The 67,926-nt window shown below is 39.1% G+C and overlaps 5 protein-coding genes and 2 long non-coding RNA genes across 9 annotated transcripts; 4 read left to right on the forward strand and 3 right to left on the reverse strand.

Moving 5' to 3' along the window:
• Positions 1 to 7,512: 7,512 nt before the first annotated feature.
• On the reverse strand, positions 7,513 to 8,156 carry LOC126587343 (uncharacterized). Its single transcript, XM_050252378.1, has one exon. The coding sequence runs from the start codon at positions 8,139 to 8,141 to the stop codon at positions 7,608 to 7,610; it is 534 nt and encodes a 177-aa protein (XP_050108335.1). The 5' UTR covers positions 8,142 to 8,156; the 3' UTR covers positions 7,513 to 7,607.
• Positions 8,157 to 12,338: 4,182 nt separating this feature from the next.
• LOC126586623 (uncharacterized) lies at positions 12,339 to 13,650 on the reverse strand. Its single transcript, XR_007610866.1, has 3 exons — positions 13,307 to 13,650; positions 12,995 to 13,062; positions 12,339 to 12,460 (listed from the first exon to the last, which is right to left on the reverse strand). It is a non-coding gene; the product is annotated as an uncharacterized LOC126586623 (long non-coding RNA).
• Positions 13,651 to 16,947: 3,297 nt separating this feature from the next.
• On the reverse strand, positions 16,948 to 22,738 carry LOC126586622 (protein S-acyltransferase 8). Of its 2 annotated transcripts, none has more exons than XM_050251528.1 (6): positions 22,255 to 22,738; positions 21,860 to 22,071; positions 20,099 to 20,284; positions 18,773 to 19,105; positions 18,371 to 18,601; positions 16,948 to 17,786 (listed from the first exon to the last, which is right to left on the reverse strand). In XM_050251528.1, exons 2-6 carry the CDS (start codon positions 21,899 to 21,901, stop codon positions 17,286 to 17,288), a joined length of 1,293 nt encoding a protein of 430 aa, XP_050107485.1. In that variant the 5' UTR covers positions 21,902 to 22,071; positions 22,255 to 22,738; the 3' UTR covers positions 16,948 to 17,285. The 2 variants fall into 2 exon arrangements, with proteins under 2 accessions (XP_050107485.1, XP_050107486.1); XM_050251529.1 differs by having other exon boundaries at positions 22,248 to 22,738.
• Positions 22,739 to 27,961: 5,223 nt separating this feature from the next.
• On the forward strand, positions 27,962 to 47,115 carry LOC126587734 (histone-lysine N-methyltransferase ASHH1-like). Its single transcript, XM_050252814.1, is given in 10 exon segments — positions 27,962 to 28,209; positions 28,802 to 28,958; positions 29,706 to 29,792; positions 30,110 to 30,194; positions 30,270 to 30,363; positions 30,504 to 30,702; positions 44,012 to 44,046; positions 45,663 to 45,792; positions 45,794 to 46,120; positions 46,345 to 47,115. Coding segments are annotated over 10 exon segments (1,530 nt in total). The 5' UTR covers positions 27,962 to 28,063; the 3' UTR covers positions 46,615 to 47,115.
• Positions 34,696 to 35,307, forward strand: LOC126587740 (uncharacterized). Its single transcript, XR_007611204.1, has 2 exons — positions 34,696 to 34,838; positions 35,057 to 35,307. It is a non-coding gene; the product is annotated as an uncharacterized LOC126587740 (long non-coding RNA).
• On the forward strand, positions 38,955 to 43,613 carry LOC126587732 (uncharacterized). Of its 2 annotated transcripts, XM_050252810.1 has the most exons (8): positions 38,955 to 39,414; positions 39,524 to 39,629; positions 39,718 to 39,795; positions 39,963 to 40,040; positions 40,133 to 41,310; positions 41,415 to 42,138; positions 42,213 to 42,683; positions 42,765 to 43,613. In XM_050252810.1, exons 1-8 carry the CDS (start codon positions 39,368 to 39,370, stop codon positions 42,906 to 42,908), a joined length of 2,826 nt encoding a protein of 941 aa, XP_050108767.1. In that variant the 5' UTR covers positions 38,955 to 39,367; the 3' UTR covers positions 42,909 to 43,613. The 2 variants fall into 2 exon arrangements, with proteins under 2 accessions (XP_050108767.1, XP_050108768.1); XM_050252811.1 differs by lacking the exon at positions 39,524 to 39,629 and having other exon boundaries at positions 38,956 to 39,414.
• Positions 47,116 to 47,782: 667 nt separating the features above from the next.
• On the forward strand, positions 47,783 to 49,350 carry LOC126587735 (phytosulfokine receptor 2-like). Its single transcript, XM_050252815.1, has one exon. It carries the CDS (start codon positions 48,011 to 48,013, stop codon positions 49,124 to 49,126), a length of 1,116 nt encoding a protein of 371 aa, XP_050108772.1. The 5' UTR covers positions 47,783 to 48,010; the 3' UTR covers positions 49,127 to 49,350.
• The last annotated feature ends 18,576 nt before the right edge of the window (positions 49,351 to 67,926 follow it).

A 67,926-nucleotide genomic window follows, 5' to 3' on the forward strand; every position in this document is an offset into this window, starting at 1 on the left:
CCTGCGCCTTAGGCCCGCTGCAGTAAACTCATCCGCTTACTGGGCTTTGACCTCGCCTAGGCCTACTTTCCAGCAACTTTTCCTGCTGGGCTCGGTTTGCCCCAACCCGAAACCAGCTTCAGCTAGGTTTCTCGGACTAACCCAAGGCCAGCTTTCACTGGGCCTACACTCGTGTCCAATTTTCGGCTCAATGCCAGCAGCCTTGGCTGCTAGGCTCACCCAGACCGCTTGGCCCGAGCCCTGCAACCCTCCCCGATGCCCAATAAGCCTGCAACCGAATCTACAAGGCTCCACTCTCGCATTATTTTGCTTCCACGATCAACTCTGTTTGGTCCTGATCTATTGAATTAATTAAAAGTGACATGCAGTCCATTAATCTGATAATTAATCCAAAATTATTGACCTGAATATCATTTTTGGACATTAACGATTCAATAATTTATTTTTATACTTTGAATTGTTGACATCCTTTCGTAGTCTCAAAACTCTCACACTTGAGTTTCTGAAGCAACTCAAATCCACTACACTTAAATTACCATATTGCATTCTGTGTTCTTGCAGGAACCTCTCATTTATGAACTAATTGTTCATAAAACTAAATTGAACCTGTAGTTTCATATTTAGTGCCTTTGAAACCCAAAGTTTTCATTCAAAACTTACCACATGAAACCTAAAGCTTTCATGCATAAATTAAACCAATACATGTCTATAAAACCTGAATGTTCTACGATGTATATTTATGGATTACCATATGACTATGTTTTTGTTGTACCCTTCATTTTACGGACATGTCGAACTTGAACAAGCTCGATTTCACCACTCTGGAAGTATCTAGAAGAAACTACCTGAAGTGGGTTCAAGACGTGAAGCTTCATCTTACTGTAAAGGGTATTAGAGCCACCATCGAGGCACCTATCGACGACAAACCTGTCGACGAAGGTCAGAAAGCTACTGCAATGATCTTCATTCGAAGACACATCCATGATGCTCTATAGACCGAGTACCTTGCTGAGGAGGACCCACGCACCCTTTGGTTTGTTCTGACCAGAAAGACATCTACTTACCTGAAGTAAGACACGACTGGCAGCATCTTCGCTTCCAGGACTTTAAGTTCGTGAATGAATACAACTCTGAAGTTTGTAGAATCCGATCACTACTGAAGTTCTGTAAAGTGAAACTAACCGAATCAGATCTCCTGGAGAAGACATATTTGACCTTCCATGCCACCAATATTGTCCTGTAACAACAATATAGGGCACAGAAGTTCACCAAATTTTCGGATTTTTTTCTGTTTTACTTCTCGCTGAAAAGCAGAATCAGCTTTTGATGAAGAATCATTAAGCTCGACCGACGGGATCGAACTCCGTGCCTGAAGTGCATGCGACCAATTCTAGCAGCCACAAACGATGCAAAAATCGTCATGGCCAAGGCAATTGGCGGCAAGCCCTACCACGGGCCCAAGGTCAACAGAATCAAGGCCCACCCAAAGGAGGAAATTTGACCCATAAGCACCTACCCATTGCCCATAAGGTTCCAAACTTTAAGAACAAGGGAAAAGCTATCGTTCAATCAACTTCCATTGAAATGGACATGTGCTACTGCTGTGGATCAAGGGATCATTGGTCACGTGTCTGCCGCGCGACCCTCGAGGCTATTGTCAAGTATCATTCCCGTCGTGAGTCTAAATTTGCACGTGTGGATCATTCGGAAGATGCTACTACATCCATGAAGATATCAGATTTTCAGGAGGTATTAGCTCCTATGGACAAATAAATTTTAGACATGTTTTAAGGTGTTTTACCCCTAGTGGCCGAGCCCACTAGAAGTGGTCGGACCCCCTATTTTTTCGGTTTATGGTTTAATTTTGGACAATTTTTCTAAGTATACATAAAAGCTCGTATCATGTTGTCCAATGGTACCGTCTTAACCATTAAAGGGGCCCTCTATTCTCCACGCTCTGAAAGAACGTTGCTGAGTTTTAGAGATATTCGAGATAATCAATATCATATTGAAACCACTGAAGATAATGATTCTGAATATCTTTGTATCACTTCATACGAATATGGCCAGAAGTGTATTCACGAGAAGTTGAAACATTTCCCGAGTTTGTTGCACATCAAAACCATTTATGGCATAGAAGCCACCATATGGCCGGCTCTATGCCTAAGTTCCAGAACACTTTGCTGCTTTGGAATGACCGTAGGAACATCCCAAATGTGATATGATACGTTGTATCCTCAAATCATCACATGGGCATCATTTACATCCCTACGTTGGATTCCCGCCATGCAAAGCTTGTTCTTTGGGGAAGTTGAATACTCAACCCTCGATTACTAAGATTATTCACAACCCTACTAAGTTTCTTCAGATGATTTAGGGGGATATTTTTAGACCTATCCAACCAACATGTGGACCATTTAGATACTTTATGGTGTTGGTTAATGCATCAACACGATGATCACATGTTTGCCTGTTGTCCACATGCAACGCTACATTTGTGAAACTCCTAGCACAAATTATTAAGTTAAGGGCTCACCACCCTGATTATCCAATCAAGTTGATTCGACTGGATAACGCTGAAGAGTTTACGTCATAGACTTTTGACGATTATTGCATGTCACAGGGATTAAAATGGAACATCATGTACCCCATGTTCACACCCAAAACGGCCTGGTAAAAGCTTTCATAAAGCACATTCAATTGATAGCTCGAACTTTGGCTATGTGAACCAAACGGCCGGTATCTGCCTAGGGCTATGCAATATTGCACACAACTATATTGGTTCGCCTGAGGCCCACCGCTACCCAACCTAATTCACCTTACAATTTGTTACTGGATACGAGCCTGACGTCTCGCATTTACATGTGTTTGGGTACGCAATTGATGTGCTAATAGCGCCGTCACTACGTACCAAAATGGGTTTTCAAAGAAAAATGGAAATCTATGTCGGTTATGATTCGCCATCAATTGTTCGTTATTTAGAACCTTTGACATGAGATCTCTTTACCACACATTTTGCGGATTATCACTTTGATAAGACAGTCTTTTCGTCGTTAGAGGGAGAAGCATGCTAACGTTCTTGGAGAAAGTTGCGAAGTGTCGTGGTATGCTCCCACTATGTCTCATTTAGATCCCCGTAATGCCCAGTCTGAAATTAAGTTGCGACAAATTATAGATCTTCAGTGCATTGCTCAGAGCATGCTAGATGCTTTTAATGATCTATCAAAGGTGACAAGTGTTGGAAATGTGCCCTAAAACCAATCATATGATGATACTTTACGGACATTTCAAATGTTAAACTAATCTAGTTTAACATATAAAGGGCAAAGATTATTGTTTGAGCCGTCTCATATAAATGTTATATGCTTAAACGATAAAGTCCAAGGAATATGTGATTGGGAGAATGCAATCTAATGAAGTTAGATTAATGAGACCATTCTTTCGTAGACACATCCTAAATGTTCCTGATCATAGGATTACCAATTGGGCATTGACAGTCCGTTAAGATCAGTACGTACTGTGTCTTCTCTCAGGGAGAGTGACTAGTCTCGAGTCATTGGTGTGTGTGACATCAAGACAAGTACGTAGGTGCTCAATAAGAGAATGAGTTCACTGAACGTGATCAACGAAGAGTTCTTATATTCCATGTCACATGAGAACTCATGGTTGGGATAATGCAAAGTAGTCCTTTGACCTGAGGCATCACAGTTGTCTTGTGGTTAAGTCCTTAATCTTTGATTATGTCTAATTCACCCCCTCGGGGTGTCACGGCATCGTTGGGGTTAAACCACTTAGCTATGGAGACAAGTGAATGCGCAACAAGGGATCTCTAACCTTCAAACAGTTGAGGGAGAATACTCTATGATATGATTTGGAATCTCTGGCCAGAGTATGAATGAGATTGGGGAATGCGTTCCAAATCACATTCAAGGAAATCATATAAGCAAACGATTCACATTGGATAGTAGACATGAGTAAATAAACTATCATACCAAACAATGTGGTCAAGAGTATTAGATTAGAGAAGGACCGTATTGCATTTGTAATCCCGAACTGAATAGGTTCTCCACCTCTTCTGATTAGCTTAGGTAACCATGATATGCTGCTAGGTGTCACTCATGGTTTGTGGAAGCCCTAAACGTGTGTAATCACTAAAGGGAGAATTGAAAATAGTTTCAATTCACAATCGATGTAAAATGGTTTTAATCGCCCACTACCTCGCTAAAAGGAACCTAATGGATCGCACACCGTAAAAGGTAGAGATTGGAGATTAAACGGAAATGAGTAAGAATGATTAAATGGTTTAATCATTTAATTATGGCAAGGATTAATTAATATGTTAATTAATCAAACGAATAAGTTCGTTAAAGACTTCGGGATAGTTTTGGACCTTAAGGCCCAATGGGCTTCGAACGTCAAGCCCATTAACTTAAATTGTATGACAATTTAATGAATAAAGATTCATTAAAGCCCAAAAGCCCAAACATCCCTAAATGGCCGGCCATATTAGATGAATTAGGGTTTTGGTTGTTTAGGTTACTTAAAGAAGTGACTATATAAATGACTTTATAGCCAAAATTCATTAAGGAAAAATTAAGGGTTTATTTTGGGGGAAAATTGGTGAGAATTGTCTCTCCATTTTCTCTCTAAAGAGGCCAACACCTTGGAGGGTACATCTAGCAATCCTACTACTCCAAGGTCACTCATTTCTTCTACAATCAAACCTTGGTGAAGAGACTTAGAGGTTCCCTATTTTGGGAACTTGGAGAAACCTATTTTTCCATCCAAATCCATGGATCTAAGAAGCAAGGAATGAAGGCCCTATCTCTTTGGGTGATTAGCCTTTACTTATGCAAAGAGGAATCTACAAAGGTAATAATTTCAACTCACTTTGTTTTGAGTTGATTATTGGTTCACCAATCTACTAGGCTTTGAATTTCATGGTAATGTTTTGTTTTTTAGTGCATGCAAGCATGATTCCGCCTTTAATTGTTAATTGCATGTTATATGATGTTGCTCAAATGAACATGTTTTTTCAAAATAATTCCTTCAACAAGATCACATATACCCGCCGTAAACGCACCTACAAGGATGTACCCTGCGTAGTTCACAATCATGCCTGGGAAGGCCAGGCCGTCCCCAAAAGTGGGGAGGCCGCACCTTCCACACGGACTGGTACATTGGCGGCTAGCCAATCATCTGCTCTGACCTTGAAGCATGGCAGACCCCCTAGTTCAAAAGATTCACAACCCCGAAAGACGAAATCGGCACCAACTAGTGCCCCTCGTTTGAATCCAACCGTCACTCACTCATATGTTCCAACGTATAAGGTTATTTTAGATTACGGTGATGTCTTAGATGAAACAAACCGATCTTCCGAGAATCACAAGATTTCAGTCCATTACGCAATATTAGATAAAGTTTGAAATCGGAATGAGATGATCGTCAATGATGCATTTGCATACATAGTATCTACTGACATCATGCTTAGCGATGACATTGAACCACGTTCTATTTATGAATGTCGACGTGTAATGGATTTGTCAAACTGGAAACAAGCAATCCAGGTCAAACTCGATTCGCTTGCGCAACATAAAGTTTTTGGACCTATAGTTCCTACACCACCACATGTGAAGCTCGTTGGCTACAAGTGGGTTTTCGTGATGAATCGTAATGAGAAGAATGAAATAGTGCGATATAAAGCACGCCTCGTAGCGCAAGGCTTCTCTCGCCCTAGGATTGATTACGAGGAGACTTATTCCCCTATAATGGACGTTATAACGTCCGCTACCTAATCAGTTTGGTAGTTTCTGAAAAACTAAATATGCAACTTATGGACATGGTAACCGTGTATCTCTATGAGAATCTAGATATGGAAATCTACATGAAAGTTCCCAAAGGACTTCCATTGATTAGTTTAAATAGTTCTAGACCACGGAACACTCTCTCTATTAGATTGAGGAGATCACTCTACGGATTGAAAAAATCCGGGCGAATGTGGTATAACCATCTAAGTGAATATTTGACAAGTCAGGGTTATGTGAACAACGAATTATGCCTATGCATGTTCATAAAGAAGTCACATTCCGAATTTGCGATCATTGCAGTTTATGTCGACGACATGAACCTCACAAAACTTCCGAAAAGCTTGAGGAAACTGCTACACACTTGAAATTGGAATTTGAGATGAAAGATCTTGGGAAAACTCAATATTGCCTCGGCTTGAAGATCGAGCATTGTTCGGATGGAATCTTAGTACATCAATCAAACTACAACCAAAAGGTGTTGCGACATTTTAATGAGGATAAAGCGAAGCCTTCGAGTACTCCTATGGTCGTTCGAACTCTAGATGCTAAACGAGATCCCTTCTATCCAAATAAAGATGAGGAAAATATTTTGGAACCCGAAGTTCCATAACTAAGTGCAATTGGGGCTTGTACTTGGTTCAATGCACTAGACCCGACATCTCCTTCACTGTTAATCTTTTGGCTAGATACAACAATGCGCCCACATGCAAGCACTGGAATGGTATTAAAGACATTTTTCGCTACCTCAAGGGTATGACGAATTTGGGCTTGTTCTATACTCACGAATCTTCGAATGTTGTCGCCCCCCTCGGTTCTCGGATTGATTCCCGCCTTGTTGGTTACGCTGATGTTGGATATTTGCCTAACCCACATAGGGCACGTTCTCAAACGAGTTATGTCTTTACCGTTGGAGACACCACTATATCTTGGAGGCTACCAAGCAAACGCTAATTGCAACTTCTTCAAACCATGCTGAGATTCTCGCCCTACATGAAGCATCACTTGAGTGCTTTTGGTTTATAGTAGTTATGGAACATATTCGAAACACTAGTGGTCTTACTTTCGTCGTTGACCTTCCTACGATGATCTTTGAAGACAATGCAACATGTATTGAGCAGTTAAAGAAGGGATACATCAAGGATGAGTGTTGCAGTCATATTTGAAATAGGAATGTGATTGTGTAAATCCTGGTGTCTCTAAGGATATCTTTTATATTCCTTTTAGTAGTCTAATTCCTATTAGAGTTGTAGTTCTAAAAGGGTAAAGATTTTACCTATCCTACTACTATAAATAAAGGCACAATGGGGGTGATACAACACACTCCTCACAATTAAATCTCTTTCTTCTCTCTCTCTCTCACTACCGCCGGCCTCCCTCTCTCTATTCCCTTAGTTCAGTTAAATAGGCCTACAACAATAAATTCTAATTTTCCATGCACCTTAAAAACATGAATTTGTAGATTCATCTTATTAACATGTGAAACTAGCATTCATCTTATTAACATGTGTCAAGTGATGAGTGAGAAAAGTAAATAGGAGAAAAAAATGGAAGAGATAGCTAGCGTTCATCTTATTAACATGTGAGACCACGGAATCCTTTTAATTAAGGCTTTATACTCAAATTTATAAGAATTGGATTTTTTTCAGCAATATATTTTTAATTTAGTATGTCTAAATAGTATTGATGAGAAACCTTAATAAGAAATCAAAATCTATCATTAGTAATCCTGCAACTTCATGATATTACTATTATTGGGATAGTTTATTTGGATGGTTTACTGCACGAATATAGGCAGTACAGTCAGGCAAGTTGGTCGGTGATAACATCTCCAATACTACTGTATAAGTCGACAACATGGTTTCTAGTAGATATTTTAGATACTTTCACCCCTTCAGAACTCAACGCAGTTTCACAGTAACCTGCATCATCGCCTGCAATTTTGACATCATAGTTGGCCGTCAAAGGATCCTCATCTATCTCTGTTTTGGCGCTATTGAATGAACCAACCACACCTTCGTAAAAATAAGAACACAGCTTAATTGGCTTCCTGGGATCACTCTTGAGCAACTTGTTTATGAAGTTTTGGCTATCTTTTGCATTCGCTATAGCTAACTCAAGAGCTACTATAGCAAGCTCCTTGTAATTCGATGCTGAACAAGATCGAGGATCGGAGTCGAAAGCTTTTAGGCATTCAGAGTTACTGATGGTCTTTTTGCAAACAGTTTCAACCAGTTGAGTTGATGCATTCATAGGTGAAGGTGAAGAGAGAAACAAGAACAAATAGGTAAAAAAGAATGGTAACACACAGTGAATTGGGGACTCCATTGGATGCATTTAGTGAGTATCTTGGCGGATTGTGCTCTTTCCTCTATATAGTAGTGAGTAGTAATGGGATACTACTAAATTTATTGAATACTCACGTAAAAAGAATTCAGATTCACAAAACTAATAACTAAATTTGGAAATACTTAAAATTAATAACAACGTATATAATGTTTACCAAAAAGAGTGAATTTGGAACATATTTCTTATTCTCAGAACCCTGAACATTATAAAGGGCGTCTAGTGCTTTTGTTCGAAACACGTCAAAGGTTAGCAAATGTATTTAGAAGGCATTTTTACGACTCATAAATACTAATTTTTAGAGAAACTAATAAAAAAGATTCAATACTTTGATTTTTAACCAAAAGCATTCAAATAACTTTATTTAATAGTTAGAACGAAAAGAACAAATGACACATTCCACACATCACACATTACACGCCACACACACTGACACCCGAGCCTCGTTCACGTGGTCTGTAAATTTTGTCTCTTTCCCTCTCTTTCACTTGGCACTATCATTTATTTTTTCTGTTTTCCCCTACAGATTCTTTCCTTTTTTTGCTCTTTCACATCTCTCTCTCCTGTTTATAGGGGTGGGCACGGTTTGGTTTGGTACGGTTTTGAGTGAAACCAAAAATTTTTGTGGTTTGATTCGGTGCAATTTTGAAGCCAAAACCAAAATGAAATCAAACCGTTTGGTTCGGTTCGGTACAATTTCAAACGGTTTCGGTTTGGTTTTTAAGAAAAAAATATTACAATATGCAATTTAGCATATTAATAAGCATTTCCCAGTAGCTATAGGCAAAAGACATTTGTTATGTAAACAATTAGCATGTTGAATGCAATTGTGATGTTAAAACATGTTTGTGTAACAAAAGGGTATCCCATACAAGGTATAACATAAAACAAGTTGAATAACTTTGAATTCATTTAACGTGAGTGAAACTTTCATACTAGAATATATGATATCATGCTTCAAATAAGCTCTCTCTCTCTCTTCTTTTTATTTATAAGAAAATAAAACACTAGATGACCGCTATCATAACCCAATTCCAATACAATCGAACAAGAAAGCTTTTCTTGTCACAAAAGCAAGGTCCTACCCAAACATGGAAGTTATCAAAACTAAAACTAGTACTAGTAATTGTATCAGCCAAAAAGTTAGTCTGCCTATAAACATGGTTCAATGAAATGGCTTCAAACGTAGTCGCCAACCACTTGATATCTTGAATTTTGTTCCTTAGACACCAAGGGGTGAAGCATAATTAGTTACTAATTTTCAACAAATATTTAGAATTATTGACTATTTTTTAGTAAATATTTTAAGAATAGTGATTGTTGGCCAAAGATCGGCCTTTGTTTTAAAAATAGTGATTTTTTCTCAACAAATATTATAAAAATAGTGATTCTTTTTCAATAAATGTTTTTAAATTAAATTTTTTCAATAAATATTCTAAAATAGTGATTATTTCTCAATTAATATATTAAAAATAGTGATTGTTTTTAATTAGTTTTTTTTTATATTGATTGTTTATATTGTAAATAAATAATCCATACAATGAAGATAAAAAAAACCAAGAAATAAAAGCTAAACAATGTATTGTTTATGTATTTAGCATGTAAATGAAGGGAGAGCGACATGAGAGAGAGAGAGAGAGAGAGAGAGAGTGGAGTCGGTGAGAGGAGAAAAAGAGAGATAGTGGGAACCGGTGGGTGGAGTGAAGATAGAGAGAGTAGAGTCGGTGAGAGGAGAAAGAGAGAGATAGTGGGAATGGGTGGGTGGAGAGAAGATAGATTTTTCAATATGATTGGTATACGGGATGATACATCACGTGTTATTAAATAAATTATGAGATATTTATACTAAAAAGTTAATAACTTAAAAAATAAAATTTTCCACCATTCCTATGAAAACACGTGGTGTACCACTTGTGTTGTCGTCACAATTAAAAATTTCTTAGACGAGAGAGAGAGGAGAGAAGAGACAGAGAGTTAACTGACGCGTGTGGCCTGCATGCGTCAGCTGTCATGGGATTGGACCACGTGCTATGAGCGCATATGTTTTCCGGGCTTTTTTAATTTTTATTTGTTTTTTGTCCTATTTGTTAAATAATGCTTTTTTAGTGTTTTTGGTTAAGAAAAATTTTGCAAAAGCCTTTCCAACTAAAGCTCTTTCTTTTATTTCATTTGTAGTTCGGAACTCAGAAGCATTTTTTTGTTGTCAAAAATCGTTTTTTTTTTTTAACCCTTTTTTATTTATTAAAAGGGGGCATTGCAAATTCATATCATGAAGAACTCGACCTCAAAAGGATCCTTACAAATTAGATCTAAAAATATGATAATAAAGCATCATTAATTGCAGAGCAATGAGTAGAATTCAAGCACTTATTGAAATCCAAGCTCATCAGGAGTCACAAGATTACACAAATCAATAAAACTACTAAACGTCATATTACACGGACATCATGTGAAAATAAAAATCTCAAACCATATTGGGACATGGAGTACAATGCCCATGAGTCTAATTGCATAACCTAACCATGCCACGATCTCATAACATTATGTGAAATAGATCCAACAAATCAAACAGTTCCACCCCCACAAAGATCCAAAAGAGATGTAGAACATCAAAACAAAAATTAAAATGAAGCAACTCTCTATATAGAGAAAAAACAAACTAGCAAACTCTCCCAAAGAGAGAAAAAATTCAAACTCCAAAACCATTTTTGAAAATTATTAAACAAGTACAAAATAAAAGGATAAAACCATGTCATCGCTCCACATCCTCCGGATCAGCTAAATCTATAGTGTCATACATGCTAAACTTGACCCCGACATCTTCCATGGCTTCCAACTTCAATCACATATCGAAGGTTTTAACTAGATCCAAAATCTTGTGTTTATTATGTGCGTGGGTAAAAAAAAACGATTACAATATTTCACGGCAACAATTCTATACTAAAACAAAGTAAACAGAAAGGGAAAGGGGGAAGAGATCAATAAAAATTGTTGCCGACCCCAAAAAACCAAAGGCAGAGACCGACGGCAGAGAATTTTTCATTGATTTTTGCTATAGACAGCTATGCCTTTTAGACCTGGTTTGGGAGTGAGGTGCTTACAAAAAAAGCATCCATGAAAAAAAGCTGTAAGGATTTTAGGTGTTTGGTAAACTGAAAAAAAAGGGCTTATTTTGGAAGCTGCTGTGAGAATAAGCTGAAATCAAAGGAAAAAACTGAAGCTGCTATTTGCAGCTTTGGAAAACTGGCTTTTTTTCAAAGCACACGGAGCTACAGTGCTCCTTTAATGAAAATACCCACTATTAGACTGCTTTTTTTTCCAAAAGCACTTTTACAAAAAAGTTTACCAAACACTCTGCTGCTTTATTTCACAGCCGCTTATTCTCACAGCACAGCCGCTTATTCTCACAGCAGCTTTTTTTCAAAGCACAGCAATACCAAACCAGCCCTTACTCTAGGAATACAAAGCGTTTTTCACACTTTAGCATGCCAAAAATATCCCATTGGTAGTCTCAACACAACACATTTAGGACTTGAAAAATGCTTGTCTCCATGGAGTTGCGCCTTCATCTGTCGATGCAAATAGTGCGCTAAATAAAGCTAACAGCCTCACAATTAATAATAATAACAACGCAAGATTTTCGATTCTGTAAAATGGAGCACCTTCAAAAACTTTTACAACTTATTATGCAAGGAAACTTAAATTAAAATAGGACTTGATATGGTTTGACATGTTAATTCCGTAAGTTGGAGCACTTTTCGGGCTTAACAAATACTAGCCTCTCCGCATGCACTAACGTGCATGCGAGAGGCATTTTTGCATCACGGGCGTTATGCACCCCTAATTTTTTTCTATTGTAATTATCAAGATATATTTTAAATGTATTGTGCAAAGAGGAACTTTTTCTTTACCATGCAAGTCCTAAAAAGTTGTCATTTTTTCGTTTTCACTTTGCGTAAGAGAGAGGCTTTTACCTGTTATTGATAAGTGCCCCCTAAGATATGTACTCTCTCATACACAGCAGTGTCTTTACCTGTCTTCTCTAACATTACCTTCGCAAGCATGTTCCTAACCCTTCGAGACTATGGATCTTGAAATGCATCGAAGTTTCAAATAATGAGAAGATATGTGACATTTACTAACATTTAACAAACAGTATTGTATATATTTACCATGACCATAGTACAACACAAACTTACACCTGAATCCATGTGATAAGGAGTAGTATTTTACAATATAAAGATATCAATCTCATTGTTTATTTGAACCATCTCTCCATAATTGTTTCCTGTACAAATTTGTGGATGATCCTGCAATTGAAAAACCCAAATGTGCAGTAAAAACAACCAAGAGAAAACAGAAGTTAAAAGAAATCACACTAAAAAAATCAATTGAAATTAAGCAATCACTGTGCATTTGATCGACCCTAAGGTGACTTACAAATGCCAATTGCCAAAAAATTTAAGGAACCATTTTGAAATTAAGCAAACATTGTTCTAATAAGAAAAAAAACCTCAAATGTACAATATAATTGAAATTAACTCCATTTGGAGGGAATTAAAGAATGCCAAAACCACAATAACTTCATATTACATTAAACATTTTGACTAATATGTTATAAGCACAACCAACTCATCCATATTAAGAACCCAACAGAAACATAAACCAAATGATGCAATCTGCCAATTAATTGTTCCGTGCATCAACTTGTGAACGGAAGGAAAGATATGAACATAAAATAAATTCAACAAAACTGGAAAAATGAAGAGAAGAAATTCCACTTATGAAAGGTGGTTAGAAAAAAAACCAAAATCAATCAAAGTAGACGAAATTCCACGACCGACCTACGCATTTATCCTATACAGCATTCGTTGTCAAACTCTTCAGCCGAAGCTCTACACATTGGTTATATCTGTGAGATGAATACGACAAACATTTGAGGTTGAATTAGTGAATCTCAAATACACTGGAAAAGAGAAAATGCAGACCACATCTTGATCAACAAAATTAGAGAAAATGGCAGATAAAAAATAGAAAGGGAAATCGACTACGAACTCATGATTAAAGGAAGATTAGAAATTTCATTAAAATAAAAAGAAGAATTGAAAGCAAAATCAAATGTAGAAGAAAAATCCATTAATTGATAAAACACTCACGATTTGTCAGATTCTTACAGCCTTACAGGAAGCTTTGCACTATGCACTTTTTTTGCCTGAAGCAGCAAAAGGCCCACTCCTCACATCATGATCTGCCACAATTTAAGGAAGTCGAAGTAGTACAAAGTCTTGGCAGAACAAAATTGAAAACATAAAGCATAAACCCAATAAGAGTCATAAACTAATGAAGAAAGAATTTGAAAATTTTCAAACTACTAACCCTACAATATTGTCTCGCCCACACAACACACATCACATTTATCCCCACTACCTGCACTGATACAAATGACTTGAAACCTAATGGAAAAAGCACGATAAATAATTGGAAAATGGATTAATATAAACAAAAACTCCCCAGAGCCAAGAGTTTCCCAACAATCATACATGAAAATAGAAGGAAAAATGAATTTGGTTAATGGATTAATATCTACCTGTCTGTTTCTCCCTCCCCCTCGTTGTCTTCTCCTTGATTTCTGCACGACTACAAATAAACTGCAAAAATTAATATGAAACTAAACTTACCCAATGAAATTTGAACACAATGAATTACTTCTCCAGTATAGTTCATTTCCAATTCCTACTACTTTGAGAGGATTTAAAAAACCCCGTTTTCTAAAAATTTGGAATCTCTAATAACTGAAGAATCACACTATGCAAAACCCAAGTCGTTTGTTAGGACGAAGAATCGCAAAAGCCTCAGAATTTGAAATCTCATATTTCAATGTAATTTCTCTAATTGAAAACCCAACAATAATAATCCAATCGAAATTGATTGTAAAGACAAAAAGCGAAGGAATTTAGGAAAAATCACTTGAAATCTTGTCTAAATCGAGTGTGGATGCCGAAGGAACTTCAAAAAAACATGAAGAAGAGGGGTCTATGCGGAAGACAAAAATGGGTTCGTTTCTTCCAATGTATGACATGTTGTTCACTCTAGAACGTGTAGCAGATGGCGGTTCCATCTCCTCTCGTGTTTACAACCGCTGCGGTTCGATGTGGTGTTTGAGAGTTCTACTCTTTCATGGAGGTTTTTTTTTTTTTTTTTTTTTTCGGAAAGATAGGACACAAAGCAGTATTTGTGGGAGGATTAATCCAAGGGTCAAAATGAATTTGAAGTGCAAGTATTTTCATGCCGGTGGTTGTCAATTGTTATATTTAAGATGGGTGTTTATATTATTAGCAGCGGATAATTTTACATTTTATAATAACTTTTAAATTGTATGATATTACAATTTTAACCCTAATTTTATTGGATAGTTAACGTTGGTATAGTGTATGAAGTGAGGGTATTTTTGGCATTTTGAAAAGCTTCACCTATTTGGGCTTCTCACTTTATATATATAGATAGATAACACCGGGGCTCTTCTAATTAGATCAAGAAGGTTGGGAGTTGGGAGGGAACACATTTGGTGAACAATACACCCATCAATGAACTTGAGTTCCCAACTTGAAACTACTTGTTTGTATATAAATTTGAATTTTAGCCCAAATGGAGATACATACATACTTACATACCTTGGTTCCCCATTTACGAGGGTCTCGACGTCTATCGTACACAATCTTACTCTTGTTTTGCAAAGAGGTTGTTTTTATGGCTTGAACCCATGACCTTTTAGTCACAAAAGAGCAACATTTATTCTGCACAAATACTCGCCCTCCCACATTAATTCATGTGTGATTTCAATATATCTATGCATGAGTTACACACGTACAATACCTTTCAGTTGGCTGGCATAATGCATTGTGATCTTCATGGGTTTGGGGTTTTTACACAAACTTATTAATTTCATATGAACTAAATGATTGAGACGGTCCAATGGCTACCTCTGGTTCTAAAAGCCAAGTGATAAATTTCGCACGAACCATTTCCCTCCACCGGTTTGAGAGAAACTTCCACCATTAATTTGATTGTCTCAACTTTTGCCAGTGTAGTCTACTCCATGCATAAACTCAAGATGAAGAATTGGCGAAAGTTGAGACAATTAATGGTCAAAGAGTTTGGCCCATCTCTCAAATCGGTAGAGTATATATTGAAACCAGATCCTTTCTGGAAGGATCCTGAGCTTAAGGATCAATTGATCCGGCCCGATTAAATTTGATCTAACGATTACAATTATTATAACTTTTAGTGGGATCCCCTGTTTATGACCGTTGAATCAAATTTCAACATGCCAGATCAATTGATCCCTAGGCTTAGGATCCTTAGATCCGGAAAGGATCTGGATCCGTATATATTTGCCAGTGTGGTCTACGCCAAACTCCTCCACCGTTAATTGCTTAACCCTTAAGGCCTCGTTTGTTTGACCTCCTTAGCTAGGACTGGATTAGCTAGGACTAATAACCCATGTTTGGTGCAAGCCGGGATTGAGTTTAGTGGGATTAAGTCGGACTCGTGCCGACTAAATCCTTCCTTAGCTGGGCTTAGCGAGACCCCCCGAGAAGGAGGGGATTGCTAGTCCCGTTTCCCTGTCTTCCCTCTCACGCCGCGTCCTCGTGCTCGTCCTGCACGACTGCACCATCTATGACGACGACTTGTCTTCCTCCACCCACCCCTTGTCGTCTGCACCTCCAATCCCTGCCCATGCCCATACCTAGCCCCACCCACCCGTGCCATCTGCAACTTCAATCCTCACCCATGGAAGAATAAGTGAAGTTGGACGGGAAAAGAGGCAAAGGGAAGAGAGAGAGGGATTTGAACGGAAAAACAAAGGGAAGAGAGAGGAAGCTGAACAGGAAAGCTCACCATGGTTGCCATTAAATTGGCGATGCTAAGCTTGAGAGGGAGGGGGTTGGGGTTTTTTGGGGAAAGCTGGTGGTACTGCGAAAATGAGGGAGAAAAGGCAGAAAAAGGGGCGAAGATAAAAATGAATCTGGGAAGAAGATGATTCCACAAATGATAAAATAATAATAATAAAAAATTAGTAGATTAGATTAAATTAATGATAAAATATTGTATATATAGATTTAATAATATAATATTAGAGTCCTGCTTCTTAATCCGGCACTGCATCAAACGCTTCACTAAGTCAGTCCAGCTTAGTCTAGTCTAAGCCAGTCCAGCTTAGTCCCTGAAGCTAGTCCAGTCCGAGATAGTCCGGTGCAACAAACGCACCCTAAGTGCCTTAACGGGCATATGCATATGAAGTAAGAGCATCTTCAATCATGGTCTCTTTTTCATAACAAAGTTTTAGTTAAAATTATCAAAATATTATTGTAGAAGGTCCTTAAAAGAGTTATACTCCAACCATACTCCTTACTTTAGAATCATAATGATTATGAATCAATAATTAGCCAATAATTTAATTTTTAAAATAATATTAAAAGAAAATTGTTATTAACACTTCAAAAATTTCATATTCTACACTTCCCACATATGTAATTTTTTTTTTCTTCTAATTATAGAAAGTTTGGAGTGCAAGATGAGATTTTTGAAGTGCGAATAAACCGTAGAAAGTAAGGAGACAATGAAGACATATAAAAGCCTATAACAAAAGCAACATAAACTGTAGAAAGTAGGGAGACGATAAACACCCAACGCGCAGGCCAGGGTCCTCCCCTTACCACCTCCAATACAACATACTAGCAAGGGGGACATGGAAGCCCATCCTTGTTCAGAATACGAACTAACGAAGATGGAGGTCTACACAAAAGAATAAAGCCATTATAGCAAAGTGGATTCACAATTTCAGTCGCAATAGTTACATAATACTACCAGTAAAAAAGGAAAAATAGAAAAAAGTAATACACGAAAAATTGGCAACGACGACGCTATTCCTTCATTCCCAAACAATTACAAACACGCATTCGCACAAAAAGGTCACACATGTTTTTACACCTGACGGGAATACATTCAACTCCCTTGCATAATTGCGAGTTTCGGGTTCATGGCATTCCCTTCCCTACCTGGAAATGACTATCCAATAATCACTGATCATCCAAGTGCACACCATCTTAAAATCAATAATACAAACTAACCCCATCATTGAACTGCATCCTTCGACGTCACATGACCTCTACTTTCAGTGATATTGACATTAGCAAGGACATCCGGTGCAATTTCCCAACTCCCACTTCTTCCCCAACTCGAGTGCCGAGCATCAGATCGAATAGTGGGAGCCCGGTCTGAACCTAAAGCAGAGAGCACCTCTGAGGTATTATGAGGTCCGTTGCTCCCTCTACTGCGTATGTCCTCATCAATTTCTTCAATGTTACGACGCTGTGAGATCTTCAACAGATCTTCACCAATATCTAAATCATCCTCAACCTTTGAACGTGGATCCCCTCCAGATTCATCAGGTTCTGCTTCCCGTGCAATGGGCATAGGGGGAGGCCTTTGTACCTCCTCTTCAACGAAAGCTCGAAAGTTATTTCTAGAGGGTTTTACTTGTGTGCAAAACACTTCAAGAAAGTTATTTAAACAGCCCCGGTTGTAAACATTGATCCTATTGTCAGCTCTGTACCGGAAGTTTTCATACGTAGTCTGAAAAAAAAAGGGGGGAAATATCTATTGAAATGAATATCATCAGAATAATAATAGAGTAAATAAATCAGACAGTAAAGCAACGAATATGTTCTTCCAATGTAAGGGTTGAAATGATTATTGAAATACTAAAGTGTTAACAAGACTCAAAATACTTTCCCCATAAGGGAAAAGAAAGACACTCAAATGAACCATGTACCGCCAGGTTCCTCTGCCTACCATTGCGACACTAAATGACCACCAGTATGAAAAAGATACCAATGCTCAACTCTTTTCTCTAATTCATCAGATGGTTTCATAATCAGTTCGGCTTCTGTCCTCACTACTAGTAAGTGACACAGGATGCATAATTTCATTTATTTCAACAATATTATGAGATGACAGATGTATCCGACATGCTGTCATCTTGGACTTCATAAACAGTTACGTGAACTTCGTGAATTAGTACTACCACTTGGGCCATACCGTTCAAAAGGACTTAGACATCAGCCAACCCCATATCTTTCATACAAAACTGATGTAAAACCCCGTACTGAACCAAAACCCCGTACTGAACCAAAAAATACACATGGAATATGACTGACCTGGTTGGTACCAATAAGGTACAAATGGAAGCCGGTTAGTCCACCAACAAACCAAAGAGAAATGAAACAGTAGGCCATTAGAATCACAGATGCAGGAGATTCTTGCATTGCCTTCCAAACTGTCCTGTGATCATCCATCAGAATCTTGATGTACATAGCCGATAATGAGAATACATAGATGCACAGCAGAGTTGCAGAAGAAACGAAGAGAAAGAAGTAACGATAATTGCACTGCACATAACACAAGAAATTAGATTTTTAATGAAAAATGCCTCCTGAATCAAGGAAACAAGAATCAACTACAAAAATGAGAGAACAAATCAATCTAGCACTCCCAAACATTACTAATGAGGAAAGTACAATTCACATGACACAATTTTTAAGTGCCGGTTAACAGCATACCTGTCCAATGCATTGGCCCACCCAAGGGCAGTGGTGATCAAAGCGCTCCACACAATTGTTGCAAATAGAACAATGAGAGCAACGAGGCGGACGATATAGCATACAAGTATCACAATATTTCACTCTCACAGGAATGCCATTGACTGTCACTTCTTTTGTTCTGGGGAATTGAAGGCTTGGAGTTTGTCTACCACCAGCATTAGATGCCACTTGTCTTCCACCAACATCAATGGACACTGAAGAGTCATAACGGAACTCTTCCTCTGGTGGATGTGCATTTCTTGGAATAATCCCTGGGTCCCGGGCTGAAGTAAGAAAAAGAAGCACCAACACCTATCAAAATCAACTAACGAATTAATTTATGCCCAAAACTCAGACAACGATAGAACTTCAGTGGAAACACTTTTGAAAAGATTGCAATTGATATGAATACTACTGTTGTTATTTAGAACAGTGAGTATAAAACATTCTAGAGGGTGATTAATATCATATTTGAAAACTAGAGTTGCAAAAGAACTACATTTCATAAATGTCAGAGGAAGATTAAACAAATAAACACAAGACCTAGGTTAACTTATCATTCACAAAATGCATAGTCTAGGTGACTTTGAATCAAGGCCTTCCTTTTATTTCACATCTCTCTCTCTCTCTCTCTCATACTTTTCAGCTCTAATGTAAGCTTCTTTCTTGTTTGGGGGAAAAACACAACAAACATATAGGCCTTGTGCATAGATTTGGTACTGACAATATTTATGTCACAGTTTAGTAAATACAACAGTGTCTGCCTTTATCATTTATTCCTCACAATTTCCTGAAACAAAAATTTATTTATTCCCCAACTTAAAAGTCAATTCAAGTAAAAATCCTCAAGATCTAAATATAAGATTTACCAAAATTAATTATGAGAATTTTAACTACCAATACAACACCACCAATCCACACATGTAAAATGTTGAACTAACGGTGCAAACTTAACAGGCAAATATATGATCTCTTAAGCTTTGCATTAGAATTTCATTCTATTTGTGGGGGTTCCCATTCCACAGGGATCTGGGGTTACGATTTAAATATTCACATGAACGTGTGCATAAAGCATTGATAATAACTTATGCAGACCCAGCGGAAGATGGCACAGTGCAACCCCACAAACAGTATTAACATTCAAATGCAAAGCTCAGAGGTCACATGTGTTGGTTAATGGCCACATTACCTAACCATTCATCTGCATGCGGCCATGCCAAACACATGGTCTATTATTTGTGTAAAAACTCAAAATAATGTCTGCCAGATTACAAAATTAAAAATAAAAAGGTTTAGAGGACTTACATAGATAGTAAATACAATTGCTACAACCAGAATTGCATAGCCAGCATTATATGAAGAAAATTCATGCCGGAGATGCCATGCGACAAATACACAGAAGATAATAACCGGAGCAATGATTAATAGTAATGTGACAAGCAGTGACCTAGCATCTGGCCCAAATATCAACCTTCCACCAAGGATGAACTTCTGCAAAAGGATGAAGAAAAAGAAAGTTGACGAACCATAATAATACCACAATAGAGAGAAATCAATCAAACTAGAGTAATTACAAGTACACCGCGGATAGTATAGTCAGCCTCATCATGTTAAGAAGTCCCAAAATATATACCTTTTCTCATATCATTAAAATAAAAAGTCAAAGCCAATAGTCATAAGAGCTGTGTTTTTACGGCAGGGATTTGGCCATTATGAAGATGTGTCATATTCTTGCAACCAATAACAATAGAAACTCACCAAACTAGCAATAATGAGAGGAAAGATTTCAGCAATGTCTATCTATATAAACATACAAACAGGGCATTCCTTTTTAAAAACAACACGGTTAAGGCCCAACAAGAATACATGGTATGAACTGTTCAATTTTAAGGCCTCCATTCAATAATCAACCTTAAAAATATTCAGTCAAATTAAACGCTATCATCATTACAATCATTATCATTTGAGTGTTAATCTATTTGATCACAGCTAGACAAATAAATGACTTCTAGTTGCGAATTTTCTGTAAGAATATTCTGACTGACTCCCATTTTACAATTAACTTCATTTGTAAAATCAAAATCTGATTCAACTACACAGAAGCACATTCAGCTTTATTTCATAGAACGGTACAAAGCCTTAATATAAGTTTTAACAAGCTCAAAATATAAGCATTTAGATAAATTAAAGCAATAAACATCTATCAACCAAACCAGATAACAAAAAATGGTAAAGCAAGAGTGCTGCAGACTCAGAACAATATCAGGACTCGGTCTGAAAATGGGTTTGACCAAGAAAACAATGCCTAAATATTAAAGTATTTTATTGATTGACTAGCACACAATGCCCATGCATGGCTTCAATAACATAATCTACTCACACCAATACTTGCATTTTTCATCCTTATACCAGTGTTTGCTTTCATACCTCCTGACCTAATCAGGCTTAAAGCCATAAAAAGAAGTCAAAATGTAAAACCGGACATTAACAGGAATTCATGCATCCAAAGCATGCAATCCAGCAACAAGCAGTCATCCAAATATAAAACCCGGTGGCAGCATTGATATATAGAAAGATGGCCCTCGGGTGGGCAATAAACAATACCAGATTGTCTTGACAAACAAATAAAACCACTGTGTTACAGGCTTCTTGAGAACTAAGTTTGTTGTGGAGAACGTAGTCAATAGACAATAAATTCCTACAATACTGATCACAAACAGCAATATAGCTGTTAGGACTCAGAAGTTAGGTTAAAGGTTCTTTCAAGCATGTATGTAGGACGGCCACAGGAACTATCAACAGAAAATGCAGATGTTAATTAAATGTTCTAAATGCAGGACCTTATGGTGAAAGAATGTGTTTCAGATGATAAACCACTTAATCAACCAGTAAATCACAACCTAATTCGAACCCAATTTAGAACTGTAAGTCTATAACACAGTAAACCACTTAATCAACAAAACCCACTAATTTTCTCAAAACCCAACAAATTTAAAGCATACCTAGATGATAAATCCTAGTAAAAATCCCAAATTTGAAAACCCAAAAAAAAGCAAAGGGGCTTACATTACTTCCTTTCCAGACTTCGTACACGCGCTTTGCTGCCATGAGAAACCCTGACCTTGCTTCTTCTATTCACGCACTAGGCAGGAACAGAGTCAAAGATTTGGAACTTGTGGGCGTTCATCCCTCATTCGCATTCAAATTTGAAACCCCACACACAGACACACTCCCCCAAAAATTTGATTGAATACTATAAAATGGCTTCCGGAATTGATCTGTTCAATGAGATAATGAGCGGAAGACACAAAAATCAGGTAGTGAAAATGAGAAAACTAATTAAATAAGAAATAGGCATGAATAACAAAATGCAACCAAAAAAAATTTGGAAACAACAAAATGCAACAATAAAAGAACCAAACCCATAATGGAAAAGCAAATAAATTACACCCACCACTTACCGCCTTTAGCCTTTAAGAAGCTTTAAGCTTTAATGTCTGAAATCTGGAGAAAGATAAATCACAGACAGACACAGAGACCAACAGATTTTACAAAGAGGAAAAAGGCAGCCTGCCTTTTGTTGATGTAGGAGTAGACATGGCTGCGAAGGCGAGTTGAAGGGGCTACGAACAGAGCGATTGAGTTATGGATCTGGATTTGTGGGTTTGCCGTCCAACTCCGGAACGATCTGGAGAAATTTGGGTTTTAGGGTTCTAGGGATTTGAGTGAACTGAAATTGATTTGGATAAGCAATTTTTTGTTTCGATTCGCAGTGGAGCAACAATGAAGCGGTGGAGAAGGAACGAACGAAGCTGGGAGAAAATTTGGTTTCGATTCGCGGTGTTTGGTTTCGATTCGCAGCGGAGGAAGAAGGAAGCGGCCGAGAGGAGGAACGAATGAGGCTCCGAAAAGATGCGTAATGAAACGCTGTGGAAGAATCTCTAAAATATTAGAAAGCCAGATGAGTATTTGTGTTTCAGGGTTTCACATAAAGGTTTTGGACAAAAACACCCCTCAAACAAAAAAAATTCTATAACCGGCCGGAAATTGATCATTTATAGTTCAAAGGGTGTTTTTGGGATAAAACAGATAATAAAAAAGAAAAAAAAAAGAAATTAACTTCCAAAGAATAGAAAACGTGCAACCAGAGTCGCGAATGGACAAGTTTTGGGGAATGAAAGATAACTGCAACGTTCGGTAAACTTCTCCCGATTCCCCAACTCCAGCAAGCTAGGATCGTAAAATATCAAAGTTAATCAAATCAGATTCTTATACCGAATTGTTTCTCGTTCATTGCAAGTAACATAAGATTAAACGGTTTTTTTCTGTTTATATGCCTCCGTCGATTTTGTAATACATTATAGATGGTTTATAGTGATGTCTTAAATTCGCAAAGCTCTTTTCGATGTATGAAGTCATGTTTTCTCGGTAGTTACAGCTATTGTTGTCCATTTCATATTTGAGTTTGAATTTTTTTTCTTGTTCCATTTTGGTAGATTAGAATTATAAGACCAAAGATAACCATTTTCATATTTGTTTTATATTTTATTATATTGTATTTGTTTTTTCTTTTTACAGGTTTGAAGCGAGAACTAGATTTGGAATCCAAAGAATGTTAATCTTCCGAACAGTAATTTCCTTTTTCCTTTTAGCCTCTTTTTTTCCTTATCTCAGTGCTTTATCCTTTTTATGCTTCTAAGGTGCAGTTTGGGATTGAGCAGTTTGGGGTTGAGGTGATTAAAAAAAAGTTGGGAGCTTTTTTGTATTTTGTAAACATTCAGCTTCAACTTTTTTTCATAGTTTTGGGTGAAAAAAAAAAAACCAAAAACAAGAAGCTGCAAAACCCAGCTTCGAAAAATCGGCTTTTTTTCACATCAGTTTTACATAAAAGTTTACCAAACACTATAATACTGCTTTTTTTTCAAAAGCATTTTTACAAAAAAGTTTACCAAACACTCTACAGCTTTATTTCACAGCCGCTTATTCTCACAGCACAGCAGAGGCAGCTATTTTTCAAAGCACGGCAATACCAAACCAGCCCTAAGACTGCTATGATTAGTCGTTAATTTTTTTCCTAGTGTTCATTAGTTTTTTGCCAATCCTGGTTTATTTGGTGGTGTATGTTTGGAGAGAACTTATTAGACATGGATCTTGACAGTGTCAAGTTGATTTCAAGATTATAGAAATTAATACAATAGCGATCAAAGAGAGATAGGTGGGCAAGCAAGTTTTTCCAAGAAAAAAAAGGCATTCTTGGTAGATTTGTATGTTTCTTATTAGTTTGTTTCACTATTTCATTGAGTTTCATGTGTAAATTGATAGGTTTTATGTAACGAATTTTCCTAATCAATTATGATTATAAAAAGTTGATTATGAATTACTAGCCTTTTGAAAGAGTTATAGGTTGCAAATGTGGTGTCAAATGACTTTAATTTTAAACAAACAAAAAAACTTATATTTGGCTTTTAGTGTTCGTTCAAATTGCTTGCAACCTTAAATTTGTGAATGTGCATAATTCCCATCTTAATTAGTTACAATCTTTATTTTATCATTATCGCTTGCAAGTTGACAATGAAATGTAAAGCACCAAATGCAAACAAATGGGTAGCAAGCATGGCTGTGATGTAAGTAGTAGACGCTATGTTCACATATGTACATATTTTGCTTTGGTTAATACATTAAAGCATATCATCATTAAAGAGAATGGCACCATCAAAACAGACCATCATACAGGTAGACTTTATGTTTTTTCATGTATATATTGTTCATCTTTTGTTTTGGATTAATGTATCATACCATTATTTGGTCATGATAGCTTGAAAAAATATGACCTACGTCATACAATTAAACAATGACAACATTTTCGTTTAGACATTTAACGAACATATTAAAAAGATTTTTAGAAGCGCTCAACGCTCGTGACAAATTAGAGGCCTTTCACATGTGCGTATGCGTGTGTAAAAAGGCTAGTGTAGACTGATATGAAGAGGCATGGGCATTTTCGCACATGCAACCCAAGCAAAAATGAAATTATACAAACCAAGCAAGGGCAACATGAGCAGCAGACTGTTCAATGAACAGTGTTTTAGTTCATTTTCTCTTTTAGTATGGGTATAATTTATTGATTTAGCATTATCATTATACCATCTTTATATAATACATCAAATACATGAGTGGTTACTCAAAGGTTCTCTATAGTAACCCAACAACTTCTCTACATTATTACGATGTTTATGATAGTTTACTAACATACATTATTTGTTTCACTACACTTTCCTTTGGATGTTCTTGTAGCAATGATAGTTGTTTCGACAAAACCTTGCTTGGAAATCCTAGTGGGATAAAACCAACACGAAGGAGAAAAACCGAGCATAGTTAAAAAGACATTGATAAGTTGTTGGATGTGCATAATTTTGCCTCGTCAAAACTTTGACATGAAAAATCCAGGGGGATAAAACCTAGTTGAAGGGAAAAAAACACAACACGCTTAAATTCCCCCTGATGAATAAGCTTGGGTAGAACTTGACCTGGGAAATGCATAAGTTTATAGGGAGTTGACAATAGCTGTTTGTGTTCATGCAAAGAACAAATAAATATAAAATACACTAGGAGTAATATAAAACTCCATGGTAAATATAAACCATATATTAGCCTTGTAGGCTCTTCAAGAGTTTTATGTCGGGCAGAGGCTCTCTGATGGTCATGTTAGTAAGCAATTTTAGAATCAAGCAGTGGGCAAGAGAATCTGAGTATTGAGAATTGTGTTACTAGAGACGAACCCTAGATGAGTGTATTTATACCATTGGGAGAGAAACCGTTTTAGGATAGAATCCTCATTCTAATATGGGAAAATCCTAGAAAATATCTAAAAATAGATATTGCACCCTCTTAAAAGTTATGATTATTTGAGGCACACGCCAATTCCTAAATTTTAGGAACTTCAAGATATATAAGGATCTGATTGAAACCATATTCGGATCAGATTGCGTATCTTGTAAAACAAACATGGTCATCTAGCAGAGTCGCGCGGACTTCACCTATTGCCCCAGAACACGGTGATGGTGGCACTACTGCTCCGTCTGGTCCAGCTCCGCTCGGAGCTGTCAAGTTCATGACCAGACTTCTAAGGTAAATTTGGATCAGCCTTACTATAGCCCTGGAAAATCATGGTTTCACATCGTAATACCTTGAAATTTTAAAATATATGAATATGTGGAGTAAATTGAGAATAAATAGATTTATGGTTATGGAAAATTGATTAGAGAAATTTTAAAATTTTGTTTCCAGGATTATTTATTATAATTTACGTCGAAAAATTTATTGATAAGTGAAAAAGATGAAAATGCCCTAGTTGACTAAATGTAATTTTACGAGGACGTATTTTATCCTCATGTAATTTAAATTATTTCTTGATAAATTTGGATAAAGCTCGGTCCTACAAGTGTGTAGGCACAAACCGTTTGACAAACGGAGTTATAACGAAGGAGTTATTAACGTTCAAAGTTAAGGACATTTTGGTAATTGTCCTTCAATCTAGAAGGCTACAGATTTTCTAGAGCAATGAAATGTGCCACGTGTGTGGCTGGGATGAAAGGAAAAGAAGAGAAATGAGAGAGATGGACAGTTGAGATGGAAAGATAAGAAAAGAAATGTGGTGGGGAACTTGCCAATCAAAAAGGGAGGAATGAGGGAAATGAGGGAAAAGAGAAAGAGGGAACCGGACCCCTCGTCAACTCGCCAACCCGATCCCGCTATATCTCCCAATTCCGGCCACCGTTGATAACGGGACCGGTGTCATGTCGATCCTCACCTCGAACCCAGTCGATCCCTACTTCAATTTCACCCAAAAACCAACGTGTTTTGGCTCGTTTCACTAGGAAAACCCTCGATGCCGCGTGGGTACCTTGGCTTCGATCCACCATTTCTAAAACAAATTCCATCAAATACCACCACCAATAGACTCCCCTCAACCCCAAGAACAAAGCCCAAGCATTGGTTAGGGCGTCAGAACTATTTTGGCGTCGAATTAAGAACACCCAATTCAATGGGTTCCAATGGTTTGAGGGTAATTTGAGGTGTTTCCCCGTTGAATTAGACTTCAGCCTAGGTATGAACGTTGTTCCTCTCATTGAACTCTACTTGCCTGTAAAATTTGGTAATTTTTAGAGTTAGTTAAAAAATTGGGTTTTCATTCGTCAGAAACCGCCACCTGTGGCGGAGCGTGGCCAGTGGGCCGATGTTGCCATTTTGTGCAAATTTTGATATTCTAAATACGAATTGGGTATCCAATTGATGTGTTTGATTATTAAACCCAATGTTGGTTATTTTGGTTACTTGAATATTTTCGGAAATGGATTATAATTGAATGGTGAACTACGAAAACTTAATCCCGTTCAAGGGTACGTAGGCAGTCTAACATGAGTTAGATGCAGCCTTAAAATAAACGAGATTAAGCTTTATCGAAAATTAGAAAGAAGAAAAGGGTTTGGGTGTTTAGTATAAAGTTTAACCTTATGTTGTTGGTAAATAAATTTAGCTATAGATTTTGCGAGAAATTAAGAATTTATTAAATAAATTGTGATTAATGATATAAAATAAACAAGAGTTTAATTTGGCCTATCACCATAATTAGTTGCCAAAATAAATTTTTTGAGTCGGGGCGTTATACACACCCTTTATAAAAAGGATAGTGTTATTCACACACCTATTTTTATCTCCAATACACTCTTATTACTATTTTATCATTGATATTATTCAATTTATTCGATCCGATGACCGAAAATTGAGAAAAATATATAAGAAGTAACAATAAGTGTGTAGATAACACTGCTCTTGCAAAAACTATGGAGCATGCCTTGTGGTATAGAGTGCATGAGGCGAATTGACATAGTTGAATCATACGAGGTGAGTTTTTTTATCTACAAAATTGTACTATACTACTTTTTATTCAACTAATTTATTTATTTTTATAAATTTATCAGGTTGGTTCAAGAAGAAAAAAAAATGGTATTCCATTGATATGAAAGAAAAAAAATTCACTTTGGATCATTATTTTTCAGAATTTCAATCTCAAAAATAATATTTTGTGTTATTGTAAGTTGTTTTTATCATTTTAGTATTTTCTTTTTTAATAACAGTAGTATAGTTGAATGGTTACCCTTTAAAAAAGATGGGTGCACCGTGCACCCGAGAGAGAGAGAGAGAGAGAGAGAGAGAGAGAGAGAAGGGCACAAAACGGTGTCTCGAGCATAAGCCAAGCGACCGGAAAGAATGGAGTCAGAGGCAGATCATACACACTGTGAAATTGACCAGATTGAAGAACACTGTGCGCGTCAGCTGCTCTGCCTGACGGAACAGCGTACCGGAGAAGAGCCGCGGTACACCCACATTGAGCAAAACGAGTTCTTGCATAGAAGGTGAGTTACAATCACTGTCTCACTGTTAGTTTTTAGCTTCGGCATGAGCTTGTGCAATTCGGTTTATGGAAATCGAACTGCATTGGTTGATGAATTGCCAATCTGTTATCTGGGTTTCTCAATTTGTTGTCTTTTCTTGTAAATTTTGGGGTTTGTTTAGTTTTTTAAATACGGGATCGGAAAATTATGCTGTTGAGAGGATTGATTGTCTATTTCATTTGGTTGTGAATCTAAAGTATGAGGTTTTGGGGTTTAGGGTGTAAGATATATGATATGCAGTTATTTTCTTAATTGAAAATATTAGCTTGTGTTGCCATGGCTGAAATACATCTGCTAACCTGCTCAAGGAAAGCTTTCTGCAGTTTGTTATTGTTTTTCACATTCATATTTAAGTCACTGTAAATTAGTACTCTGTCGTCCACACATGGGACAATGTTAATTTCTCGACTTTCTTGCAGACTCCATTACTTTGTTTTCTTGTTTTGGGTGGTGGTGGTGGTGAAGTTGCAGGTCATATCATAAATACTTGCATTGGAAATTTAAAATTATATAACAAGGGTTTCTTCTCTTCTATTTGTTTTATTTTTTGCAGACATAAGACACAGGCGGAGGAAGATATTGCTATATGTGAATGCAAGTATGATGAAAATGATCCTGAAAGTGCATGTGGGGAGAGGTGTTTGAATGTAATAACCAACACAGAATGCACTCCCGGGCATTGCCCTTGCGGTGTCTATTGCAAGAATCAGGTAAATTTTTATTTTTTTCCTCTGTGTGTGTCTTCTCTATCTCCTCCTGCTCATGGGTTTGTGAATATGGACCTGATAGCTTGCATATTATTTCTTCATATTTGTCTTTTTCTGTTTATACGTAAGCCTTCATGACATCGCCAAGTATAATTCAGAACTTTGTACATTGTGATTGTAGAAGATTATACTACTTAACCAATCTGTATTTTATTTATTCTATTTCCAATTCTCTTTTGTATTTGCCAATTCATATTATCCTCATGTAATGTTTACCAGCATATTGGTTTTAGCAGTATTGATCTTAACCGATTTTCATCTATCAAATGTTTCAATTCTTCACAAAAAGAGTAAATATGGTGGTAAGACCAAGGTTACCACTGGAGGTGAGAATTTGTTGCCAAATACAAGGAAAGTTTATCTTTGATAGCGACATCATACTATTTGTAACCAAAAAATTTAGTTAAAGGTGGGCAGGGAGAACTAGATGGGGGGTTGGCAATGGCACCACTCTTCAATGTTTGTCTTTCATAGTTGCATCTGTAACTCTATTTTGTTTTTTAAACATTCGTTATGCTGTTTTCAACTGTCTAATAAATTATCTAAAACAACTTTTCCTTTTCTTGAAAATATTGGGATAGTGATGTACTTAGCATGAGTTTAAGATAATTTGAATCTTCAGTTCCCTGTTCAAATACTATGAAATTGATATTATTCATTTCTGATACCTCACTTGTTTACTGTCAACAGAGATTTCAGAAATGTGAATATGCCAAGACAAAGTTGTTTAAAACAGAAGGTTGTGGTTGGGGTCTTTTAGCTAATGAGAATATAAAGGTAAAGCCTACTAGTTTGTATTGATTTATTACAATTGTATACTGACTTCTCTTTACCTGGGTTCTTTTCTATTCAATTATTTACTTGAATCAATTATATACATATTACTGAGTTTTAGGTAAGTTTCTGGTTGCTGTTTCTTTTGAAACATTTGAACTGTATAGTGCATCTTGGTATGTTATTTATCTTCGGAACTTTTGTTTTTGACTCAACTGAGAACATTGAAGCTTTATAAGTCTATGAGCTTTTTATAGTTTTATCTTTTGAGTGAATCTGTAATTTCTTGTAAGCTATTTGATTTGTTTTATACAATGCAGGCAGGACAATTTATTATTGAGTACTGTGGGGAAGTGATATCATGGAAAGAAGCAAAGCAAAGATCTCACACTTATGAAATCCAAGGTGATTTAATAGGCTTACCAGATATCTATTTGTATTACTTTATTGAAACTGACTTCAATTTGTGCATTGATGTAGGTCTCAGAGATGCATTCATTATTTCTCTCAATGCTTCTGAATCTATTGATGCCACTGAAAAGGGAAGCGTTGCTCGATTTATAAATCATTCATGGTGAGCCTCATCAGGCAAATCTTTCTGGGAAAGTTTAGTATGTTAGTCTAGTATATCTTTAGACTAACTAGCTGTTATCTTTTACTTTTATTTTACTTACCCCAAGTTGAGATTGAGTTATTATACGTTAATGTTTTCAGCCAACCAAATTGTGAGACAAGAAAATGGAATGTGTTGGGGGAAATTAGGGTTGGAATATTTGCAAAGCAAGATATATTGGCTGGAACAGAGTTGGCATATGACTACAATTTTGAATGGTATGGGGGAGCTAAGGTTCGCTGCCTCTGTGGTGCTTCTAGCTGTTCAGGATTTCTTGGGGCAAAGTCTCGTGGTTTTCAGGTAATTTATTGATTGACAATTCTGGATACAAGTTTCATTTTAGATATTAAAGATGAAATAGCAGTTGTTTTGAGTGTGTGCTATAGGTGGCTGATATCTCCATAGCTGCTGCACATTATCTATTTCTTATTATAAAATTATCTGGATACTGCTGTTGAACTAAAAAAACTTAAATCTTGACTGTAAAGCATAATGCAAGTTCCTCAATCTTTCTGGTTACATTTTATTTTAATCTTTTGAGTTTCTTTTTCTCTAGGCATGGGCCCATTGTTCTTTGAAATTCATTGCATAACCTCTCTGAAGCTATCAACTTTCCAGGATCATAAATACATATATTATACTTATAAAATGGTTTTAGGTTTTTTCAGTGTCCATAGTGTCCATCGGTTTGCAATTATCCTACATACTTTTATGGGGCATATGTCTGACGCTTAGTTTAGAGGCATTGTTTCAATTAGTGTAAAGAAAGAAAAACTTAGGCATTCCTCACCTAGTCACCCTGAAAGTTTCTTAGGGCATACAAATGTTTTGTGAAATTTCTAAAAAGTATGGTGTAGCAAACTCACACTTAAGATAAGTAAGAAAAAAGGAATTCTTTTGTTATGGGTTTTATATTATTTATTTTTTAAAACCCTAGTAAATAGAACCCCAAGTCTCTATCATTCATACCCGCACGCCGTTACGCAGCCAATTGACCCCCTAAGAAGCATGCAATGCAAAATTTGAATGGTTACTATATGGCAGCATCTCCATCATCAGTTGGGAGTTGAATTGTAACAGTTGGTATTTCAAATTTTTGTTCTTCTAGTGGTTTTTATTCTTGCAAAAAGGGTTTTGTAGAGTTCACGGTATTTCAATTATGCTCTTAATTCAGAAAATTCGTAAACGTTGAGGTGTTTGGCAGGAGAGAAATCTCTGGTTTCATCTCCTTTTCTTCCTCAGCGAGACTACTAACAACAACAACAACAACAACAACAACAAAGCCTTTTCCCACTAAGTGGGGTCGGCTATATGAATCCTAGAACGCCATTGCGCTCGGTTTTGTGTCATGTCCTCCGTTAGATCCAAGTACTCTAAGTCTTTTCTTAGAGTCTCTTCAAGGTTTTCCTAGGTCTTCCTCTACCCCTTCGGCCCTGAACCTCTGTCCCGTAGTCACATCTTCGAACCGGAGCGTCATTCGGCCTTCTTTGCACATGTCCAAATCACCGGAGCCGATTTTCTCTCATCTTTCCTACAATTTCGGCTACTCCTACTTTACCTCGGATATCCTCATTCCCAATCTTATCCTTTCTCGTGTGCCCACACATCCCACGAAGCATCCTCATCTCCGCTACACCCATTTTGTGTACGTGTTGATGCTTCACCGCCCAACATTCTGTGCCATATAACATCGCTGGCCTTATTGCCGTCCTATAAAATTTTCCCTTGAGCTTCAGTGGCCTACGACGGTCACACAACACGCCGGATGCATTCTTACACTTCATCCATCCAGCTCGTATTCTATGGTTGAGATCTCCATCTAATTCTCCGTTCTCTTGCAAGATAGATCCTAGGTAGCGAAAACGGTCGCTTTTTGTGATTTTCGCTAGATTGCTCCGGTCATTAGTGTGGATAAGTATATAAATGGATAGAGATAGGAAAGCAAACACAAGATGTACGTGGTTCACCCATATTGGCTACGTCCACGGAATAGAAGAGTTCTCATTAATTGTGAAGGGTTTACACAAGTACATAGGTTCAAGCTCTCCTTTAGTGAGTACAAGTGAATGATTTAGTACAAATGACATTAGGAAATATTGTGGGAGAATGATCTCGTAATCACGAAACTTCTAAGTATCGGAGTGTGGAGTCGTCTTGACTTGCCTTATCTGTCTCATAGGTAGATGTGGCATCTTCTCTGGAAGTACTCTTCCTCCATCCAGGGGTGGTATCTTTAACTGGTGGAGATGCACAAGGTAATGTATCAATTTCACTTGAAGCTTACTTGTAGTTTCAGGCTTGGTCAAGCGCGATACAAACCATGTAGTAGGAGTCCCCCAAGTCGCCGAGCTAGGGGGTCTGCTGAAAGAGGTGACAGACAAGGTAAGCAATCAGAGCTCCGACTGATTGTTCACCTTCTCCCCATCTTGCAGCAGCATGAAGGATAAAGAGAAGAAAAATGAGAAGAGATGATATGAGATACTTTTGCTTTTGAAGAAGTAACTTTCCACAGGCTTATTCTTGAACTGAGCTGGAGGGTTTTCTGGTTTCCTCCAGAGTATAAGGCCGACTGAAGAATTTGAGGGTCAAAACAAGTCCATCAAATCTAGAGTACGTTCCACCCTGCTGATATGGGATACTTTTGCTTTTGACAGAGTAATGGATGTATCGGCACGTGTGCTGTTACGCTTGTCTCCACATGCTTCCTTGTATCCTTCGCACTTGCCCTATCTGTTCCTCAAGCAAATGCGGAATCTTCCCTGGAAACATAAGATGTTGAAGATGAGTACTCGAGAGCAATGCCAGGTAAGTAATCAGGTAAGGGGTTCCAGGCAGTCAGTTCCTGGCTGGAAGCTTGATTCCAAGTGCTGACTGATTGCTCTCTTTCTCCTTGTCTTGCAGGTAAAAACAAGGCCAAAGGAAAAGACAGGGAAAAAGCATGATATGGGATACTCTTGCTTTTAACCCTGATGATATGAGATATTCTTGCTCTAGTATAGCTTGTTTGCAGAGGTATTATCGGGGGGAAAGAAAGCTGAATATTTCGAAAGGCTTCGTTGGGAGTGCCCTCTCAGATATGATGAAGGGTTGAGCATTTTTGCAGGTCTGCCTGTCCGTTGGGGATGGAGGTCGACATATATAGGAGTCTCCCTAACAAGTAGTAATGCTATTCTTTTACCCTGCTTGGTCATAGCACGGTAGTGGGAGCTGCCAGTTTCACATGTTTTAACTCTATCAGAGCACTTTGAAAAAGTGGTCTGTGGTATCTGACTCTCGAGATTCGGAGAACGATGCCTCTTCGATTTTTGAGAAAGCAATCATGCTGGGGGTCTGGCTCTCGAGATTTGGAGAGCAATGTCTCTTCGATTTTTGAGGAAGTAATCATGTTGGGAGTCTGGCTCTCGAGATTCGGAGGGCGGTGCCTCTTCGATTTTGGAGCAAGCAATCTTGTTGGGAGTGTTGTCTCGAATGTGAGTAAAGGTTGGGCATGTTTGCTAGTCTACCTTGCCACGAAGCACAAAGGTTGACACACAGGGACTTTCCAATTATCCAGCAATGGTACTGTTCCTTTACCCTCTCTTCGATTTTGAGAAAGTAGTCATGTTGGGAGTCTGGCTCTCGAGATTCGGAGGACGGTGCCTCTTCGATTTTGGAGCAAGCAATCTTGTTGGGAGTGTTTTCTCGAATGTGAGTAAAGGTTGGTCATGTTTGCTAGTCTACCTTGCCACGAAGCACAGAGGTTGACACACAGGGACTTTCCAATTATCCAACAGTGGTACTGTTCCTTTACCCTTGTGGGTAATAATATGGTAGCTAGACCTTCAAAATTTATGTGTCTAAACTTTGTTAGTGCTGTTTCTTTGCTATTCTTTTACCTTTCTTGGTCAGAGCGATGTAGTGGGAGCTGCAAGCTTCACGTGCTCAACTTTGGCAGAGAACTTTGGCAAAGTTATCTGTGGTACCCATGAGCTATTGTTGCGTGTGGGAAGTGGGTGATTGAACAGTAAGATTCATGTGCTTTCTACTTCACCAGAAGTCTTCGACAGAATGCCCATAATTTCTGCAAAGCTGAGTGTGCGTGTGACAGGTGCTGACAAGGCTAGAAAAGTAAGTGCCTCTTCGATTTCTGAGATCGGCCCTCGTGGTCTCTGAGCAGCCCAGCTTTTGAGAAAGCGAGCGCCTCTTCGATTGATTCGGAGAACGATGCCTCATCGATTTTTGAGAAAGCAATCATGCTGGGGGTCTGGCTCTCGAAGATTCGGGGAGCAGTGTCTCTTCGATTTTTGAGAAAGTAATCATGTTGGGAGTCTGGCTCTCGAGATTCGGAGGGCGGTGCCTCTTCGATTTTGGAGCAAGCAATCTTGTTGGGAGTGTTTTCTCGAATGTGAGTAAAGGTTGGGCATGTTTGCTAGTCTACCTTGCCACAAAGCACAGAGGTTGACACATAGGGACTTTCCAATTATCCAGCAATGGTACTGTTCCTTTACCCTCTCTTCGATTTTTAAGAAAGTAGTCATGTTGGGAGTCTGGCTCTCGAGATTCGGAGGACGGTGCCTCTTTGATTTTGGAGTAAGCAATCTTATTGGGAATGTTTTCTCGAATGTGAGTAAAGGTTGGGCATGTTTGCTAGTCTACCTTGCCACGAAGCACAGAGGTTGACACACAGGGACTTTCCAATTATCCAGCAGTGGTACTGTTCCTTTACCCTTGTGGGTAATAATATGGTAGCTAGACCTTCAAAATTTATGGGTCTAAACTTTGTTAGTGCTGTTTCTTTGCTATTCTTTTACCCTTCTTGGTCAGAGCGATGTAGTGGGAGCTGCAAGCTTCACGTGCTCAACTTTGGCAGAGAACTTTGGCAAAGTTTTCTGTGGTACCCATGAGCTATTGTTGCGTGTGGGAAGTGGGTGATTGAACAGTAAGATTCATGTGTTTTCTACTTCCCCAGAAGTCTTCGACAGAATGCCCATAATTTCCGCAAAGCTGAGTGTGCGTGTGACAGGTGCTGACAAGGCTGGAAAAGTAGGTGCCTCTTCGATTTCTGAGATCGGCCTTCGTGGTCTCTGGGAAGCCCAGCTTTTGAGAAAGCGAGCGCCTCTTCGATTTCTGAGATCAGCCTTCGTGGTCTTTGAGCAGCCCAACTTTTGAGAAAGCAAACGCCTCTTTGATTTCTGAGATCAACCCTCGTGATCTCTAAGCAGCCCAGCTTTTGAGAAAGCAAACGCCTCTTCGATTTCTGAGCAGGCGCCTCTTCGATTTCTGAGCAGGCGTCTCTTCGATTTCTGATGCTCCGTCGAGTGCAGATTTTTATAAGGGCTGACATTAAGTTCCAAAGCACACTTGAATCTCCACCAGTAGAAGCTTCATTCTTGCACTTCTAAGATCTTGATTTGTCCGACCTCTTCTCTCTTCAACACCTTTGAAAATGTCTGGCCCCTCCGACCGTCGTTTTGACTTGAACCTTGTTGAAGAGGCAGCCCCGCCTTCTCCAGACAACATATGGCGCCCATCCTTCGTCTCCCCTACTGGTCCTCTTACCGTTGGGGATTCCGTGATGAAGAATGATATGACCGCTGCGGTGGTGGCCAGGAACCTTCTCACTCCCAAAGATAACAGACTACTTTCCAAACGGTCTGATGAGTTAGCTGTTAAGGATTCGCTGGCTCTCAGTGTTCAGTGTGCAGGTTCTGTGTCTAATATGGCCCAACGCCTATTTGCTCGAACCCGCCAAGTTGAATCATTGGCGGCTGAAGTGATGAGTCTCAAACAGGAGATTAGAAGGCTCAAGCATGAGAATAAACAGTTGCACCGGCTCGCACATGACTATGCTACAAACATGAAGAGGAAGCTTGACCAGATGAAGGAAACTGATGGTCAGGTTTTACTTGATCATCAGAGATTTGTGGGTTTGTTCCAAAGGCATTTATTGCCTTCGTCTTCTGGGGCTGTACCGCGTAATGAAGCTCCAAATGATCAACCTCTGATGCCTCCTCCTTCTAGGGTTCTGTCCAGTACTGAGGCTCCAAATGATCCCCCTCCGGTGCCTTCTCTTTCTGGGGCTCTACCGACTGCTGAGACTTCTCCTAAGCAACCTTTGTGAAGGCTCCCTCTTGTGTGTTTATTTTGACTCATGTATATGTAAATATTTGTAGCTTATCGGGGATATCAATAAATAAGCTTTCCTTCATTTCAACGTATTGTGTTAAATACACCAAAGCCTTCTTCGCTAAGTTCTTTGAATTTTCTTTTGTTGAAGCTTGTATGTTGAAGCTTTCTGAGTGGAGCATGTAGGTTGGGGTAGTGTTCCCTTAATTTTCCGAGTGAGGAAAACTTCTCGGTTGGAGACTTGGAAAATCCAAGTCACTGAGTGGGATCGGCTATATGAATCTTAGAACGCCATTGTGCTCGATCCTGTGTCATGTCCTTCGTTAGATCCAAGTACTCTAAGTCTTTTCTTAGAGTCTCTTCCAAAGTTTTCCTAGGTCTTCCTCTACCCCTTCGGCCCTGAACCTCTGTCCCATAGTCGCATCTTCTAATCGGAGCGTCAGTAGGCCTTCTTTGCACATGTCCAAACCACCGTAACCGATTTTCTCTCATCTTTCCTTCAATTTCGGCTACTCCTACTTTACCCCGGATATCCTCATTCCTAATCTTATCCTTTCTCATGTGCCCACACATCCAACGAAGCATCCTCATCTCCGCTACACCCATTTTGTGTACGTGTTGATGTTTCACCGCCCAACATTCTGTGCCATACAGCATCGCCGGCCTTATTGCCGTCCTATAAAATTTTCCCTTGAGCTTCAGTGGCATACGGCGGTCACATAACACGCCGGATGCACTCTTCCACTTCATCCATCCAGCTTGTATTCTATGGTTGAGATCTCCATCTAATTCTCCGTTCTTTTGCAAGATAGATCCTAGGTAACGAAAACGGTCGCTCTTTGGTATTTCTTGATCTCCGATCCTCACCCCTAACTCGTTTTGGCCTCCATTTGCACTGAACTTGCACTCCATATATTCTGTCTTTGATCGGCTTAGGCGAAGACCTTTAGATTCCAACACTTCTCTCCAAAGGTTAAGCTTTGCATTTACCCCTTCCTGAGTTTCATCTATCAACACTATATCGTCTGCGAAAAGCATACACCAAGGAATATCATCTTGAATATGTCTTGTTAACTCATCCATTACCAACGCAAAAAGGTAAGGACTTAAGGATGAGCCTTGATGTAATCCTACAGTTATGGGAAAGCTTTCGGTTTGTCCTTCATGAGTTCTTACGGCAGTCTTTGCTCCTTCATACATATCCTTTATAGCTTGGATATATGCTACTCGTACTCCTTTCTTCTCTAAAATCCTCCAAAGAATGTCTCTTGGGACCCTATCATACGTTTTTTCCAAATCTATAAAGACCATGTGTAAATCCTTTTTCCCATCTCTATATCTTTCCATCAATCTTCGTAAGAGATAGATTGCCTCCATGGTTGAGCGCCCTGGCATGAACCCGAATTGGTTGTCCGAAACCCGTGTCTCTTGCCTCAATCTATGCTCAATGACTCTCTCCCAGAGCTTCATTGTATGACTCATTAGCTTAATACCCCTATAGTTCATGCAATTTTGTACGTCGCCCTTATTCTTGTAGATAGGCACCAAAGTGCTCGTTCGCCACTCATTTGGCATCTTCTTCGTTTTCAAAATCCTATTGAAAAGGTCAGTGAGCCATGTTATACCTGTCTCTCCCAAAAGTTTCCACACTTCGATTGGTATATCGTCTGGGCCTATTGCTTTTTTATGCTTCATCTTCTTCAAAGCTACAACCACTTCTTCCTTCCGGATTCGACGATAAAAAGAGTAGTTTCTACACTCTTCTGAGTTACTCAACTCCCCTAAAGAAGCACTCATTTCATGTCCTTCATTGAAAAGATTATGAAAATAACCTCTCCATCTGTCTTTAACCGCGTTCTCTGTAGCAAGAACCTTTCCATCCTCATCCTTGATGCACCTCACTTGGTTTAGGTCCCTTGTCTTCTTTTCCCTTACTCTAGATAGTTTATAGATATCCAACTCTCCTTCTTTGGTATCTAGTCGTTTATACATATCGTCATAAGCCGCTAACTTAGCTTCTCTGACAGCTTTCTTCGCCTCTTGCTTCGCTTTTCTATACCTTTCACCATTTTCATCGGTCCTCTCCTTGTATAAGGCTTTACAACATTCCTTCTTAGCCTTCACCTTTGTTTGTACCTCCTCATTCCACCACCAAGATTCCTTTTGGTGTGGGGCAAAGCCCTTGGACTCTCCTAATACCTCTTTTGCTACTTTTCGGATACAACTAGCCATGGAATCCCACATTTGGCTAGCTTCCCCCTCTCTATCCCACATACATTGGGTGATTACCTTCTCTTTGAAAATGACTTGTTTTTCTTCTTTTAGATTCCATCATCTAGTCCTTGGGCACTTCCAAGTCTTGTTCTTTTGTCTTACTCTTTTGATATGTACATCCATCACCAACAAGCGATGTTGATTAGCCACGCTCTCTCCTGGTATAACTTAACAACCTGAAAAATATATATTTACGGTTTATCACGGGCCAGTTATTGGGTTTCATAAATGAATTTGGCTTTGCCAAATTTGGGACCAAATTCGGTTGTTTTTAACATGTTGAGGTATAGGGACTGAATATGAGATTGCCAATTTTGTGGTTTTAATGGTTTTAGGCCTGATCAGCACGCTCTGAGCTTTAATAATTCTTCTTAATGACTATGGTAACCTTTGGAAAATGACTTAAAACAACTTAATTCACATCTAAAATGTTTTCCAGTTTCTCAACCATATTCACTCAGGCTTATACCTACCCTACGATCCAATTATAACCATAACCCTACCTATCACAATCTTCAAAATCAGCCCTTCCTCACTCCATAAACCCCAATCACGTAATACCACCCATATTGAGTTTTCTTGGTCAATGGAGCATCAAATCATCATTTATGACAAGTCAGTGAGAATGGAAAGGTATGTTATATGCCAAATTAGTTGAGCTTATTTTGTCCTTTTGGTTACTAAAAACTGGGCTTATGTTTTGTTTGGCTACTTAGAGCTGAGCACTAAATGTACTGTGCAGTTCTATGTGGCCGAACAACAATTCATTAAATGTAGCCATCTATTGCTGCAGAGCACATTTGGAGTGTAACCAGAAATGGCTGCACACCAACATGAAAGTGGAGCCAGTATAGCCACGCAATTCTCTCTATGTGCTGTATTCTGATACAGAACACTGACCAAATTCTTTATCTAAACTTGTTTTCTCTAATGCAGGGCGAAACTTCTTCTCGAGGTAGTGGGGTTGGCTCAGAATGTGCAACGGACTACACAAGTGAATTTACAACTAATGAGGTTACCAACTCTATCTTTAAATTGATAATGGACTTCATTATGAGATAGCTTCACTAGCTTAGGGTTTGGTCAAAATATTTCTTGCACCAACATGGAAGTGCTTCCATCAGTTACTATGGCTCCTCTTGTGACGTGTTCTTTATTCAAACTTGTTTTTGAGAATGCAGGACGACAATTCTGCCCGAGATAGTGGGGTTAGCTCAGACTGTGTAATGGATTTCACAAGTGAATTTACTACTTATGTGGTAACCAACTTCATTGTTAAAATAGCATTGGTCCCAATAAGAGCCTTATGGATATTTTGGGTACTTATATGCTAGTTTTCTTTGTTTTGTAGATATTCAAGACTAGAGAGTCCTTGATGCAGTGGGCTCGTGAGGCTGGGAAGCGAAATGGGTTTGTTATTGTGACAATACGATCTGATATGGGTAGTAAGAGTACGAAACCAAGAGTTACATTAGGTTGCGAGAGGGGTGGAAGATTTAAGGAGAAGAAAACTAGGGCTGCAAAAAAAAGACGTGGGACAGGCACAAAGAAGTGTGGGTGTCCTTTCACATTGAAAGGGGAGAAGTCAGCGAATGGGGACGGATGGATGCTAAAGGTTGTATGCGGAGTGCATAACCATGCATCCACTGAGTATCCTGATGGGCGTTCATATGCAGGGAGGTTATCTGAGCAGGAGACTTCACTCTTGATAGACTTGTCAAAGAGTTTAGTACGACCCAAAGAAATCCTGAGCACATTGAAGCAAAGGGATGAACTCAATGCTACAACCATAAGGACGATCTATAATGCACGCCAAAGGCAAAGAGTTAAAGAGAAGGCAGGGAGGTCTCAAATGCAACAACTGTTATGTAAGTTGAATGAGCATGACTATGTCGAGTGGCATAGGAGGTGCCCTATGTCAGATAGTGTGCAGGACTTGTTTTGGGCGCACCCTGTGAGTTTGGAGTTGTTACGTGCATTTCCAACCGTTTTGATGATAGATTGCACGTATAAGACCAACAGGTACCATTATCCCTTACTAGAGGTTGTAGGCGTCACATCCACTGATATTACATTCTCAGTTGCATTTGTTTTTTTGGATTCTGAAAAAGAAGACAACTATATATGGGCATTAAGTAAATTGCGTGGTGTCATGGTGGAGTGTCCCATGCCAAATGTAATTGTCACAGACATGGATTTGCCATTGATGAGAGCCATTGAGGTAGTATTCCCTACAGCTAAAAATCTTTTATGTAAATGGCATATTAATAAGCATGTGTTGGCAAAATGCAAAAACTTGTTTGAGTCCAAGGAAATGTGTGATAGATTTATTATGAAGTGGAATGTACTTGTGACCTCTCCTACAGAAAATGATTATATGTGGGATCTAGCAGTGTTACAGAGAGAATTTAGTATGTACACTGAGGTCATGGAGTATGTTACAAACACCTGGTTGAATCCTTTCAAGGAAAGATTTGTGTCGGCTTGGACGGACATGATCATGCATTTTGGTAATGTAACATCAAACAGGTAATTTCACGAGGTTATATTACTCACACAATATTACATTATTGGTTTAATATGAAGTTTGTAACTTTGTGTTAACTTGCTTGCGTTTTTTTATGTTTTAATAGGGTCGAGGGTGTACATACCAAGCTTAAGAGGGAGCTTGGTATGAGCCAGGGGAATTTTGAGGGTTCTTTTGAGAGGATACACTCTCTTATTGAGTTACAGCACAATGACATAAAGATATCTTTTGACAAATGTTTGATGGTCACACAACAAAGCTTCAAGTCTTCAGAATTCAAATATTTGAGAGGAGTTGTATCTATGTTTGCATTGGAGAAGGTGTTATCTCAGTCCAAACTAGCCATCTCAATTGGTGCTGGTGGTTTAGGATGTGGTTGTGTCATACCCAGAACCCATGGTCTACCTTGTGCCCACGAGATTGTGAAATACAAGAGGGAGTGTCGGCCAATTCCTCTTGAGTCGCTTGACCCCCATTGGACTAAACTTGATATACTACCTCCGAGTTCTGCTCAGGAATCTATGGATGTGAATGAGTTTCCTGAGTTGGAGTTGCTTCAACGATACTTTCTGGAGGCAAATGCAGAAAATAGGTTGATGCTCAGGAAAAGAGTGAGAGAACTTGTAGCACCCTATACAACTAGTCTTGTTGAACCAGGACTAGGAGTCAAGTCCAGATTACAAGGTCAACTGAGGGAGAAAATTGATATGTCCACTCAACAGGACCCATATGCATTTGAGTTGAAATCTGCATTTGTGTATAGTCACTCACCTAGCGCAATGGATGATCAACAAAATTTTAAACATAAGCAAATGGAGCGAACCAAGGAGGTAATAAAGATACCAATTCCTAAATCGAATATCATATAGTTACCCATTTATACATAAGGTTCATATTCATGCAGGTGTACCGGACATTATCAATGAAAGGTATTTCGTATATTGATGCGTTCCCAATTGGATTGAGGCCCTTCATTCAGCAAGTCAAGGATGTATGTCATGATGGTCACTGCGGGTTTAGGGCAGTCGCTGATTTGGTGGGATTGGGTGAGAATGGGTACCTGCAAGTTCGTAATGACTTGCTTACTGAGTTGTCTTCATATTCTGCGCATTATGGCGAGTTGTATGGCAGCACAGACAGGGTTCGTGAGTTAGCACAGATACTATCATTCTTTGATGAAGGTAGAGCACCATTTGACAGATGGATGATGATGCCTGACATGGGTCATCTTATAGCATCATGCTATAAGGTTGTGCTTTTCCACTTATCATCTACTCAGTGCCTTACCTTCCTACCGCTTCGGTCAGCACCAGTTTCTTTGCCAAGGCGTCGACAGATTGCTATTGGTTTTATGAATGATTGTCATTGTGTGGAGGTATGATACCAATAATAATGGACTGTTCTATTTTATTTGTAGATAGGCAATGTAGATTAATGTTACATATATTTCTTGTAGGTGTTCTTAAGGCCGGGGCATCCTGTGCCTCCCATTGCGTCTGATTGGATCAGATATCATACGCCAGCTGCACAAGGATGGGACACTGTGTATACTAGTTGTATTTTACGCTTCAAATCTCTTGTCAGCTGTGATCAAATCTGACTCGGTCAGGTGCAAGTAACGACTCCAAACTTTCTCAAAATATGCTTAGAATGGTCAGGTTTGATCACGTATATGCACAAATGCGCCCTGAAAGGAGTGCCATGCAGTGGATGTTGCTCTCAAATCCCACCATAAGGATCCAAAGTACCTACACAAATAATGGAAACAAATATTTCCAGTGATATATACTTAGTGGTAAAGTGTTAAACCTTATAGTATGGACAGGGTATCTTATATGTCACCTGTTACGAAAGCATCCAGCACCTCTTGTATCCTACAAATCATTCATAGTGGCAGCATTTGACAATTGTGGTATCCAACGACAAACAAGCGGTTGACCTGAGATAGATCATGATATGACCATGTCTCAAAGAGCAAGAAACTTACATACATCTGCCTCAAAAATTGTCAAGTATCCTGTTATCAGTCTAATACCTTGTTAGGTGCCCCAAATGTACATGTGTAGGCAAGGGCCACAACTCCCCATACGCACCACTCATCTGACTAAATTCCATAAGTATACAGTAGTAGGATTTATACACACTCGCGTAAATTCCGCAAGTAGACAGTAGTAGATTTTATACACACTCGTGCACCACTCTTATCAGTTAACTGTACATGTCAACATAAACAATATTCTTAGTATCTTGATCGTGCACATATCAACAAAATTGGGAAGAACTGAAAATCCCTTAAAACTTCACATTAATTTGTCGGTTCTCCATCACTAGTGCTGAAAATCATAATCTCAGCATACAAGAAAAACTAGCTTCTCTATACTGTATACTTTTTTTTTGTTGTTCCAAGTAGTTTTTGTTTAATCCTAATTGTATTATCATACTTATCTTGTAGGGCATGTTTATTTTATTTATTTATCTCCTTTCTTCTAAGGTTTAGCATTTAGCATTGGGTGTTCATGTGATTTCTAGTGTTCATTTGCTGTTACTGTGCATTTGTTCAAGATATTGGTTAGTGTTGTGTATTTATAATTTTATAGAAACATCTGGTGTGCGTTTTTTTGCTGTTATTTTTGTTTTGTTCAGTAAATTGTTCTTCTTGGTAAATATTTTAACCTGTGTTATGCAACTTTTTTTTATAAATAGGAGGATACTTACCTATGGGAAGACGATGATGACAGGTATGTACCATACATTGGGATGCATTTCTCTTCAAAGTTTCTTTCTGCAGAAGTGATTGTTGCATGAATTTCTTTCTTTAACATGTCCTTAGCCTATGCTTTGGTCTGCCCTGCATGCACTTGCTTGTTGATTAGTTGTAGATTTATACTTTAGTTATTGTCCTTCGAAATTTTGTTCCTCATGTTCACGTAATAGGCATTGATATATTGTAATCTAGCAACGACACTTCTTTGAAGTTGTGTTTGTCAGACAACAACACAGTGCTCTTCTATGTGGTCTGTGTGCATTTTTTTACCACCCAACACCCCGTTGACATTTTCCCAACACTTCGATGAGATAGTTGAGGTGAAAATATAGTTTGTTTCTTAAGAGATAGTAAAAAGATGTTATACAAGAAGGGTGGGTGCCTAGGGATAAAATTCAAGACTTAGCAACAAGGTGACTTAGTTAACCATGTCCTATGGATGTTACATGTGAATACTAATTCTTATATTTTTGTATTTCTATATTGTTATTTTCATACTTTTATGACACTTACAGAGCTAACACTTAAGTGTGGCTACATTTTGAATTTTAATTATAGGGTTGGATTTATTATGCTGTAGTAATATGGAGTTAGGACTTTGGTTTTACTTTCCCTCGATGAACTTTTTGACTATTAACTTTATTACAAGCTTTGACTATTAACTTTATTACAAGCTAAGTATGCATAAAGATGAAACTAAATTGTAAAACAATAAAAGAATGTATACACTTCCTGCATCCATGGCGTGTGGTATTTTAATTTGTTAAAACTTGCCTTGTCATTGTTGATGTGCCAGTGTCGTGTCGGTGGCTCCTGATATTTTATATATTTTTGTTCTTTTCCTGTAATCCTATAGTTTGTGATTTTGTATACTTTTGATAGATGGGCAACTTTTTCTTCTCTTTACATACCTAATTTTCTTTAATAAGTATATTTTGTGCATCGTACAAAAGCAAATAATTCTAGTTTAATCTGAAGTCCTGGGCCGTTTCAGACCTTAACTGAACTAATAGGGTAAAGAGAAAACTCTTCAAAGAATTGTGAGTTTTGCGGAAGACTAGAGTTTTGGGAATATCCCCATTCATAGGTATGAGATCCACATCTATGAATGGAAATCAACTCTAAAATCAGTTGTTAGAATCAAAAGTTCTTCAAATCGTTCATTTGAAACAATAGAAACTCTTATTGAAGGATCATGATGTTTTCCAAAAATCTAAAATCTTGATTGATAGAGAAACAATATCACCATTTTTGTTCAGTAAGATACATGAATCAAATGAGTGGATCAGTGCAAGTAGTTTCCACTTATATGGTGGGACTGGTTATCTTGCTAAATTTCAGAACTATTCTAACACAAGACTTAGGTTATCCTTTTCCTTTTGTGGCCTATGTAGTTGAAAGGTATAGGTTTTATGATAGTTTTATCTTGACTATGTCTTTAGTTTAGTATCAAACAAAAATCTCTCAAACGTACCACATTCACTCATGAACACATGTACATATATAGAGATTTTCTTGAAGAATTGTGCATTCAATTTACGACTTTCCTTTCGTATTCAAGTTATATACACAACTGCCTCTTTGTGACAGATATTCAGTTGAGAAAATTCCACTGTACGATTCTGCAGAGGATGAGCCTTCGTCTAGGCTCTTCAAGGCTGTGAACTCCTCAGAGTTTGATGTTGCTGGGATGATGGTGAATGTCAATGTGGATTCTGAACATGTCTACTGCTCTTGTTGTGCAATCACTTGATTCTGTTCCAATGGAGGGTGTAGTTGTGGAGGTAAAAACAGAAGTGAGCGAGGGGAGGAAACTTTATTCAGAAAACAATCAACTGTCTATATCAAAAAAGAATGCGATGATATCTCGTATCCGCAGTAATACTGCAGGTCGGAATTATCACATTGGATCAGGGTCCATGTCAAACAAAAGATCAAAACAATATAATGGAAAGTTGAAACATGGTGCACAAAAGCAAGTTGACGCCAAGTGTGTTGCTGCGCTTCTAGCATCAAAGGAAGCACAAGAGGAAATTTTAAGTTATGAGGTATTTATTTTCAGTTTTTATTGATCTGCTTGGTGGACTAAAATATCGCCATTAACTTTGCCCTTGCATGTGCATCCATGCGTCACACCCTGTACCATCTTACTGGAGTTGCGTTATTTATATTTTGTTGAAGTACGGTTTTAGTATTTTAACATTATGATTTTTTCACTCTCTTAGAAGTGGTCTATTTATCAAAATTGTTCATGTTCAAATTTCGTTTGCAGCGGATGAAAAACGACTCTGCCACTCATCTTGAATCTCTCTACAACGAGATACGACCTGCCATTGAAGAACATGAAAGGGACAGCCAAGACAGCGTAGCTACCAGTGTAGCTGAGAAGTGGATAGAAGCCTGCTGCATGAAACTCAAGGCGGAGTTCGACCTTTATTCTTCCATTGTCAAAAGCATTGCCTGCACTCCGCGAAGGCCATTTGGCCAGGCCGAACCTTCTGACGGCAGCACCGAGAATGAGATTAAGTACTTGCAGAATTGATCTTTCTTCTAACCACGATCATTGGTTTGAAAATTGAAAACCGAAAAACGTTACTTCTGTTTCGCGACCATCAGATTTACACTATGATTCTGGTACTATTTTTACATATTTGGCGTTGTGAGTTACCAATTTACGTATTATGAAGCTACATTTTTCTTCCGGACAATAATCCGACTTATGGTTGTCATTACCTACCAACTCTCGATCTCTTGGAGTAAGTTGTGAAAAAAAAAGAAAAGAAGCAGGACGCATAGGAACTGCGTCCGAATTTTTTTGGGGCCTAAGCCCCGCTGTGGTAGGCTGGTTGGTTATAACAGTTTAGAATAACGCGTTTAGAATAACGCATTCATTTTGTTGGTTTACATTAGAATTTGGATGTCCAAAGTGGCAGGAGTATCTTTACATTTGTTTCTTCGAAACTTGTACAACGCGCCGAAGTATGAGATATGACGGACTTTTATGAACATTTAGATTTTTATAAAGTTGTAACGGTTTCCCTGAGGCTTCTCTGACTTTGTTTGCGTACGTGGGCAGGTGGACCAGCTACTAATCCTGGCCCCACATAATGACGCGTGGGTCCCTGACCATTGCACACGATTTCTGGCAGGTCCCGCGCAAAATGTAGGTCGTTCTCGACTTCTTGTATTTTTACTTTTGTTTTGGCATGTTTTAAATAGGAATTCTCTTTTTATTCCACATATTACTTTTCAAATCAAAGGTTTTTTATTTGTTCAAATGATAGACGAGATCTCAAATTTAATTATCATAGCCAGCGGATTACAAATTTATTTGAAAAATAGTTATAATAAACATACTTCAACATTTGATTTATAGAAATTATTGTTTATTAATAATGACGACATATATTAATTATGTAACACTCTAGAAAAATAAAAATAGGGTGCCCCTCCCTTTCTCAATTTTAATATAGCATTCAACCCGTCCCCGTTATTCCCTTCATACTTATCACTACCCATCCAAATTTCTTGGCATACCCTTTCTTGAAATGAAAAGATACCAATGGTCATGAAGGAAGAATTCTTCAAGACATTTGGTATCTTCTAAAAATATTCCAATAGTCAAATAAACAAAAATAATACGTAATTACATGTTATATTATATTGATTACGTATTTTACTAACTATGCCAAATAATTTGATTTCAAAGTAGACGAATTTTGGCGTTGACTCGTCTTCCTTGACTCGCCGACTGATCATCGCAATCTCCCCATTCATACTCAGTCAAACCCACCTTCCACGCAACCCCGTTTCTTCCATTGCAGCCTGCTCCCTTCCTCCCCTTCTCCTGCCCCACATCGATCATATATCTCTCTCACCAAACCCCTTCTTTTGCTAGTTATACCCCCCACTCCCTCTCCCTCTCCCGATCAATTTCGATGTATATGGACAAACCTGTCCAATCCGTCCTCGCTGCTACCGGCGGCTTCTTCGTCGTAACCCTCATCCTCGCCGCCGTCTACCTCGTCTGCAAGGACTGCAAATCCAAATCCACCCGCTCCCGCCCCGCCCGTCCCCTCCGCAACCCGGCCGCCCTCTCCGCCATCATCGTCGACGAGAGTACCTCCTTCGATCCGTGCCTCAAGTTCTCCATGGAAGAAGTCGTCAAGGCCACCAAGAACTTCTCCGCCGCTCTCGTTGTCGGTGACGGCGGCTTCGGCCTTGTCTACAAGGCCCAACTCCCCGACGGCCTCACCGTCGCGATCAAGAAGCTGGATCCCGACGCCTTCCAAGGGTTTCGGGAATTTCAGGCCGAGATGGAAACCCTAGGTAAGCTCCGCCACCCCAACATCGTCAAGATTTTAGGATACTGCGTCTCCGGCGCCGACAGGATATTAATTTATGAGTTTATTTCAAAGGGAAATCTCGACCGTTGGCTTTATGACTCGTGGTCGTCGGACGGCGACGGTTATGAGGACGGGCCGGGGTTGAGATTACCGTTATCTTGGAAAACGAGGATTAAGATCGTTAGGGGAGTGGCGAATGGGTTGGCATATTTGCATGGGCTTGAAAAGCCCATTATTCATAGGGATATTAAGGCCAGCAATGTGTTGTTGGACAAAGATTTTGAGGCCCATATTGCTGATTTTGGGCTGGCCAGAAGTATGGACGCCTCCTGGTCTCACGTGTCGACTCAATTTGCCGGCACGATGGGTTACATGCCCCCGGAATACAAGGAAGGGTTCACGGGGGCAACCGTCAGGGCGGACGTGTTTAGCTTTGGGATCTTAATGTTGGAGGTTGCGACCGGGAGGCGGCCAAATTTGCCGACGGTGCACGAGGGGAACCAAATGGGGTTGGTGGAATGGGCTAGGAAAATGGTGGAACAAAATCGGCAAATGGAAATGGTGGATTCAAGCATTTCGAATGAGGATTTGGATGAAGGGGAAGTGAAGGAGTATTTTAGCATTGCTACTACATGTGCTCGTGAGATTTCAAGAGACAGGCCCGCCATGAAAGAAGTCATTGAAATGTTGGACCAAATTTCGACATGAATATTTTCAGTACATTTTTTGTTGTTTTGAGTAGTGTTTGTTTATTTTACGGGATATTGAATAATGTTGCTTGGAGTGTTCACGAAAGGGCATGTGAATGTCATGTTGAGCCAATTAACCAATGGAATGTCACAAGTAGGAGAATTAGTACTTAAATTGTGTAATTTGTATTTCAATATTATATTTAGACACATAAAACTGACACGACAAATTCTTTAATACAAGTGAGTCTCACATATAATGATTGAGGTGATTTCTAATAAAGAATTTTAGTTTTGTGTGTCCAAATAAAATTACTGTTTTTGTTTACAAGTCCTTTTATGAATGGTAATACCAAGATCCCAACTAAAGGATGAGAGGATCCTTTTATAATTATAATAATTATGGTTGTATGGTGGATTACTTTGATGATTAAAGTCTCTCTTCAACTTATTGTCTTCTGGGTTTAAACCCATTCCCTCCCATTTATTGTAGATTAGTATAAAATATTATTTATAGTAATATTTAAAAACATGGTTGTTGTGCTTTTGGTTGAACTAATAAATTGGTTAAGATTGTTTTTCGATGAGAATTAATTTATGCCACACAAGAAAGGGAAGAAGAATACTATAAGGTAATGCTAGGAAAACTAAAATTTTAAACTAAATTGTCTAAACCAAATGACGTGAGCAATTAACATCATGATATTACCAACTAAGTGTTGCAAAAAGAAAAGAACTCCCCAACCCTAGAGAACGATTAAAACCGAGCAACGTTAGTCCAATCTATTTCCAATGGGAGTATATACTCGAGATATCAATAAGCGTGAATCTTGTGGAGTTAAGTTGTGTGTTGTTTAATTATTGCTGTAGTTTGAAATAATTCCAGAATCTCAAGCCTCGCTTTAGGTGAGTAGGCCGGAACTTCATATTCGCTACCTTGAGCTGTAGCATGATAAGCTTTATAGGCTTAACATGATGCACTATCAACATCACTGATATTATCTCAATTTAACCATCTATTACTAGATGTTGGGTAGGAATAGGCAACGGTTATGGCAGGACGGGTAACCGCGGTTGTTTACCCATAACTGTTTAAGTCCTTGCCCGCATAACCGTTGGGTAATTGTATAAATAGTTATACCCATATCCATAACCGCGTACTCATTTAACTCTAACCGCATACCTGTTTATCCATTTACCCGTTTTAACCCATTTATCATTTTTACCCATTTACCCTTTTTTTACCTGTCTGCACATTTTTTTTTACCCATTTATAGGTACATTTAACATGCACTACCGTGTTTCAATTTTTAAGTTCTCATACTATTCCAATAATTGAAATTATAATTTACGGACAATATTTGCAACTACATGCACATTTTTGCTCGGTCCAATCAATTCTAGTATCTTATTAATTAATGCAAGTTAACCTTTTTTTTTCCTTTTTTCTTTATACAATCCCCTTAAGCTTACAAAACTTATTTGCCCTATTCTGTAAAGGTCAATTGAAGGGAATTTTATATGTGCCCTACAATTTGCACATTATACCTCACAACTTATTGGAATAAGATGGGAATGCCGTGAATTTGTAGGGTATGCTGCAAGTTACTTAAGAAAAGTGAATTAGTAAGAAATCAAATGCTATTGGCCTAGAGTGCAGTCTGGATTGTAAGTAAAGCTCTGATCAAGTCATTTGGCTCCGTTGGAAGCCAGTAACTCTCACAGCATTTCCATTAACAAGAGAACCGGGTTTCGTTTTCCATCTGATCCTCTATGTTTTATCAAATCATGTGACCTTTTGGGATCACACTAAGTATATTTGGATAGAGCTTGATTCCGCGAACGCATAGACGAAAACCATTCATGAATCGGAATTATAATGAGAGAGATTTAAGCAAGCGAAGGCAAGGGTAAAATGACACACCCCGATCTTAGAATCAAGGCGTGTTGGCCGTCACGTGAGTGTGACGTAGCCAAAAAATGCGACACGGAAGCAAGATATAATAGAAATATGAAGGAATTTAAACCAACCACTAGCAGCATAACCTACTAGCATACAAGAGAGAGTTATAAAGTAAAACACACGAATTCAGAGCGTAGGTGTAAGTGCAGTCAAGTAGGACCATAATTAAAGTACAACACCCGCATGTGAGTCCTACATGCAGAACGTCTGTCAGAATGCCGAAAAGACCTCGTGAGTCACCAACTGCTAACTAGAACCTGGAGGGGCGCAAAACAAAGATGAGTGGGTCAGTAAAACCAAAGATTTTCCAAAACATTTCATTTAAAACATTTCTAACCCCTCACCGTAAAACCTGTATACTTTCCCAGAAAAATAGTATATAAACATATATATATACATAAATCATCAAAACTCAGCTTACCATCTATCAAAATAACATCTCAGAAAGAATATGCCATGCCATGCCAAAATATAATATGAATGCATCAATATAACTCAGGTGAAATAATAAATCAACCGGAGACCCTGCAGTGGTCCTGTACGACTGATTCTATAGCTCAATATCCCATCCAGCCGGAGTCACCAACTGTGACCTGTACGGCCGTGCCGGAGTCACCAACTGTGACCTGTACGGCACTACATTGCACATAAGTCGGAACTACCTATAGTAGTCTGTACGACTAAGATGGTGAAATAATACGCTCTAGTGCTTCTCTCATCAATCATCTGTGCACATAATCTAAAGTCACCCACCAGTCGGAACCCCTCTAATGGTCTGTACGACTGGCATGTTGGAACCACCTCTAGTGGTCTGTACGACATCCACCTACTTGGATCCAAGGCGAGCGTACGGTGTGGTGAGTACTATAAGCACTAATACCAAAGGTGCAGTTTATGAACTCACAACGCAATCACATCATCATTCATTCATATAAACCATATAAACTCACATGATACTCACCTGTGCGTCCACGGCACCAATTCACACACATATATATGCATCAATTATCAATTCATAACTCAACAATTACATGCATGGCAATTTAAATCATATTTTCATATAAACGCATTTTCTGGGAAAAACAGTAGTATATAGGTAATATGAAAACAAAACTGCCCACTCACTGGTAAGTCAATGGGTCGTAACCCCCGTGACGTCCCTGGATACGCTCGTCCTCGGGATAGGTGTCACCTATATGCGACACAACTATAAAAACGTTAATTTAAACACATAACCAACAATTCGAAATAACTTCTCATACGATGCTCAATTTGGGTATATGAATATACCACATCGACCTATTCGACGTCACGGACGTCGAGAAATTTTTAGATAAATTTTTGGAGGCCGCACGCGCCCCCACGCGCCGGGACAGGCACGGGGACACGCGCCCCCACGCGCATCATCTCTAACCTCGGCTCGCCGGACTGAACTTTCCGGCGGCCGGTTTCCGGCCAACTTTGAAACTCCTTGTTCTCCTTCGTTTCTCAATCATTTTCTTCGTATTTTATACCAAAATGAAGCCCCAAACATGTAGAATCACGATACACTACCTTTAAGCTCCAAAAACAATTAAATCTCACCGGAAAATTCCAAGCAAAACCGGCCAAAATCGAACCTAGTGATCCCGACGTCCAAAACCTTCAAACGAAGCACTCCGAGCTTCCTTGGGACCTCACTAAGCTCACAATAAGCTTAGAATTCCCTGAAACACAACATTTCACGTGTGCATGAACAGTGACAAAAAATGAGGGGTTCGGGTTCACGTGATATCGAAGGTTCCACGTCCTAAAACTAGCACTAATCAACTCAGAACATCACAAGGATGAAGAATCTTACCTTGTTTGCTTCGATCCACTGAGTTTTGGATGGTTTTGGGTCTCGTCCGTACACTTCGAGAGTGAGAGAGAGAGAGAAAGCCGTGAGGGAGGAGAGAGAGAGTGCTATGGGAAGGGAGAGAGAGCAGGGGGTTTAGATGGTCCAACATCCAATCCTCACCCTCCATCATCTAATTCCCTAACCAAAATTTTATAAAACTAAAATTTAAATCCAAAACTTATATAGAATTAATCCAAATAATGTCACACACACGTACCTTAGCCCCCGCTAAGGGCAAATCCGACATTTCACGTCCTTAATAAGAAAATCTCGGGACGAGCTGTGACATAAAATGTTCATTTGAACCAATAAAAGGTTAAACGGGTACCCGTTTATAATCGCAGGTAATACTCATAACCACCCATTTAAATTTCGCGAGTAAATAGTTATACTCATAACCGTTTATTTGTTTAAATGGATATTCGTAATCGTGAATTTTAAATGGGAGGGTAACTGTGGTTACCCATATCTGGAAATATTTTGCCCATCCCTAATGTTGAGTTTTATCACAAAAACCCTCAGTAATATTTAAAATAAAAACTCCATATATTAATTGTGTATTATTTTAATATATTTCCGATATGCGGTTCTATTCTCCAACATACCATAAGATAACCACATGTTTTACAACATCATCTTAGGAGTTGGACACAGAAGCCCATCCTCGACAAATCCCACATATCAAGTTTCTCCACTTCTATTGGAAACTAGTAAACAAAGCCACTCTTTTCTAGCAAAAATCATTTTAATTGCGACTCTCAAATCCCAAAGAAAATATGTATAGGTATTATGTTTTTCCGGTAACAAAAGATAATATCCAACCCCTCAGACAAGTTAGTTAGTCTCGCTATAATCGCTATAAGGTCAATATGGTAGTTCTTTAGCATAGTACTTGAGGTAAGTTGATTGAGTTTGTTAGGTATACTGGAAAATGGTGCATTTTTTTTTTAGTACATCAATATTTTTACATTAGGGGGAATAGAAGTTCGGCTAAGCTACACAATGAGCAGCATAATTTGGTATCAAATTCGCCATCCACGATATTCAAACTTAAGACCTCTCACTTCTAAGCGAATAGAAATACCAGCAGACTGTAGTACTGAGTAGCGGTAAATGGTGCATTAAGATAAGGTGATTTAGGGCCTAGATAGAAGGATGACTTTTTCTCTATTTCATAATTCTTATAAGAGTTTTTATCTCTCATGATATTGCTGGGAGCACAGGGTGCGTTTGGTACGCAGACGGAACAGAACGGAACGGGACGGGACGGGACGGAACGGGACGGGATGGGACGGAACGAAGGTGTAATTTTTGAAAAAGACATGGGGTATATTTGTCTTAAAATGGTAAAACATTGCGTTCCACAAACGTGGAACAAACCCATTCCAGGGGGGAGGTGGAACGCAAAAACACTCAAAATCTGTCCCGTGGAACAGCCCGTTCCACCCATTTTTGACGCACCAAATGCGGGACGGAACGCCTCGTCCCGTCCCGTCCCACGTATCAAACGCACCCTAAATGCACTGATTTCTATGGGTCATGTGTTTCTTTTAACATTGCCTTGCAACATTTGTGACTATTTTCTATTTTCATATCTCTGTTTTCATATAACATTTTCTTGTCGTTATGTTCTTCATCTATATAAATAGTGTATTTGATACTTTCATGAATATAGACACGACATAGCAATTATCGAAACAAATAAAAGCCATTAAATTACAACATATTAGTCAGAACATCTAATCAAAAGTAAACCCTAATTGCTACCGGTTTGTACCTGCAAAATAGCTCAATGTGAATGAGTTCGTGCTTCGATCTTCTCTTCTCTTAGTTCCTTATAATTCTCTCTTCTCCCTCACAGAAGGAGCGTATTTTAACAAAGTTGACATGAGAAGAGAGACCAAAGACATGCCTATATCTGTTAGTAACCACTCCTCTTATCATGGAGTCGGTTACAACCAGTTTCCTAAGAGGTTTTAACCACCTCTTAATTCAAAACGATTTCATTTAATTTTCCTCTATAATATTTAATTAGAATTAAATATGTTTAGTCCAATACTAATGTCTAATACAATTACTTACATATCAAAACACATATATACCAAATATAGTTTGGTCTCACTCACAATCAAAGTAAATCTCTTAAAGTCTTGGGAATGGGTTTGGTAATGAGAAATTGTTGCATTTCCCATGTTTGGTAAGAGCGTCTTCAAGAATACCAGGTAAATTTTGGTTATTGTAGCTAGTCAAATCCACTACCAACAATATTTGCTATTTTAGCTAAAGTTAAAATGATTTAATACTATTTTTTCCTAAACTTAACAACCCAAACCCTTTTTCTTCTCTTGAAGGCCACAAACAGCACAATTTTATAGTTTTTAATATTTAGCAAAAAATTAACTTTTTCTCACCCTAACTAAATTTAGTTAGTGTTCACTAAATTAAGATAGCTAGCCTGTTGAAGATTGATTTTTCTATGCTCTAATGTCATGTTTGAAAAGTAATTCCCCCACCATTGGAAAATAGAGGGGAAAGTGATGCCCTCTATCTTGTGGAACCTAAAATAATCCTAAAAATCCTAGAGACGACATGTGGATTTTTGCTCAAAAAAGACATGATTGCCCAGATTAAATGGGTAGGCTTATCAGATACTTCCACGCCCATCTCAGCACCACTGAAGGTCCAAATAGCTGAATACGTTTGCCTACACCTCACCTGCCCGGGGCAAGGAAAAGTCAAAATATTAAAGATAATGATTAATTACCCAAATCATATCTTTAATACATTCCAAACTGAAGATTGACTCCATTCAAGTAAGTAATGCCTATTTAAATCAATTAGAGATATTTACACCATTATCTAAAGAAATTATTTCCCATTTAACATCTTGAGAATATAGCTACTTAGTAATACGGTCTAGTGATATTCCTCTTCATTTGTACGTGAGAGATCTTAGGTTCGATTCTGGTCGAAGGCGAATTTGAACCACATTATTGCTAGCTCATTGTTAGGCTAAGCCTACCCGACTCCTGTTAGTGTAGATAATATCGATTGTTTAATATATATATATATATATATATATATATATATATATATATATATATAGAATATTCTCTCCATAAACCTTGGCCAATAGAATGTTGTTGGACGTCTGACTTGGGCCTATATGACATGACTGATCAATAGAAATACTCTACTACTTCACCTTTGTCATATATTCCTTACATCTCATGTGTAGGTGTAGACATCGAAATTTTGGTGAAATAAATATTGACCAATAATTAAAATTTCAGCGTTCACGTGTCACATAAATTTTACACGTAGCATGTGACTCAACAAAATATCGAAAATCATCAGACAAGTCATCAAATATGACACGTGTCAACACTTGGCAAAAATGATTTATTTCATCTGATTATTTAAATCCAAAAATCAAGTTTTGGAATTCTATAAATAGGAAGCCAAGGCATTCATTTTGATTCACCAATTCACATCACACCAAAATCTTGAAGCTTTGAAACTCTAAAGCTCTCAAGCAAATCCCGAAGGATCAAGAAAGCTCTCTTCATTCTTCGTCAAATCCTCCTTCAAGATCAAGTCCCAATGGCCCTTGAAGAATTTCCACCAATTCAAGATCAAACCTCGACGGCCCTTGAAGAAAGTGCTCATCGTTCATCATCCGTTCATCCTAAGATCAAGTCCCAACGACCCCTTGGAATAACAACATCAACAAATCCACACATCCATTCTTCAAGATTAAGCCCAAAATCCCTTGAAGATCCGTTCATCCCCGTTCTTCAAGATCAAGCCCAAAAGCTCTTGAAGATCCATTCATCCATCAACCTTTAAGATCAAGCCCCCGAAGGCCCTTGATGAAACTTCCCTTAACCTTCAAGATTAAGCCCTTAAGGCCCTTGAAGAAACTTCCAACCGTTCACCCAAGATCAAGCTTTGACGACCCTTGGATCAACAAAATATCCACAAGTCTACATCTTACGGAGATCGAATCAGAGGATCAAACTATAAAAAGATTGTAACCCCAAATCGTTACTACAAAATATTATTTTGTACACGTGTTCTTGTTTAATTTGTTTCAGGAATTTCCGTGTTTACTAATTTGACACACCCAGTGGGACTATCTCTACCTCTCATCTCTTTCTCAGTTCAAGGAAATCAAAGCACACATTCGAAAATCAAATGGCATCAAGGAAGGTTCAAGTGGTTCCCGCAGCCAACGCGAAAAACAAGAGCGTCATTGCCGCAAGTGGTGTCCCTTCGGGCATCACAACTCGAAGCAAGGCAAGAGCTATTTCTGCAGCTTCTTCCACCCCTACATCAACTCTGCCGAAGGCGAAAAGGCACCAGAGGCACGAGCCCGTGATCACACTGGCCTCGCTAAAAGCACCAAGTGAGGAAAGTTCGAAGAAGTACTCTGAGTCCCTGCTCTCCGATGCTCACTCGAGTAGTAGTACAACCATTCAAGTCATGACCACCGGAGCGACTTCCGTCGATGAACAATTGGCTCAAATGAATGAAGCGATCACAAAGCAAACATGGACTGTGGAAGAAAAAGACTTGTAAATCGCTGCACTCGTCAATCAACTGGGAGCACAGGACGACGAGAAACCCGACCCAAAGGTTAATCTACTAAAGAAAGGAGTCAGCGAAAAAGATGAGCCTCCAGTCGAGAAAGTCGATGTGAAGCCGGAGCCAGACCAAGCAACGACACTCATGGAATTTCTTTCTATCCAACAGTTGTAGGAGATGATCACCAACACCATCAAGGCGTAGTACGAATGGAGCTCACATACCTCCATGTTGTACTCAAAGCCCTACTCCAAGAAGATTGATGCCCTGAAGATGCCAATGAGTTATCAACCACCAAAGTTCATGCAATTTGATAGAAAGGGAAACCCTAAGCAACACGTTGCTTATTTCGTTGAAACTTGCAACAACGCGGGGATGGAATGAGACTACTTCGCCAAGAAATTTGTATTCTTGCTGAAAGGAAACGTCTTTGAGTGGTATACGGACCTAGAGCCTGAGTCCATCAATAATTGGGAGCAATTATAAAGGGAATTCCTTAACCGCTTCTACAACACCAGCCGTACTGTAAGCATGCTGGAGCTGACAAGTACAAAGTAATGGAAATATAAGTTAGTTGTTGATTACATCAATCGATGGCACACTTTAAGCCTCGACTGCAAGGACAGGCTTTCAGAGACCTCCTTAATCGAGATGTGCGTCCAAGGCATGCAATGGGGATTACAGTGTATCATTTAAGGCATCAAACCATAGACCTTTGAAGAGCTAGCCACCCGTGCCCATGACATGGAGTTAAGCATCACCCAAAAACCGATCGCCGACTACAAGAACGATAAAGTTTTTGGGCCAAAGGTGGAGAAGGCTGCGTGGAAATCCACCAAGGAAGCAATGTCGGTCAACACAGCTCCTGTCAAAATCTTTACACGAGGCAAGGTGATTCAAACTTAAGCTTTTCGTGATCAAGAGATGCGTAAACGCACTTTGAAGGAGGTCGATGAGAAGACTTATCCATTCCCTGACTCTGATGTGGTTGCCATGTTGAAAGACTTGCTTGACAAAAAGGTGATCGACCTACCTAAGTGCAGACAGCAGGAAGAGATGAATCGTAATGACAATCCAAGATACTGTAAATTCCACCGCTTCATCAGTTATCCGACAGAAAAATGCTTCGTGCTGAAAAATCTCAGGATGAAGCTGGCTCAGAAATGAATCATTGAGCTAGATCTTGATGATGTGGTGAAGTCAAATTATACCACCATCACTTCTGGCTCTGTCGACTCAAAATCTTCACCTCAATCGCTGGGGGCATGCTCCAAAACCATGCCAGTCAAGCAGAGTGAATTTGAAGGATGGACTTATGTCACTTCAAAGAAACTGCACAAGAAGCATACATATTGTCCACAAGTTCACCAATTGGAAAGGGGAAAATCAGCTATCATCAACCTCCGAAGCGATGTGAAAATGTTGAGAATGATGAAACTTTGACATGAAGATCATCCATCCCCATCACAATGCGCAATTTCTTCCTCGAAGACTTCTTCAATCACTCGGTTAAGACTTCTTGCTATGAGGATTATAAGGAATGCCTTTCCAAGATCATTTGACAAATTCACAAGCTCATCGTTCGCACGAGCCTAAAAGGCGACAACCAAATGCTCATTGCCTGCACAAGCTGAAAATGCAAACGGCACCAAACGCTCATTGCCTACACGAGTTGAAATTGCAAACGACACTAAATGCTCATTGCCTACACGAGCTGAAATTGCAACACGGCACCAAAAACCCTCATTGCCTACATGAGCTAAAATTGCAATTAGCACCAAACGCTCATTGCCTGCATGAGCTAAAACTACAACACGACACCAAAAATGCTACTTACCTGCACAAGCTGAAACTGCAAACGGCATAAAATGCTTCTGGCCTGCAAGAGCATAAAATGCGTATGGCACAAACAAAGAAAAGAAAAAAGTATTTGAACACTTGATCCCTCCTCAACCGAAGGTACGTAGGCAACTTGAAACTTCAAAAGTTCAAGTACAATTACATTATCAACAAAAACACAAGCACATATTTGCAGTGGCTCAAGACATCTTCAAGCCACTCCCAGTAAAACTTAGCAAAGGCGGCTCATCCAGTAGTCGACAGGGTGCTACTCCAAGTCACAGCTCCGTTGTGGATACAATAGACAAGAAGCTAAAACAAAGCCGGAGAATTGTCATGCGCATGGTGCGAAGGGTTCAAGATGAGAATTCTCGATGAAGAGTAAGTGCCTTAAAGCCAGTCAACTGTGTACAAAGCTTCAACTTCATTTCTCTATCTTGCGAATCGTTTTCCTTCGCAAGAATGGTGATGGTGTTGCTCCTAAAGCACTTGAAAAATACCAGGGCTGCAATGGAAAGATCAACCACAAAGTTTGAGCAGCACATCAAAGAGGCTAGCTACAAGACTATCTTTCAAAGCACGCTACAGTAGCAAAGAAAACCAAAATGCTACGCAATCGTACTATTCAACCCCACATCGATTACACAAGCAGTTTTTTGCACTACAAACGACATCATCACCAAGGAAAGTTGTGACCAAAAGGCACTACACAACATAAACTCGCTGCAATCTTTTACACAACCCCAAACTGTAAAAGTGACGCACTGCAACAAGCTCTAAGTAGCGGCAAGAGGCACGACGATGTCACCATTGAGAAAAGTTGTGACAAAAGGCACTACACAACATAAACTCGCTGCAGTCTTTTGTACAACCCCACATGATAAAAGTGACGCATAAAAGGCACTACACAGCATAAACTTGCTGTAATCTTTAGCACAACCTCACACGGTAAAAGTGACGCACTGCAACAAGCTCTAAGCAGTGGCAAAAGACACGACGATGTCACTACCGAGGAAAGTTGTGACTAGAAGGCACTACACAGCATAAACTCACTACAATATTTTACACAACCCCATACGGTAAAAGTGACGCATTGCAACAAGCTCCAAGCAGCGGCAAAAGGCACGACGATGTCACCACCGAGGAAAGTTGTGATAAAAGGCACTACATAACATAAACTCGCTGCAGTCTTTTGCACGACCTCACACGGTAAAAATGATGCACTGCAACAAGCTCCAAGCAGCGGCAAGAGGCACAACAACGTCATCACCAAGGAAAGTTGTGACCAAAAGGTACTACACAGCATAAACTCGCTGCAATCTTTTGCACAACCCCGCATGGTAAAAGTGACGCACTGTGACAAGCTCCAAGCAGCGGCAAGAGGCACGATAACGTTGCCAACAAGGAAAGTTGTAACCAAAAGGCACTACACAGTAAAAGGCATAGCTTATTCCAGACCTGAGGCAAAATAAAAGGGAGAAGGGCACTTCACAAAGACCATCAACACTCTTGGATGCAAAAGCATACCCAAAATCTTCAAACCCGTTCGCGTTCTCTCTCTGACCGAGCCCTACACCGAAGCCTTTCAAAGTATCAGCATCAATCAAACATGTCTGCTTACAGAGGAAAGAAGAGGGTGACATTGATCGATACAACTTTTAAGACGAGCATGCTCAGCAGCAGCAACAGGCAGCACACAGCGAGCGGTGAGTGTTGGTTGTCGTACCACAGCCCATGCACCCATGACTTGAAGGAAATGGAATGAGGATCAGATACTTGCCTAAAGCCTCATAAGAAGGTTTATTTATGCACAACAGAACTTGAGGAATTTGATCTACATTACAGAGCACATGCAATGAATGATGGGAAAAGCTTTAACAAAGTGTGTAACATATATTTTCCTGATACTGCAAGCATCATATTTAGGGAGAAAACAAGGACCTGCGGCTTTAGTTGTATTTTGAGATTATAGTGCAACTACCATGTGCTCAACCTAATGGTTTTCCACTTCGATATTCGATGTAGAAAATGATGATCAGATACGCAGTCCGACTCGTCTTCGTCTTCCTTTGCAAGCCCTCTCCTTCTGCCCATTAGCTTCAGCAGCATGTGCAACCCCTCCTCCTTCGTCTTCTCTTGAACTCGGCCTGGGGTTTCACCCACGAACTCAGCCTTGCAGAGCACCATATATAAAAGAAAAAAAAATGGTGGAATCTTGGTGGACAACACCAGGCAAAAAAATAAAAAAATAAAAAAATTATAAAGGTTTCGGTGCATCAGGCACCATCTAAAAGAAATAATAAAAAAAGAAAAGAAAATGATAGCCATCATTTGTTGCCATCATTTGTTAAGTGATGGTGGCGTGCGTAAAGCAAAATGGACAGACATGTAGATTGGGAAAAGAAAAAAAAAATCAGAAAACAAAGTAATAATAAAGAAGAGAAATATTGATGGTGCTAAGCGCACCGAGAGCAATTACAAAGGAAAAAAAGAAGAAAAAAGAAAAGAAAAGAAGGGTTGATGGTGCCATGCGTGGATATGTTTATTATATACAAGCTGTAATTTTGTGGAGTTTGAAACTCACATGGTGCTAGGCACACCGACATCAGAAAAAAAAAACACTGAGTGAAATAAAAAATCATTTATTGATATATTTTGAGAAATTACATATATGTGCATACAGGTGAAAAAAAAGGAGGGAGCCTTTAAAAAGGTGGCTCACGTGAAGCCTCATCACTCGGCGGAACTCCAGGAAGAAGGGGCGCCGAAGGTTGATTGTTTGGAGCCTCAACACTCGGTAAAACTCTAGAGGACGAAGGCAATAGGTGCCTCTGGAATAAAGCCACAAACATCCGATGGTCACTCTGAATCCGACTTTCGGATTTCGGCAACTAGTCAAGCTTTCTCTTTATGCTCGTCGAGTAACTATTGGCAATCATGTGGAACTTTCTGTTTTCATGCTTAAGCCCCTCTAATCTCTTGCTTAAGACTCGCCACTTCAGCCATCAGTGACTCAACTTGACGAGTTCGAGTAAGAAGACGTTGGCCCATATTCAATACAGAGCCCGCAAACTGAACACTGAAAGCTAAAGAGTCTTGAACAGCCAGCTCATCAGACAGCTTGGAAAGAATCTTGTTATCCTTGAGGGTGAGAAGATTTCTAGCTACCACCGTAGCGGTTATGTCATTCTTCATCACAGAGTCCCCAACTGTAAGAGGACCGTTAGGGGATAAGAATGATGAGTGCCATATGTTGTCTTAAGAAGACATGTCAGCGCCTTCCCCAACATTCAAATCAAGACGACGATCAGAAGGGCAAGCTATTTGCAGAAATGATGAAGGGGGAAGAGGTTGGGTAAATCGAATTCTTAGAAATACAAAAATGAGGGAAATTCCTACAGGTAGTAACTCTCTGGGCATGCTTTTGGAACGCAATTTATGCCTGTATAAAAAGAAGAGGAAACAGGGCCCTTTGTTCGGAAATCGAAGAGGCAACAAGGTCGTTTGTTCAAAAATCGAAGAAGCACCACTCTCCGAATTTCAAAAGCTATCTAGTTGTTTAGAAATTGAAGAGGCACCGCCCTTCGAATTTCAAAAGCCAGATTTTTTGGGATAAGGCTTGTCAATACCTTTCACACACAACCACAACTTTTCAGATATCACAAACTACTTTGTCAAAGATTTCTGACAAAGAAGAAAACGCGTGAATCTTACTGTTTCAATTACCCAACAGTTGCCGACAAAAGTAAAGGAATAGTACCACTACTTGCTATTGGAAAATCCCTATGTCGATGTTCGTCCTCATGGCAAGCAAACCTGCAAAAAAATGCCCAACTCTTCCTCACCTCCAAGAGTACACGCCCAGCAAAATCTCTCGAAATACTCAGTTTTCTTCCTCCCCGAGAATACCTCTGCAAAGAAGTCACACTAGAGTAAAAACATCTCATATCATCAGGGTTGAAAGCAAGAATATCTCATATCATGATTTCTCCCTATCATTTTCTTTGTCCTTATTCTTCCCTGCAGGATAAGGAGAAAAATAGCAATCAGCTGGCACTTGGAATCAACTTTTCGATCTGGAACCAACTGCCTAGAAACCCTTCCTTGATTGCTTACCTAGCCTTGCTCTCGAGTACTCATTTTTAGCTGTTGATGTACTTCCAAAGAAGATACCACATCTACCTGGAGAACAAATAAAGCAAGTGAAAATGATGCATCGAAGCTTGTGGAGACAAGCGCAATAAAAATACGTGCCGGTTCATCCGCTACTTCTTCAAAAGCAAAAGTATCTCATATCATCAGGGTCGAAAGTACTCTAGATTTGATGGACTGGTTTTAACCCTCGAGTTCTTAAGTCGGTTTGCTAAGGTGTGGAGAATTACACGTGCCAATTCATCCCTGATGGGACGGAAAATCACTTGCCACATGGAGTTACTCGTGGTCCCATTCCATTCAAGAACAAGCCTCGACAGCTCTTGAAGAAATCACAAGTCCGATTCAAGATCAAGTGTCCACCACTCTTGAATCAAGTTCAGCTCTAGATAAAATGAGTAAATTCAGACATTTGGTTGAAGTTTGGCAGAAGAAACCCCCAAGCCCGATTCAAGATTAAACATATGGAAAACTACTTCTTCAAAAGAAAAAGTATCTCATATCATCAGGGTCAAAAGTAAAGATATCTCATGGCATGTTTTTTCCCTGTCTTTTCCTTTACCGTTGCTTTTACCTGCAAGATAAGGAGAAAGAAAGCAATCAGTTGGAACCTGAAATAAAATTTCCAATCTGGAACTGATTGCCCAGAACCTTTGCATGGTTGCTTACCTAGCATTACTCTTGAGTGCTCGTCTTCAACTGTTAATAAGTCTCGAGTTTCCTCAGCGAATACTTCAAAACAGTTGATATGATGTTGGCTCTTTACATTGAAGCTACCAAGCATGGATGAGTCGCTGATAAGTGATGCTCTGAATCACCATTTAAAGGTAAAAGGTTGCACACCACTTCTGCCATGCAAAAGAAACAAGCAGAGAAAAATGCAGCATGGTGAGCTGTAACAGATCACTATAGCAAGACACCTTTCCCTGCATAGTTGCATAACCTAGACGGAGGAGTCTAAGTCAAATCCAAGCTCAGCCTTGTTGTTCTAATCAATGAGCTCGAGAAGCTTCAACGACCTTTCAATGGCACCGTCACCGAAAAGCAAAGCCTCGCCGTGCAACGCCATCAAATCACCACCATCACCAAGGAACTCTACTCTTCCTTGTTTAGATCTTCAGCCCAATTCAAGAATAAGCCTGTGGAAAAGTCAACAATTGGAGGAAACCAGAAAATCCTCCAACCCAGTTCAAGATCAAAGCTGGAAAGTCAACAAGCGCAACAAAATACGTGCCGATTCATCCACTGCCAAAGCCAAAGATCATCTACCATGTGAAGCTCCTTGTGGTCCAATTTAATTTAAGATCAAGCCTCGATGGCCCTTGAAGAAATTTCAAACAAAATTCAAGAACAAGGCTCCACGACACTTGAAGAAAACTTTCAGCTCAATTCAAGATCAAGCCTCCACGACCCTTGAAGAAATTACCAGCCCAATTCAAGATCAAGCCTTAACGACCCTTGGATCAACATCTACATTAAGGGACTTCAAAACGCATCTTCTACATATGACAAGTACATGTATACGACGCTCCTTGAAGTGGAGGAATTTGTAGACATCGACAATTATTAAAATTTCAGTTTTCACGTGTCACATAAATTTTACACGTAGCATGTGACTCAACAAAAAATCGAAAATCATCGGACAAGTCATTAAATATGACATGTGTCAACACCTAGCAGAAATGATTTATTTCATCTGATTATTTAAATCCAAAAATCAAGTTTTGGAATTCTATAAATAGGAAGCCAAGACATTCATTTTGATTCACCAATTCACATTACACCAAAACCTTGAAGCTTTGAAACTCTAAAGCTCCCAAGCAAATCCCGAAGGATCAAGAAATCTCTCTTCGTTCTTCGTCAAATCCTCTTTCAAGATCAAGCCCTAACGGCCCTTGAAGAACTTCCACCAATTCAAGATCAAACCCCAACAGCCCTTGAAGAAAGTGCTCATCGTTCATCATCCGTTCATTCTAAGATCAAGCCCCAACGACCCTTTGGATCAACAACATCAACAAATCCACACATCCATTCTTCAAGATCAAGCCCAAAACCTTTGAAGATTCATTCATCCCCGTTCTTCAAGATCAAGCCCAAAAACCCTTGAAGATCCATTCATCCATCAACCTTCAAGATCAAGCCCCCGAAGGCCCTTGAAGAAACTTCCCTTAACCTTCAAGATTAAGCCCTTAAGGCCCTTGAAAAAAACTCCCAACCGTTCACCCAAGATCAAGCCTTGACGGCCCTTGGATCAACAAAATATCCACAAGTCTACATCTTACGGAGATTGAATCAGAGGATCAAACTATAAAGAGATTGTAACCCAAAATCATTAATATTTTGTACACTTGTTCTTGTTTCATTTGTTTCAGAAATTTCCGTGTTTACAGTAGGGTAAAACCCTAACACCATGGCCGGCCCCTCCTCTTATAAATACCTCAATCTTTACCAAATTTCGATAAGCTTTTGCTACCCCTAGAAGTCCTAAACACTTACTCTTTTCAGAGAAACTAACTTAGGTATCGGAGATCCATTGGCCTAACCTCCCATCTCGTGGGCTCATGAGGCTTAGGTCTTTTATCAAAGCTGTTGATTGTTTTGTAAGTACATTTTTGCCAAGGGTGAAGATGGCGAAAATTTACATCGACATATCCAACAACAACAACAACAACAACAACAACAAAGCCTTTTCCCACTAAGTGGGGTCGGCTATATATGAATCCTAGAATGCCATTGCGCTCGGTTTTGTGTCATGTCCTCCGTTAGATCCAAGTACTCAAGTCTTTTCTTAGGGTCTCTTCCAAAGTTTTCCTAGGTCTTCCTCTACCCCTTCGGCCCTGAACCTCTGTCCTGTAGTCACATTTCGAACCGGAGCGTCAGTAGGCCTTCTTTGCACATGTCCAAACCACCGGAACCGATTTTCTCTCATATTTCCTTCAATTTTGGCTACTCCTACTTTACTTCGGATATCCTCATTCCCAATCTTATCCTTTCTCGTGTGCCCATACATCCCACGAAGCATCCTCATCTCCGCTACACCCATTTTGTGTACGTGTTGATGCTTCACCGCCCAACATTCTGTGCCATACAACATCGCTGGCCTTATTGCCGTCCTATAAAATTTTCCCTTGAGCTTCAGTGACCTACGACGGTCACACAACACGCCGGATGCACTCTTACACTTCATCCATCCAGCTTGTATTCTATGGTTGAGATCTCCATCTAATTCTCCGTTCTCTTGCAAGATAGATCCTAGGTAGCGAAAACGGTCACTTTTTGTGATCTTCGCTAGATTGCTCCGGTCATTAGTGTGGCTAAGTATATAAATGGATAAAGATAGGAAAGCAAACACAAGATGTACGTGGTTCACCCAGATTGGCTACGTCCACGGAATAGGGGAGTTCTCATTAATTGTGAAGGGTTTACACAAGTACATAGGTTCAAACTCTCCTTTAGTGAGTATAAGTGAATGATTTAGTACAAATGACATTAGGAAATATTGTGGGAGAATGATCTCGTAACCACGAAACTTCTAAGTACCGGAGTGTGGTATCGTCTTGACTTGCTTTATCTGTCTCATAGGTAGATGTGGCATCTTCTCTGGAAGTACTCTTCCTCCATCCAGGGGTGGTATCTGTAACTGGTGGAGATGCACAAGGTAATGTATCAATTTCACTTGAAGCTTACTTGTAGTTTCAGGCTTGGTCAAGCGCGATACAAACCATGTAGTAGGAGTCCCCCAAGTCGCCGGGCTAGGGGATCTGCTGAAAGAGGTGACAGACAAGGTAAGCAATCAGAGCTCCGGCTGATTGTTCACATTCTCCCTATCTTGCAGGCAGCATGAAGGATAAAGAGAAGAAAAATGAGAAGAGATGATATGGGATACTTTTGTTTTTGAAGAAGTAACTTTCCACAGGCTTATTCTTGAACCGGGCTGGAGGGTTTTCTGGTTTCCTCCAGAGTATAAGGTCGACTGAAGAATTTGAGGGTCAAAACAAGTCCATCAAATCTAGAGTACGTTCGACCCTGCTGATATGGGATACTTTTGCTTTTGACAGAGTAGTGGATGTATCGGCACGTGTACTGTTACGCTTGTCTCCACATGCTTCCTTGTATCCTTCTCACTTGACCTTTTTGTTCCTCAAGCAGATGCGGTATCTTCCCTGGAAGCATAAGATGTTGACGATGAGTACTCGAGAGCAATGCCAGGTAAGTAATCAGGTAAGGGGTTCCAGGCAGTCAGTTCCTGGCTGGAAGCTTGATTCCAAGTGCTGACTGATTGCTCTCTTTCTCCTTGTCTTGCAAGTAAGAACAAGGCCAAAGGAAAAGACAGGGAAAAAACATGATATGGGATACTCTTGCTTTTAACCCTGATGATATGAGATATTCTTGCTCTAGT

The sequence above is a fragment of the Malus sylvestris genome, chromosome 10 (assembly GCF_916048215.2).
Source record: "Malus sylvestris chromosome 10, drMalSylv7.2, whole genome shotgun sequence".
Classification (NCBI taxonomy): domain Eukaryota; kingdom Viridiplantae; phylum Streptophyta; class Magnoliopsida; order Rosales; family Rosaceae; genus Malus; species Malus sylvestris.

What these genes read in the sequence shown, in the direction of transcription:
- LOC126587343 (XM_050252378.1), bottom strand. Translation starts at nt 8,141, where the DNA reads ATGCATCCAATGGAGTCCCCAATTCACTGTGTGTTACCATTCTTTTTT.
- LOC126586622 (XM_050251528.1), bottom strand. Translation starts at nt 21,901, where the DNA reads ATGGCAGCAAAGCGCGTGTACGAAGTCTGGAAAGGAAGTAAT. An exon ending in CAATTGTATTTACTATCTAT is followed by an intron (nt 19,106 to 20,098) that starts GTAAGTCCTCTA and finishes TGATTTTGATAG; the next exon opens with GTGTTGGTGCTTCTTTTTCT. An exon ending in ACCTTATTGGTACCAACCAG is followed by an intron (nt 17,787 to 18,370) that starts GTCAGTCATATT and finishes TTTTTTTTTCAG; the next exon opens with ACTACGTATGAAAACTTCCG.
- LOC126587732 (XM_050252810.1), top strand. Translation starts at nt 39,368, where the DNA reads ATGGAGCATCAAATCATCATTTATGACAAGTCAGTGAGAATGGAAAG. An exon ending in AAGTCAGTGAGAATGGAAAG is followed by an intron (nt 39,415 to 39,523) that starts GTATGTTATATG and finishes TGTACTGTGCAG; the next exon opens with TTCTATGTGGCCGAACAACA. An exon ending in GGTAATGTAACATCAAACAG is followed by an intron (nt 41,311 to 41,414) that starts GTAATTTCACGA and finishes ATGTTTTAATAG; the next exon opens with GGTCGAGGGTGTACATACCA.
- LOC126587735 (XM_050252815.1), top strand. Translation starts at nt 48,011, where the DNA reads ATGTATATGGACAAACCTGTCCAATCCGTCCTCGCTGCTACCGGCGGC.